Below are 72,089 nucleotides of genomic sequence, written 5' to 3' on the forward strand. Positions count from 1 at the left end.
CAGTCAAGTAAAGGTCTTGTTTTACCTGGATAGAATATGACTAAAGGTGATTATACAGATGGCTAGGATTGGCCCAGGAACAGCTACATTTCAAACTCTTTCTGATAGTAATATGAACTGAGAGTAATTTAACCTCACAGTTTATGAAGAATTTGACAGGGTACCATTTAAATGTTAAAACTCTCCAACCTCTGAAAAATATATTAGCTCTTTTCCTAGACTTTAGACACAAAATAGGCACTTAAAATTTGAAACTATGTATAAAATTTCTAAGATGTATTTAATCTAATTAAGAAAGATTCCTCATTGAATACTGATGTAAAATAAGACAGACTTAATTTGATGAACCAAGATGGTTGAGTCAGCTGTGCAGATGTCAGCTTCCAGTCTCCATAAAAACACCTTCTTCCATCCTTCCTCCTCCACACAACAGGGCCCTAGATCATCTTTGTAAATCTGCTGAGCTGAATTAGTTTAGAGTAGATCTCACCTCTGAGAGAAAGCCTAAATAAAAGAGGGGAAAGTAGTAATTGTACAAGAAATAGAGGGAAAGGGGGAGAAAGAATATGATAGCAGCTCATCTTCATACTCCCTTGAAGACTTCTCAAAGTTCTTTCTTCCATTGTCTCTTCTTTGAGTCAGCTGATGTGTAGTTCTTCTGCTTGTGAACTTACAATCTCAGTGTTCAAACAGAGTTGATATTTAATTGTACCTTAAAAAGAGAAAGGGTCCAAGTGGAGACCAGAATAGTAAGGGAAAGTTATCCAGATGACAACTATCCAAATAAAGGTGCAGACAGCCTGGGAAAGGTGCAGAGCTGGGAGAGCGTGGAAGTTCAGAAATGTCCCAAAGCCTCACTTGCAGCGCAGAGAAGATAGAAGATGGAGGCAGTAGTGAGGGTGAAGCAGGCAGGTAGGAAGTGTCAGGGTACAGAGAGCACTGATGCAAAATTATCTTTCAACTTCATCTGAAACCAGTGGGGAGCTAGCAGAAGAAAATTAGTGAAAAATACAAGTATACGCATGTCAATTATACACACGATGCTTTAAGAAGGGGAATTTCTATGCCTGGTTGTCTCTTCTGCAGTCTTCATCTCACGACTCCTTTGCCTTCACCAGCCTCTGCTTTGCTTGTCACCCCTTCTCCCAGCTTCAAGATCAGCAGCACAGTAAACCCCTCTCTGAGTCTTATCCTCTGCCTCCATTTTCTTTTTTTTCCCCCGATATGCCTCAAGCACAGTTTGTGTGCTGTGCTTAGTCGCTTAGTCATGTCCAACTCTTTGCAACCGCAAGGGCTATAGCCTGCCAGGCTCCTCCGTCCATGGGGATTCTCCAGGCAAGAATACTGAACTGGGTTGCCATGTCCTCTTGCAGGGGATTTTCGCAACCCAGGGCTCGAACACAGTTTACCATATTTTTATTTGTATGTATTTTAGAAACTTTATTTTTTAATTATTTATTTTCAATTGGAGGATAATTGCTTTACAATATTGTGTTGGTTTCTGCCATACATCAGCATGAATCAACCATAGGTATACATATGTCCCCTCCCCCATGGACCCCCACCCCCACCCTATCCCACCCCTCTAGGTTCTGCCTCCATTTCACATCTCTTTCTACTGTCTCTGTTCCCATGACTGTGCTCTCTTAAAGATCCATCTTACTACATGGGACCCCTAAGATTATCCAGAATAGCCTCCATGTTAAGATCCTTATTTTAAAACATGTGCAAGTAACTTTTAACATAAAAGGCAGCATATTCACACATTCTGAGAATCAGGGCAAAGACATCTTCAGGGGGTCATGCATTACTTAGCTTATCACATAACCTATTCAGGTTGGACACTTAGTTTTCCCCCATGACCCCAGTAATCTTCAATATCTCTCTTACTTTTTGATGTGATACAATATACAATCCTATCTTTTAGATTTCCTGCTTTATAATCGGAATTATTTCTTCAAGAAGCCATTATCATTTCTTGAAATCTAGGTCTGCTGGAAAATATTCATTCAGGTTTGTTTATTTGAAAATGTCTTTGTTTCTCCTTGATTCTCAAAAGATATTTTCTCTACACAAAGAATTCTTTGACAACAGCCTCCCCTACTCACCACCAATACCTCAGACTTTAACTTTATCCCTCCTTGTCTTCTGTTTTGCGTAGTTTCTGAGAAGAAGTCTACTTTCAGTTCTACTTCTGTATGTGATGTAACTTTATTTCAGGCTCCCTTCTAGATCTTCACTTTATTTTTACCTTTTATTTTATTTTATTTTTATTAGTTGGAGGCCAATCACTTCACAACATTTCAGTGGGTTTTGTCATACATTGATATGAATCAGCCATGGATTTACATGTATTCCCCATCCCGATCCCCCCTCCCACCTCCCTCTCCACCTGATTCCTCTGGGTCTTCCCAGTGCACCAGGCCAGAGCACTTGTCTCATGCATCCCACCTGGGCTGGTGATCTGTTTCACCATAGATAGTATACATGCTGTTCTTTTGAAATATCCCACCCTCACATTCTCCCACAGAGTTCAAAAGTCTGTTCTGTATTTCTGTGTCTCTTTTTCTGTTTTGCATATAGGGTTATCGTTACCACCTTTCTAAATTCCATATATATGTGTTAGTATGCTGTAATGTTCTTTATCTTTCTGGCTTACTTCACTCTGTATAAGGGGCTCCAGCTTCATCCATCTCATTAGGACTGGTTCAAATGAATTCTTTTTAATGGCTGAGTAATATTCCATGGTGTATATGTACCACTGCTTCCTTATCCATTCATCTGCTGATGGGCATCTAGGTTGCTTCCATGTCCTGGCTATTATAAACAGTGCTGCGATGAACATTGGGGTGCACGTGTCTCTTTCAGATCTGGTTTCCTCAGTGTGTATGCCCAGAAGTGGGATTGCTGGGTCATATGGCAGTTCTATTTCCAGTTTTTTAAGAAATCTCCACACTGTTTTCCATAGCGGCTGTACTAGTTTGCATTCCCACCAACAGTGTAAGAGGGTTCCCTTTTCTCCACACCCTCTCCAGCATTTATTGCTTGTAGACTTTTGGATAGCAGCCATCCTGACTGGCGTGTAATGGTACCTCATTGTGGCTTTGATTTGCATTTCTCTAATAATGAGTGATGTTGAGCATCTTTTCATGTGTTTGTTAGCCATCTGTATGTCTTCTTTGGAGAAATGCCTGTTTAGTTCTTTGGCCCATTTTTTGATTGGGTCATTTATTTTTCTGGAATTGAGCTGCAGGAGTTGCTTGTATATTTTTGAGATTAATCCTTTGTCTGTTTCTTCATTTGCTATTATTTTCTCCCAATCTGAGGGCTGTCTTTTCACCTTACTTATAGTTTCCTTTGTAGTGCAAAAGCTTTTAAGTTTCATTAGGTCCCATTTGTTTAGTTTTGCTTTTATTTCCAATATTCTGGGAGGTGGGTCATAGAGGATCTTTTGGTGATTTATGTCGGAGAGTGTTTTGCCTATGTTCTTCTCTAGGAGTTTTATAGTTTCTGGTCTTACATTTAGATCTTTAATCCATTTTGAGTTTATTTTTGTGTATGGTGTTAGAAAGTGTTCTAGTTTCATTCTTTTACAAGTGGTTGACCAGTTTTCCCAGCACCACTTGTTAAAGAGGTTGTCTTTTTTCCATTGTATATCCTTGCCTCCTTTGTCAAAAATAAGGTGTCCATAGGTTCGTGGATTTATCTCTGGGCTTTCTATTCTGTTCCATTGATCTATATTTCTGTCTTTGTGCCAGTACCATACGGTCTTGATGACTGTGGCTTTGTAGTAGAGTCTGAAGTCAGGCAGGTTGATTCCTCCAGTTCCATTCTTCTTTCTCAAGATTACTTTGGCTATTCGAGGTTTTTTTGTATTTCCATACAAATTGTGAAATTCTTTGGTCTAGTTCTGTGAAGAATACCGTTGGTAGCTTGATAGGGATTGCATTGAATCTATAGATTGCTTTGGGTAGAATAGCCATTTTGACAATATTGATTCTTCCAATCCATGAACACGGTATGTTTCTCCATCTGTTTGTGTCCTCTTTGATTTCTTTCATCAGTGTTTTATAGTTTTCTATGTATAGGTCTTTTGTTTCTTTAGGTAGATATACTCCTAAGTATTTTATTCTTTTTGTTGCAATGGTGAATGGTATTGTTTCCTTAATTTCTCTTTCTGTTTTTTCATTGTTAGTATATAGGAATGCAAGGGATTTCTGTGTGTTAATTTTATATCCTGCAACTTTACTATATTCATTGATTAGCTCTAGTAATTTTCTGGTAGAGTCTTTAGGGTTTTCTATGTAGAGGATCATGTCATCTGCAAACAGTGAGAGATTCACTTCTTCTTTTCCTATCTGGATTCCTTTTACTTCTTTTTCTGCTCTGATTGCTGTGGCCAAAACTTCCAACACTATGTTGAATAGTAGTGGTGAGAGTGGGCACCCTTGTCTTGTTCCTGATTTCAGGGGAAATGCTTTCAGTTTTTCACCATTGAGGGTGATGCTTGCTGTGGGTTTGTCATATCTAGCTTTTATTATGTTGAGGTATGTTCCTTCTATTCCTGCTTTTTGGAGAGTTTTAATCATAAATGAGTGTTGAATTTTCTCAAAGGCTTTCTCTGCATCTATTGAGATAATCATATGGTTTTTATCTTTCAATTTGTTAATGTGGTGTATTACATTGATTGATTTGCGGATATTAAAGAATCCTTGCATTCCTGGGATAAAGCCCACTTGGTCATGGTGTATGATTTTTTTAATATGTTGTTGGATTCTGTTTGCTAGAATTTTGTTAAGGATTTTTGCATCTATGTTCATCAGTGATATTGGCCTGTAGTTTTCTTTTTTTGTGGCATCTTTGTCTGGTTTTGGAATTAGGGTGATGGTGGCCTCATAGAATGAGTTTGGAAGTTTACCTTCTTCTGCAATTTTCTGGAAGAGTTTGAGTAAGATAGGTGTTAGCTCTTCTCTAAATTTTTGGTAGAATTCAGCTGTGAAGCCATCTGGTCCTGGGCTTTTGTTTGCTGGAAGATTTTTGATTACAGTTTCGATTTCCTTGCTTGTGATGGGTCTGTTAAGATCTTCTATTTCTTCGTGGTTCAGTTTTGGAAAGTTATACTTTTTTAAGAATTTGTCCATTTCATCCAAGTTGTCCATTTTATTGGCATAGAGCTGCTGGTAGTAGTCTCTTATGATCCTTTGTATTTCAGTGTTGTCTGTTGTGATCTCTCCATTTTCATTTCTAATTTTGTTAATTTGGTTCCTCTCTCTTTGTTTCTTAATGAGTCTTGCTAATGGTTTGTCAATTTTGTTTATATTTTCAAAAAACCAGCTTTTAGCTTTGTTGATTTTTGCTATGGTCTCTTTAGTTTCTTTTGCATATATTTCTGCCCTAATTTTTAAGATTTCTTTCCTTCTGCTAACTCTGGGGTTCTTCATTTCTTCCTTCTCTAATTGCTCTAGGTGTAGAGTTAGGTTATTTATTTGGCTTTTATGTTGTTTCTTGATGTAAGCCTGTAATGCTATGAACCTTCCCCTTAGCACTGCTTTTACAGTGTCCCATAGGTTTTGGGTTGTTGTGTTTTCATTTTCATTCATTTCTATACATATTTTGATTTCTTTTTTGATTTCTTCTATGATTTGTTGGTTATTCAGAAGCGTGTTATTTAGCCTCCATATGTTTGAAGTTTTAACAGTTTTTTTTCCTGTAATTGAGATCTAATCTTAATGCACTGTGATCAGAAAAGATGACTGGAATGATTTCAATTTTTTTGAATTTTCCAAGACCAGATTTATGGCCCAGGATGTGATCTATTCTGGAGAATGTTCCGTGTGCACTTGAGAAAAAGGTGAAGTTGATTGTTTTGGGGTGAAATGTCCTATAGATATCAATTAGGTCTAGCTGGTCCATTGTGTCATTTAAGGTTTGTGTTTCCTTGTTAATTTTCTGTTTAGTTGATCTATCCATAGTTGTGAGTGGGGTATTAAAGTCTCCCACTATTATTGTGTTACTATTGATTTCCTCTTTTATACTCGTTAGTGTTTGCCGCACATATTGCGGTGCTCCTATGTTGGGTGCATATATATTTATAATTGTTATATCCTCTTCTTGGATTGATCCTTTGATCATCATGTAGTGTCCTTCTTTGTCTCTTTTCACATCCTTTATTTGAAAGTCTATTTTATCTGATATGAGTATTGCGACTCCTGCTTTCTTTTGGTCTCCGTTTGCATGAAATATTTTTTTCCAGCCCTTCACTTTTAGTCTGTATGTGTCTCTTGTTTTGAGGTGGGTCTCTTGTAGACAGCATATATAGGGGTCTTGATTTTCTATCCATTCAGCCAATCTTTGTCTTTTGGTTGGGGCATTCAACTCATTTACATTTAAGGTAATTATTGATCGGTGTGGTCCCGTTGCCATTTACTTTGTTGTTTTGGGTTCACGTTTATACAACCTTTCTGCATTTCCTGTCTAGAGAAGATCCTTTAGCATTTGTTGAAGAGCTGGTTTGGTGGTGCTGAATTCTCTCAGCTTTTGCTTATCCGTAAAACTTTTGAATTCTCCTTCATATCTGAATGAGATCCTTGCTGGATGCAGTAATCTAGGTTGTAGGTTATTCTCTTTCATTACTTTCAGTACGTCCTGCCATTCCCTTCTGGCCTGGAGGGTTTCTATTGATAGATCAGCTGTTATCCTTATGGGAATCCCTTTGTGTGTTATTTGTTGTTTCTCCCTTGCTGCTTTTAATATTTGTTCTTTGTGTTTGATCTTTCTTGATTTGATTAATATGTGTCTTGGGGTGTTTCGCCTTGGGTTTATCCTGTTTGGGACTCTCTGGGTTTCTTGGACTTGGGTGGCTATTTCCTTCCCCATTTTAGGGAAGTTTTCAGCTATTATCTCCTCAAGTATTTTCTCATGGCCTTTCTTTTTGTCTTCTTCTTCTGGAACGCCTATGATTCGAATGTTGGGGCGTTTCACAGTGTCCCAGAGGTCCCTGAGGTTGTCCTCATTTCTTTTGATTCTTTTTTCCTCTCTGCTTCATTTATTTCCACCATTTTATCTTCTACCTCACTTATCCTATCTTCTGCCTCCGTTATTCTACTCTTGGTTCCCTCCAAAGTGTTTTTGATCTCATTCATTGCATTATTCATTTTTAATTGACTCTTTTTTTATTTCTTCTAGGTCTTTATTAAACATTTCTTGAATCTTTTCAATCTTTGTTTCCAGGCTATTTATCTGTAACTCCATTTTGTTTTCAAGATTTTGGATCATTTTTATTATCATTATTCTAAATTCTTTTTCAGGTAGATTCCCTATCTCCTCTTTTGTTTGACTTGGTGGGCATTTTTCATGTTCCTTTACCTGTTGGGTATTTCTTTGCCTTTTCATCTTGTTTAGAATGCTGTATCTGGAGTGGGCTTTCTGTATTCTGGAGGTCTGTGGTTCCTTTTTATTGTGGAGGATTAACCCAGTGGGTGGGGTTAGACGACTGGCTTGTCAAGGTTTCCTGGTTAGGGAAGCTTGCGTCAGTGTTCTGGTGCGTGGAACTTGATTTCTTCTCTTTGGAGAGCAATGGAGTGCCCAGTAATGAGTTTTGAGATGGGTCTATGTGTTAGTTGTGACCTTGGGCAACCTGTATGTTGATGTTCAGGGCTATGTTCCTGCGTTGCTGGAGAATTTACGTGGTATGTCTTGCTCTAAAACTTATTGGCTCTTGGGTGGTGGTTGGTTTCAGTGTAGGTATGAAGGCTTTTGGACAGTCACTTATTACTTAAAGTTCCATGTAGTCAGGAGTTTTCTGGTGTTCTCAGGTTTTGGGCTTAAGTCTCCTGCCTCTGGATTTCAGTTTTATTTTTCCTGTAGTCTCAGGACTTCTCCAACTATACAGCCCTGATAAGAAAACTTCTAGGTTAATGGCTAAAAGATTCTCCCCCGTTAGGGACACCCAGAGAGGTTCACAGAGTTACATGAAGAAGAGGAGAGGGAGGAGGGAGATAGAGATGAGCAGGAGGAGAAAAAGGGGGACTCAAGAGGAGAGAGACAGATCTACGCAGCTGTCTGTTCCCAGAGTGTTCTCCGTAGCCCAGTTACCTACAAAGATTCACAGAATTGGATTGGGAAGAGAAGGGAAAAGGAGGAAATAGAGGTGTTCTGAGGTAGAAAACAGAGAGTCAAGATTGGGAGAGAGTAATCTTCGGTTTAAAAATAGGGCTTCTCTTCTTTTTTTTTTTTTTGTAAGGTTATAGTGTATTGAAAATGAAAATTAAGGAGTAGTAGAGGAGTACTAGAGGACTTTAAAAGAAATAAGAGAAAAAGAAAAATAGAAAATAGAAGAGAAAAAGGAAAGAAAAAAAAGAAGAAAAAAGAAAAAGAAAAAAAGAAAAAAAAATTTTCTTTTTTCCCGTAATTAAAAAAATCGTAAAAATCTATGGAAATGAAAGTTAAGGAGTAATGGGGGAGTAATAGGGGATTTTAGAGGAAAATAAAAGAGAAAAAATAAAAAAGAAAAAAAAAGAGAAATAAGTAAAATTATATCTAGGAGTTTCTCTGGAGCTGTTGCGGTCAGTGTGGGTTCGGCTCAGTTTCAGATAGCTCCTCGTTCCAGCTTACGCTTCTCGATATCTACAGGCCCCTTCCGGTGTAGTCAGTGTTTTCTAGAGGGATTTTAATCTGTTGCACCAGTCCCTTCTGAAGCGGTTCCCTTTGTTTATTTGGCTTCTGTTTGCCGGTCTCTTCAGAGCCTCATTTCTGCCCTGACACAGGCGGGCGGAGGTGAACTCTTATTCAGGTAGCTAGTTCCGTCGCTCCGCGGGGAGGGGCTTGCGCTGCAGGGAGAGGCAGGCACTGTGGTGAGGGGCTGGCGCCGCGGGGACGGGCTGGGGCTGCCGGGAGGGGCTGACGCTGCTGTCTCCGTCTGCGCTGCTCAGGCTCCCGGCTGTTCTATATGGAGCGCGCTCCGCGCTGCGCGAGGTTCCAGCCCTCGTGCGTTCCACAAAAGCGCGGAACGAAAAGCTGCTCCTGCTCTCTGTGCCTTCCCCGTCAGAGCGGTCCAGGCAGCCAGGGGCTTGGTGGGCGCACTCTCCCCAGGTGTGGCGCGCCCCCTCCCTTCCGCGGACCCAGTCTCAGTTTCCGCTGGCGCCAGTCGGGTGCGCGCGCCTTCTGCCCTCCGCGTCCCCAGCCCCAGTCCCCGCCCGCGCCGGTCGGGTGCCTGCGCCCTGTGTCTCGCCGCGACCTTCCCCTCCCCCCTGCCTCCTGCCTCCGGCGGGGCTGGGCCGGTCCGCAGCCTGCGAGCTCTTCTCTGGATTTTCTTGGTCTCTTTGTTCTGCGAACGGCCGGCAGTGTGTTCTGGCCGGTTAATTTACTCTCTCTCTTTTGGTCTCCCACAGTTCAAGTTGGCAACTCACAGAAGCTCCCTCCGATTGTCCTCAGGGCACTCAGGCCCGGACCCTACCCCAAGCAATGCCGCCTAAGACTTCCCCGGACGGATCTCCGTCCTTAGCTCTTTTGTCTCACTTTTTATCTTTTATATTTTGTCCTACCTCCTTTCGAAGACAATGGGCTGCTTTTCTGGGCGCCTGATGACCTCAGCTAGCGATCAGAAGTTGTTTTGCGAAGTTTGCTCTGCGTTCAGTTATTCTTTTGATGAATTTGTAGGAGAGAAAGTGGTCTCCCCGTCCTACTCCTCCGCCATCTTGGCTCCTCCTCCTCCTATTTTTACCTTTTAGATAGAATATCATATGTCCACATTTTGTTTTTCCGTATTTTGCTGAATTTCTTGGTTTTGTGCTTTCAATTTCTTTCACTATTTTTTTGGTCACTATATCTTCAACTATTTCTTGTATTCCTTCTATCTCTGTTTTTCTGTTGGGATTTTCCAATTTCACATATGTTAGCTTGTTTGGTATTGTCCTGGAAGAGTCTTTTCTCTTTTTATCATTATAATTTCTTCCTCTTTGTGCTTCAGTTTTGCTAATTTCTATCGGTTCATCTTTTTTCTTACTGATCAGTTTTTTATTTTCTTGAGTCTACTCATAAGCAATCGTTAGTTCTTTGACTATGTCCTTCACACCTAGCATTTCAACTTAATTTCTCTGTGTAGTTTTCAATTCGATATTGAAATTTCTCAAGAATTTATGACAATGTTTATCTTTTCTTTTAGACCTTTTAGTTTATTTATGAGTCTTATTTTAAACCCCTGTGTGATAATTCCTGTAATCCAAAAATATCTGATTTTCTTCTGTTAACCTTTTATTCAGTGACATTTACATTTTTTTTTTTTTTTGCCTTTTCCTCTGACCTTTAGTTTAGATTTACAGCTTATGTTTTTCACGTAGTATAATAGACACTAACATAAATAGTATAATGCCTTGAAATGGACACATTTCTTCAGTTTGACACGTGTTTTGTAGATAGTGTGAGAATCAGCACAGTCATGGGATGAGCTGGGTTTGAGTTTTGTGTTTCTGTGGTGGTTGGTGGTTGGAGAGTTCCTTCTGCGCACTGCGGTGGCTGTGGTCGCCTTCTCTTAGACCCGCACCAGGTAGAAGGCTTTCTCTGGTTTTTCACTTTCCTGAAAACGTTCTTGCAAGGATTGTCCTAAATCTGTGGAGAAAACATTGAGAATTGGTGGGAACTCCTCTTTTTGCCATAGCTCTCAGCTTTTCTATACTCACCACATCCCACGCTTGAAGTTGAGCAGTTTGTTGAATCAATTTTCACTCACTAGTTTGGGGACCTATTTTCCTCCCATACAGTGATACAAGTAAGTCAGAGCTCCCATCCTATCTTTTTCTGGGTGCGCTTATCCTTCTTGAGATTTATGCTATTTGGCTGCCCTTCAATCTCAGTTAACCAATGATTTCACGGGAAGTTATGATTTTGTAGTTCACTGAAACTTTTCTTGTTTTAAGATGGAACCAATGCTCTTTCTAGCTTTCTGCAACCTAAGTGGAAGCTAGAACAACCTCAACTAATTAACTTGTTTCTTTTAGAGCAGTTTTAAATTCACAGCAAAGTTAGGCAGAAAGTACAAAAAATTCCCACATACGCCCTCCTGCTCCCTCCACCCCTCGATACACACACAACCTTCCTAGTACAACCAATTTGCATCAGATTGGTATATTTTTATTTTACTTTATTACTTAAAAAATTTGGTGATTAAATTATCTTTAAAACTGAGGCATAATTGACATACAACATCATATTAATTTCAGTTGTACAGTGTAGTGATTTAGTGTATATATTGCAAAATGATCACCACAATAAGTGCAGTTGCCATCCATCACCATAGGTAGTTACTAAATTTTTTTTCTTGATTGAGTTATGGGTGTCAAACTATCCTTGAATTCCTGAGATGATCATGGTACATGACTCTTTTTAATATACTCATGTATTTCTTTCTCAGCAACCTCTCTGTTGCTGATGTCTCTATACCACAATTGTTGTTCCTCAGATGCTGGTACATTTTCTTGCAGAACATCAAGTAATTCCACATAGGAGCTGTGCAGCCCAGTTATTTTCCTTGCTAGGTTTGGGTAAGTTTGGGATTTTTCCTCTGGCAGTGATGGCCTGTGATCACTATGTGGCAGTGTGTGATACCAAGTTACGGATGAAGAAGACAGTCCCAAAGGAATATACTGTATGATTTTGCTTATATATAATTCTTGAAATGCTAAAATTATAGATCGAGAGAACAGATGGTAATAACTAGAGGTTAAAAGGAGACATGCTAGTAAAATAATGCTTAAAATTCTCCAAGCCAGGCTTCAGCAATATGTGAACCATGAACCTCAGATGTTCAAGCTGGTTTTAGAAAAGGCAGAGGAACCAGAGATCAAATTGCCAACATCTGCTGGATCATCAAAAAAGCAAGAGAGTTCCAGAAAAACATCTATTTCTGCTTTATTGACTATGCCAAAGCCTTTGACTGTGTAGATCACAATAAACTGTGGAAAATTCTGAAAGAGAAGGGCATATCAGACCACCTCACCTGCCTCTTGAGAAACCTGTATGCAGGTCAGGAAGCAACAGTTAGAACTGGACATGGAACAACAGACTGGTTCCAAATAGGAAAAGGAGTACGTCAAGGCTGTATATTGTCACCCTGCTTATTTAACTTCTATGCAGAGTACATCATGAGAAACGCTGGGCTGGAGGAAGCACAAGCTGGAATCAAGATTGCCAGGAGAAATACCAGTAACCTCAGATATGCAGATGACACCACCCTTATGGCAGAAAGTGAAGAACTAAAGAGCCCCTTGATGAAAGTGAAAGAGGAGAGTGAAAGAGTTGGCTTAAAGCTCAACATTCAGAAAACTAAGATCATGGCATCTGGTCCCATCACTTCATGGGAAATAAATGGGTAAACAGTGCAAACAGTGGCTGACTTTATTTTTCTTGGCTCCAAAATCACTGCAGATGGTGATTGCAGCAATGAAATTAAAAGATACTTACTCCTTGGAAGGAAAGTTATGACCAACCTAGATAGCATATTAAAAAGCAGAGACATTACTTTGCCAACAAAGGTCCATCTAGTCAAGGCTATGGTTTTTCCAGTGGTCATGTATGGATGTGAGAGCTGAACTATAAAGAAAGCCGAGCACCAAAGAATTGATGCTTTTGAACTGTGGTATTGGAGAAGACTCTTGAGAGTCCCTTGGACTGCAAGGAGATCCAACCAGTCCATCCTAAAGGAGATCAGTCCTGGGTGTTCATTGGAAGGACTGATGCTGAAGCTGAAGCTCCAGTACTTTGGCCACCTCATGTGAAGGGTTGACTCATTTGAAAAGATGAGATGATGAAAAGACCCTGATGCTGGGAAAGATTGAAGGCAGGAAGAGAAGGGGAACAACAGAGGATGAGATGGTTGGATGGCATCACTGACTCGATGGACATGGGTTTGAGTAAACTCCGGGAGTTGGTGATGGACAGGGAGGCCTGGTGTGCTGCGGTTCATGGGGTCGGAAAGAGGCAGACACGACTGAGCAACTGAACTGAACTGAACTGAAAGGCTCGACGGAAATAGATGTGGCTATAAGAGGACAACATGAAGGATTCTTGTGGTGATGGAAGTGTTCTGTATCTTGACTGTATCAATGCCAATATGTTGTGATATTGTATTACCACATTATCATTATTCATACCACATGACTATAATTATATAATTACCTTGTTTATCTTACTATCTTATGATATTGTACTGTAGCTTTGCAAGATGCTTCTATTGTGAGAAACTGGTAAATCAGTATAAGAGGTATTTCTGTATTATTTCTTATGACACATTAATCTACAATCTCTATAAATATAAACTTTAATTAAAATACAGTTTGAAGAAGTGTAGTAGTTTCATCCTTCTTTGTCAAGAATTTTGGATGACCGTATTGTTTTTCCATTTTTTTATTTGTTGCTAGAACTCCCTTTGTCAATTTATTGTAGATTTAGATTTTATTTAATATAATTTAATGGCTTATAGGTGATTATCTTAATTTTTGTACAATTTAAAGGTTACTTTCCATTTACAGTTGTTACAAAATATTGGCTATATTCCTCATGTTGTACAGTATATCCTTAAGCCTATCTTACACCCAATAATTTGTACCTCCTTTTCTGCCACCCTTATATTGCCCCTCCCTATTGGTAATCACTGGGCTATTCTCTATATCCATGAGTCTACTTATTTTTTGGTACATTCACTAGTTTGTTGTATTTTTTAGATTTCACATATGAGTTACATGATGCAATATTGTCTTTTGCTGTCTGACAACTTAGCATAAGTCTCTTCAAGACCATCCATGTTGCCGCAATGGCAAATTTTTGTTTTTTTTTTATGGCTTAGTAGTACTCCATTGTGTATATATACATATACATCACATCTTCTTTATCCATTTGTCTGTGATTGGACACTTATATTGCTTCCGTATCTTGGATTTTTAAATCTGCCTATGTGATGCTATCACTTTTGGAGCTTAAGTAGTATCATGAGACATGTGTTCGAATGTCTATCATACTGGCCATGCTCACAGAACCAATTAGACTGCACATACATCAGGGGACTGAAGCACACCTCTCCCATTTCTAGGAGAAGGAATAAGGGCATCTGGAGTCCAAAGGAGGAGAATTGGTATTTACACTAGATTTAGATGCAGCCCCAGTCAATTCTTCCTGGATTGGGACACTGAAGGCTAAAGTTTGTTTTGGGTTACAGGAGAACATCCTAAAACCTCAGTGAGCTGGCTTCTTTGACTTTTTAGAATGACCTAGGGCTATAATGACAGAGAAGGCCATGGCACCCCACTCCAGTACTCTTGCCTGGAAAATCCCATGGATGGAGTAGCCTGGTGGGCTGCAGTCCATGGGATCGCTAAGAGTCGGACGTGACTGAGCGACTTCACTTTCACTTTTCACTTTCATGCATTGGAGAAGGAAATGGCAACTCACTCCAGTGTTCTTGCCTGGGGAATCCCAGGGATGGGGGAGCCTGGTGGGCTGCCATCTATGGAGTCACATAGAGTCGGACCCGACTGAAGCGACTTAGCAGCAGCAGCAGCAGGGCTATAATGAAGATGTTGGTGGGAGAAGGATGGAGAACAGCCTTCCACAAGGGGAGGGCAGCATGGAGGCCCTGCCCTTGTGAATTGGGAATGGGGGCAGCAATTTCCACTCTAATGCACGGGGCCTCTGAGGGGACACCGTTGGCCCTATGTTGCCAGTGGAGCTGCTGCCAAAGCTCATTAGGTCTGTGCTGGAGCTGTTTTTGGAGCTCTTGTTGACTTCCTCCCAGTAGTGTCCCTCACAGTCACAATTAGTCCCAGGTGACTTACTGGAGCCCAGGGAATTTGGGTGTTATCTATTCTATATGGTCCTTCCCTCTGTTGGAAGAGAAAACTCTTCACATCAACTTAGACACAGATGGTAGCATAAATGTGTATTTTGTCAGACACTGATTAATGTTTGAGAGTCATCAGCAGCATGTGGGAGTGTGGGTTCAGAAGATATAGAAACAGAAGTGATGTGACTTGTTAGAGACTGGGTCAAGGATATGTAACATGACTGGTGAAATTGTTCACCCTGAGTATTGCTGCAAATGTATTAAAATAACTGCTTTGCTTAAGTTTTAGGCTTATGTACAATTTTTTTCTGCAGGCTTCTCAACTCTAAGGTTTAGTACTGACATAAAGATGAAGTCAGGGAAGCCCAAAAGTATAAAATTTTTAGTTAGGTATTGATATAAACTAGCAGATAGTAGGAATATTATATTTCCAGAAAAGATATCTGTCAATTGCTTAAAGCCTCATGTTTCAATTTTTCTGAAGGCTTTTGTACCCAAGATATAATTTTCCTTTTTAATAATAGATAAATTAAGATATAAGACAATTAATGGCTTATGCAAAGACCTTAGGAACTCAAGACAGTGAACTGGAGTTAGGATCTAGGTCTCCCACCTCATCCCAGGCTTGGTTCCTCAAGAACTGTCTGTAGAGACTGCACCGTGGAGATTTGGAGACAGCTGGAATTACCCAGCAAAAGAAAATCTTAGTGTTAGCAACAGGGACAAAGATAAGAGATATAAATAAGGTGAGGATTTATCCGTTGAGGCTGTAATGAAATATATCACCAAAGGTGAATGTCAGGATTGCACATGTTTGAGAAATGGAGTCTCATAATTGGTCTGAGATTGTGTGGAGTCAGGTCGTCAAATCAGGCTTGGAAGGAGATCACAGGACCTGAACAGGAATAAATTAATTGTTCTTTCAGTGTGTTAAACCCATCTTTGAGATATCAGCCACCCTGAAGACCGTGGCTTCTCTGTTTCTACAGAGTAAGATGATGCAGATATTCCTTCTCAGGTATGATATGCTCGCTGTCTACATCAAGCAACTCTTCAGTCATGAGTCGAGAAAATTTCTCTAAATGAAAGTATGGACAGTGTCTATGAAAGTGTCTGTGGAAACTTCAGCTTTATAGAGGTATGGGTTGTGAGTCATTTTGATCAACATGAAAGAAACACATCTGCAGGTTGTGAGAGCTACCTTAATGTGTTTTTGTATTCAGGATTCTTACTTGTCCCAGCCAAGGTTGTCAAGAATGCCAGCACTGAAGACCAAATAGCTTTAAGCTTAAATAAACACAATTCTTTACTTAAGTGAATCACAACTGAGTAAAGTTGAACTTTTCAATTTGTTGTTAAGCCATGTAAAATGAGTTACACCGGGAATCTGAAAACTAATTTTTTATTTCCATTTCTCTGTCATAGAAGGCATTTTGGTAGTATTTGCTGTCAGTATTAATAACCGGACTAATGGGACAAGGCACATGGAGATACTTTTACCTAGGGTCGCCAAAGGGTATATTTTAACAATGAATAATTGGTCTTTGCTCTCCAAACCTCATAGCTGATTTTCCTTTAGTTTCTGTATCATTCCTCATCCCTTCTCCATTTGTAAATGTCTCAGTTTTCCTTCTTGCATCATCTATTTTAAAGAGTCACAAGATCAAGTAATTCACATCTTAAAACCCCCATTTTATGCTAATTATATCTAAAAAATTCAGGATAATATCAACAGAAAAGGAATAAATTACTAATATTTTAGTTTCAAGAATTCATGATTGGGCAAGACAGAGATAATTTGTAACAGAATATTTCAATGGCACCTTCATATTATATCACTTAATGTGTTGCAATAATTTCCCTATATCTACCACAGATCATAAAGCACAGGCATGAAAAAACCCTTCCTTTATGTTGCTCATGTCGAAGATGAGCCACAGGGATACGTCATTTGTCAATACTATGTCTTGAGCAAGTGGCTTGGATTATTTATTTTTGACTAGGCAAAGAAAACTCAAAACATTTTGAGAGGTGTAGTTTGTGGAGTATGAGGAAGATATGGCCTAAAGCATGTAAAATAGCTCCTTGTCATTAAAGAAGCATTGCGTGTGTGTATGCTAATGGCCCTAAAGGAACATTAGGTACCTGCAGAAAGATAAAGCAACTAGAGTTGGACAAGTACTGAAAAAAGAACACAGACTGTCTTGTTGGGAAGGAAGCATTAACAAGACCAACTCTTAACAGTGTTTATCTTCAAACCTGGCTTTTGAACAAGAGCTGTGTTCCTAGTTCCTTGTGAGGAGGGTTTTGCTCTGTTGTTTCTATTAAGAAAAGTGGAATAAATACCCACAAAGGTCCATTTTACCTGTTGACCTCAATGAACAACACATATTTACGCATAGCATCAAATCCCTAGAATCTGTCTAGAATTGAAAATACCAAGCTTTAGCTTTCTGACATCAAGCGTTTAGATAGATACACACTATCTATCAGTTATTTAATGGTGCATCCTGAGACCTACTAGGAATCAAGCTCTATTCAGCTGAAAGTTGATCCAAGGTAACACTAATGTTGGAGACAGTGTTCATTGCAGGTACGTGAAAACCATCAGACAAGCCCATTTCCCTCCTTTATTCAGCTATACTTTTACAGATGTTATTTCTATATTAGTCTACCAGTAGTCTTAAAAGGGTTTCCATGACTGTAGAAAATAGGAATGTTTTGATATCAATTATTTTGAATTTAAATTATTTTAAAATGAAGGAAATTGCCTATATAGATAGATGTATATATATATATATACACACACTGATGGGTTAAAAATAACTAGATGACATATCCATGAAAAGGAAGGTATTTAAATATTAACAGGTTATTTTAGTAAAATGCTTTGCCCTAAAAAGCATGCATGATAATGAATGCTAAAATTAATAAAAAAATATAGCAGCTCCTAATGAATGAGTATTCAGACACTCCCTGTCCATGATGTCCTTAATTCTGTAAGCACTTATACATCACAAGATTTGTTTGTGCGTGAAAGAGGTATAATTACATTTGTATTTTAGGACAACCAGCTAATGATGAGTGTAAGGTGAAATGCAGTGAGGGAAATACGTTTGTTTCTCTCCAAGGGAGGAGCTTAGGTTACAACCAGTACCTATTCTGCTAAAGTCCTGCCACCAGTAATAGTTCAAAAAGTAACTTCCTCATAAATTGTTTACATTTGACCTTAAATACACATACTAATTATAAAATATGATCACATTCTCTACATAAAAGTTTAAATCTCTAACCCAATCACACATTGGTAAGTTCATGAAAACAAGATCTAACTTCAGATCTCTCCATGAGACACTAACCTTGTTTGTACTATCCATGTGCCACTTCTGAATCTTTTTTTTTTTGGTAGGTTGTTTATTCATTTCCTCATGTTTGGTGTAGCAGATTTATGTAGGGTTATCCTTGACTTCAAAACATGTTTATCAGTATTGTCAACTTACCTCTCATTGTCACCTACCATCCTCTCTTGTCCTGGAAGCTAGTGTAAATTGGAAGGATATAAAATTGCACTGCATTATTGCCAGGCTATGAAGAACTCCCTCAGACCATTCTATACTTTAGAAGGCAATGGCTTGCATTACATGTGTGGAATAGACAGAATACATACCAGAATCAGGCCTGCCATCTTGGCCGAAAACACTCTAAAACATCTGGCTAAGGCTGGAAGGTTGAATACAGTATGCATTCTTTTAAGAAGTTATTCTTACAGTTAATTCAACAGCTTCTACAATTTTTGTCTCTCTCTGCAGATTAATAACCTCACATTTTTTTCATGGGAGCAGATAACCAGACTTGGGCGAGAGAATTCATTCTCCTCGGCCTGTCCAGTGACTGGGACACTCAGGCGGCTCTCTTCATCCTGTTCTCGGTCACTTACCTGCTGACCCTGCTGGGGAACGTCCTCATTGTCCTTCTGATCAGACTGGACGGCCGACTCCACACTCCCATGTATTTCTTCCTCAGCAACCTCTCCCTCGTGGATGTCTCCTACGCCACGAGCATCGTTCCTCAGATGCTGGCGCACTTCCTTGCGGAACATAAAGGGATCCCCTACGTGAGCTGTGCTGCTCAGTTATTCTTCTCCCTGGGCCTGGGGGGGACTGAGTTTGTTCTCCTGGCCGTGATGGCCTATGACCGCTATGTGGCTGTGTGCGACCCCCTGAGATACCCGGTCATCATGCACGGAGGGCTCTGTGCTAGGCTGGCCATCACATCCTGGCTCAGTGGCTCTGTCAACTCTCTTGTGCAGACCACCATCACCTTTCAGTTGGCCATGTGCACAAACAAGTATATTGATCACATATCCTGTGAAATCCTAGCTGTGGTCAGGCTGGCCTGTGTGGACACCTCCTCCAATGAGGTGGCCATCATGGTTTCTAGTGTTGTCTTGCTGATGACACCTTTCTGCCTGGTTCTCTTGTCCTACATCAGGATCATCTCCACCATCCTAAAGATCCAGTCCACAGAGGGGAGAAAGAAGGCCTTCCACACCTGCGCCTCTCACCTCACAGTGGTTGTCCTGTGCTATGGCATGACCATTTTCACTTACATCCAGCCCAATTCCAGCCCTTCTGTGCTTCAGGAGAAGCTGATCTCTGTCTTCTATGCCATTCTGATGCCTGTACTGAACCCCATGATTTACAGTCTAAGGAATAAGGAGGTGAAGGGGGCCTGGCAGAAGCTTCTAGGATTAATGTCTGGATTAATGTCAAAATTGGCAACTTGAAGTAAGAGCATCACTTAGAGAAAAGAGCTTTGCCTGTCACTTAATTCTGATATGAAGAATTAACTGCATTGCCCTGGCAACCAGGAAGGTGATGACAGAACATGTACTGGTGATGCTGGGTAGGAGGTTATGTCACAGCAGGATGTTCAGAGAATTTAAGCCCTGCTGTGATAGAACTTCCTGCACTTAATCTCCACTCATTTAACCCAAAATTAATGGAAAAAATAATTTGTTATTGTGAAATATATTTTTGCAATCATGGATCTATTAATAAATCTTACTTTGGACCACTTGTGCTTATTTATCTAAATTTTATGGAAGGTTATTATGTTTCCATTGGGAACAAAAGCATTTTCACATTTTAGACTTACTGAAAATAACACATGGAGTGTGTGTCCGCATCTAGAAATTCTGTAAATCGCTATTCTGAGGTGAATGTTGATAGGCTGATTAAAATGTTTTATGCAAAGCCTCTGATATGTGGACATAAAGCCTTGTCTGAGTGCTGGAGGTAACTGAGTGGAAGAATCAACTAAAGGTCTTTTCATAGAAAGGATGTAACTAAAGGCGTTTGTACACATGGCTATTACTGACCAAGGAGATGCTAAGTTTTAGTCTCTCCTTGATATTATACAAACAATTTAAGAGGAATTTTAATGCATACCTAAGGGGTGCCATTCATATATTTAAAACTGTCCAATCTCTGAACAAAGAATCTAATTCTTTCTCTAGGTTTAGATACAAAATTAGCATGTAATATTTGAAATATTGTGTAAGATACCAAAGATGTAGTTACCTATGAAAGGACAGATTCCTCAAGCACAACTAATATAAAATAAGACACATTTAGTTTGGGAATCAAGATAGTTGAGTCAACTGCGCCCATGTCAGCATCCAGTCTCCATATAAACCCTTTCTCCCATCGCTCCTCCTCACACACTGCAGGGCCCTAGTTATAAATCTGCTGGGTTTGGAATAGCCTGGAGTAGACCTCGCCTCTGACAGAAAGCCTAAATAAAGTAAAGGAGGGGAAGAAGTAACCGTATAAGAGGTAAAGAAGGGGAAGGGGAGAAAGAATATGGTAGCAGTTCATCTGCTTGAACACATCTCAAAGTGCTTTCTTCCCTTGTCTCTTCTTTAAGTCAGGTGATATGCAGTTCTTCCTCTTGTGGACAAATCTCAGTGCTTGAGCAGAGTTGAAGGCCTTTTTAATATCAAATTTTACCTAAAGTAATTTAGGCCTATAATTTGTATTATAGGCAAGCATCCCCAAACATGTCAATATTAGTGGGCTAAAGTTCTCTTGCTGTTAATTAAGGAATGTTAATGGAGTGTATACTGTGTGTATGACCATGAACTGTTTTTGAGACACAATAATCCAACATGATGCATTTCTGGCAGTAACATGGTCCTAGAGCAAAGATGACAAATGATGAAACAAAATACAATATAGTAAGTGTCACAGAGAAAGCAAGTCTCCAGGGGTCATTTCAGGAGTCTTCTGTATGAAAGAACCAGAAAAGGTCCAAGTGGAGACCAGATAAGTGAGGAAAAGTTACTCAGAGGACAACAATCCATACAAAGATGCAGACAACTGGTGAGAATCTCAGAACTGGGAAAGCATGGAAGTTCAGAAATGTCCAAAAACCCTTGCTTGCAGCACAGAGAAGATTGAAGCCATAGTGAGGGTGAAGCAGGCGGGTCATGAGGGGTCAGAGTATGGAGGGCACTGATGCCACATTGTCTTTCAACCTTATCTGAGAGCAATGGCAGCTAGTAGAGGTTTTTAAGCAGGAGCATGGCTTGATAAAATTTACATTTCTGAACCATCATTTTTGCAAAAGAGTCAAAGGAGAAAAAATGAGAGACCAGGAGACCATCTAGGGGCTTGCTCTAATGACCCTCTTGAGACATAAAATGAATCTGTACTCAGGTTGTGGCAATGGACAAGGAGGAAAGTAAAATCATGTGATAAAAGAGATTTCAGAGGAATATTCCTGTTTTCTTTGATTAGGGTTTTCTGTGGATCTACCACCTCCTCTAACATGTCATAATCCTGTGTGAATGTTCTGTAAATTGTGGAGTGAAGTACAAAATTTACCACCATGAAAACACACTATATAAAATGGTAGGGGGACGTGATGAAAGAAAAAAATTAGTGAAAAATACAAGTGTACACATGTCAAATATATGTATGACAGTTCAAGAAGGAGAATTTCTGAAGATGCTGGTTCTCATTTCTGTGCTTGATTGATACACTTGTGAGTCTTCTCCACTCTTCATCCCATGACCCCCTGCCTTCACCAGCCTCCACTTCTTTGCTTGTCACCACTTTTCCCAGCTTCAAGGTCAGCAGCCCAGAAAACCTCTCTCTGAGTCTGATCCTCTGCCTCCATTTTTACGTCTTTTCTTCTGTCTCTGCCCCCATCACTGTGGTCTCTTAAGGATCCTTCTTACTACATGGGACCACTAAGATTATCTGGGATAGTCTCCACTTTAAGATCCTTAATTTAAAACACGTGTAAGTTTTAACATAAAAGGCAGCATATTCACACATTCTGAGAATCAGGACAAAGACATCTTCAGGGGGTTGGTCATAATTCAGCCTATCACAGAATCTATTAAGATTGGACACGATTTTTCCACATGACTAGTAATCTTCAATAGCTCCCACACTTTCTGATATGATGCAATATACAATCCCATTTTTTATATTTCCTGGTTTATAATGGGAATAATTTCTTCAAGAAAGTCTGAAGAATTCCATCAACATTCCTCATGACCTAGGACTGTGGAAATGTACTCATTCATTTTGTTTGTCTTAAAGTACCTGTATTTTTTCCTTCATTCAAAATATATTTGTTCTGCATATAGGATTCTTTGTTGACATCGTCCGCACCACCCCTTCCTGGGCTCTGAAGATGTCATTCACTTATCTTCTGCCTTGCACAGTTTCTGAGAAGAATTCCTTTTTAACTTAGATCTTTATCTTCTCTATGTGGGGTATCTTTTATCTCTGGCTACCTTCAGTGATTTCACTCTATTTTTGGCTTGTATACAACTAAAATATCATGTGTTTATGTTTTTATTTTTTTAGTTATCCTATTTGGCTGAATTTCTTGGATTTGTGCTTTGATTTCATTCATTTTTCCCCCCAGCCATTATCTCTTCAGTATTTCTTGTACTTCTGTCTGTTTTCTGTTGGGATTTTCCAGTTTCACATATGTGAGTGTTTTCTGTTGTCTCACAGCCCTGGGAGGCTCTTAACTCTTTTTTTATCACTGTATATTTTTTCTCTTTGTGCTTCAGTTTTGCTAATTTTTCTGGTTTATCTTTATTCTTACTGTTTCTTGGCTTTATTGAGGCTACTCATAAGAAATCTTTGTTTCTGTGACTGTGTCCTTTCTGTTTAGCATTTCCATTTAATTCCTCCACATAGTTTTCAATTGTCTATTGAAATTACTCAAGAATTTATGAAAACATCCATCTTTTCCACTAGACCCTTTACTTCTTTATGAGAGTTACTTTAACCCCCTGTGTGGTAGTTCCTTTAATCCAAGTATATCTAATTCTGGTTTTTAATTTCTTTGTTCAGTACAGTATAATTTTCCTTGCCTTTTTCTCTGACCTTTAATTTTAATTGGTACCCAGACATTTTGTGTGTACAGTGAGATAGATAGTATTATACTTTGAAATGGACACATCTCTACTGTTTATCCTATAGTCTTGTTTTGTGAAGACTGTGGAATCAATGTAGTCATGGGTAGAGCTGAGTTTGAGTTTTGTGTTAGGGTTATCCACCGCACAACAACAAATTCATTTTTTTTCTATTATTCAGTTCAGTTCAGTTGCTCAGTCATGTCCAACTCTTTGTGACCCCATGGATTGCAGCCAGGCTTCCCTGTCCATCACCAACTCCTACAGCTTGCTAAAACTCATGTCCATCTAGTTGGTGATGCCATCCAGCCATCTCATCCTCTGTTGTCTCCTTCTCCTCCTGCCTTCAATCTTTCCCAGCATCAGGGTCTTTTCCAGTGAGTCAGTTCTTCACATCAGGTGGCCAAAATATTGCAGCTTAAGCTTCAGCATCAGTCCTTCCAATGAATACCCAGGACTGATCTCCTTTAGGATGGACTGTTTGGATCTCCTTGCAGTCCAAGGGACTCTCAAGAGTCTTCTCCAACACCGCAGTTCAAAAGCATCAATTCTTCAGCACCCAGCTTTCTTTATAATCCAATTCTCACAGCCATACATGACTACTGGAAAAACCATAGCTTTGACTAGAGGACCTTTGTCAGCAAAGTAGTGTCTTTGCTTTTTAATATGCTGTCTAGGTTGGTCATAGCTCTTCTTTCAAGGAACGAGAGTCTTTAATTTCATGGCTGCAGTCACCATCACAGTGATTTTGGAGCCCAAGAAGATAAAGTCTGTCACTGTTTCCATTGTTTCTCCATCTATTTGCTGTGAAGTGATGGACCAGATGCCATGATCTTAGTTTTTTGAATGGTGAGTTTTAAGCTTGTGGAACATTCAGTCATTGGAGGGTTTTTCGCAGTGTCCCTGTTCCTCCCTTTGTCTTAAGCTACCCTGTGAGACTGCATGTCCAGAACATCTTTCCCATGTCTAACCCACGGTAAACTGCTGCTACTTGTTCCTCAGTTCTTGCTAGTCTGGTGATGGAGGGACAACTCTCTGTTCTCCAGGGTCGGTCTCAGACTTAGGCACATGCTTTGACCCCGTGTCTCAGGGTTGGGGCTTTCTTAGTGGTGAGAGTCAATTCCTAGGTAGGTTGATAAGAAGTCCAGGGTTCCAGAGGAGGAGGAGAAAGGGGTCCAGAGCCCTTGAGAGGGAGAAAGGGATCTGGGGCTCTCAAGGAGAAAAGGACAAATGTTCTTTTCTACATTGCTTTGTCTTAATTAATGTAACAGTGTATCTTGCTCGAGGACTTGCTTCTCCTTAATAAGAACCTTCTGACTAATCCTGTTATTTTAGAATGTATATTATGGGAAGGCTTCCCTGATGGCTCAGATAGTAAAGCATCTGCCTGCAATGTGGGAAACCTGGGTTCAGTCTCTGGTTTGGGAAGATCCTCTGGAGAAGGAAATGGCAACCCACTCCAGTACTCTTGCCTGGAAAATTCCACGGATGGAGGAGCCTCATAGGCTACTGTCCATGGAATTGCAAAGACTTGGACAAGACAAAGCAACTTCAAGATTCAAGAGAGATATTATGGGAGTGGGTCTTTTAGGATCTTTCTATTGTTAAGTTCTAATCCTGTTATCCTAAACTGTAAATTGTGGGAGTGGGTCTGGTAAAATTTTTACAGTCTTGAGACATTCTTTTGATTAATTGTAATAACCAATTTAAAAAAGTATATAACTCCCTTGCTAACACTAGTGAGGGGGACATTCTTCATTCCCCTTCTGATGTCTTTGTCAGAAGCTTTCTCTGTCCATTTTGTTACTTTAATAAAACTCTGCTACACAGAAGCTCTAGAGTGATCAAGCCTGGTCCCTGGTCCCAAAGCTACATCTTCTTTCTGGAGATCATGAAATCCAACATCGTTCACTGTAAGATATCAGTGGTCTTGCCACTTCTACAGAGTAAGAAGGTAGATGGCTCATGATCTGAACACAGAGCAGCTTCCTATCCCACGGACCCCCGCATGGGAATTTATTTATTTGTTTTTCTGTTTTCCTCTTTAAGGAATCTTCAGCTGTCTCTGAGGAAAACAGGGGTTGTAGTCCTTCCCCCGGTGGCTTCAGGCTTTTGTTCCATAATGGAGATGATTTGGTGGTTGGAGAGTTCTTTCTGCTCGCTGTAGAAGCTGCAGCTGTCTTCTCCTCCACCTGCCCCAGGAAGAAAGTTTTCTCTGGTTTCCACTTTCCCCAAATATTCTTGTGAGGACAGTTCTAAGTCTATGGAGAAAATACTGACAATTCGTGGGAACTTCTCTTTTTGCCATGATTCTCAGCCATTCTATACTCACAGTACCCCACACGAACTTTAGCAGTTTGTTAAAGCAATTCTCACTGGCTAGTTGGGGGTGGGGGGTGGGGTGGGCGGTGCTCTGTTTTCCTTCCATGGTCTCATCCAGGTAAGTAAGAGCTCACATCCTATCTCTTTCTGGATGGACCTGTCTCTCCCAAGATTTCATGCTATTTGTTAGCCCTGCAATCTCATTTTACTGATGATTTCAAAGATATGATTTTGTAGATTATCAAAACTTTTCTTGTTTTAGGAAACAGTCAATGTTCTTTCCAGCTTTCTACAACCTAAGTGGAAGCTAGAACAAGCTCAATTACTTTATCTAAGTAGACTCTTTTTTTAGAGCATTTTAAAATGCACAGCAAAGTTGACTAGAAAGTACTGATAGTTCTCATATTTTATATCTGCCCCTCTTCCCTGCAACAGACGCAGCCTTCGTATTATGAACATCCTGCAACAGAGTATTAATATTTTCAATTTTTAACAGGGTTTTTAACAGATAAAGTAAAAAGTGGGGGAGGTGGATGATAATTTACAGCTCAGGAATATATAACAATGGTAAGTGATGATTTTTGAAATAAGGAATTTTAAATCAGACAAACCAGCTTTCTCAAAGCACCTTAACCAAATTGTTTGGAGCAAATAATTTATGTTCATGCCCTTCTTACAAACCCAAGCCTAAACATTGATAATATATTAGTGTGTCTGTCACAAATGCTTCTTGAAGGAACTATTTCAACTTCTAGGTAGAGACCTATGAAATAAACTTTCTACTTAGAAGAGAGAGCATTTCCCATTTGGGGATGAGCAAGAATTTTAGAATCATGGGGGCTCACATGGAAGAGAAGCATGAAAACTCTTAGACTGTGTTTGACTTAAAAAAATTTTTCTCTCAGATGACTGAGATCTGGGATTAAATTCATTGGAAACTTTAGATCAAATATTGTGAGGTGAGTAGTTATAGAATAAAGTGCTGTAGTCAAAGATTAATGTGACAGTGGTCTACAGAGTGAACTGGTCCAGTAGTTCTTAAATTTTAATCTCTGAGAAACACCTGAGAAGTGTTTCACTCTATCAGAAACACCTGAGAGGCTCCTTAAATCACAATTTCGTTGTTGTACTCAGTTGTGTATGACCCCATGAGCTGAGAGAGCTGAGAGTCCTTGTTAGAAGCTTGGCATTTGGGAGTTCACTTCTGTTGTCTGCATGCTGCTGCTGCTAAGTCGCTTCAGTCATGTCCGACTCTGTGTGACCCCATAGACGGCAGTCCGTGAGGCTCCCCTGTCACTGGGATTCTCCAGACAAGAACACTGGAGTGAGTTGCCATTTCCTTCTCCAGTGCATGAAAGTGAAAAATGAAAGTGAAGCTGTTATCTGCGTACGAGGGGAGAAAAGCAGGAGTGATGTGAAGTTCTGGATACTGTGCCCAGAACCCTCACTGTAAAGGAATGTTTCCAACTTTCCTGAGAAAAAATATGCAACCAGTCTGTCAATTCTGTTGGAGTGTAGACAATCAGGTGAGGACTGAGAAGCCTCTCTCCTATCCCTTTCTATTGCCTGGAACATCACATAATCTTTGTCAGAGTCACTGGATGCTGTAATAGAGAAGCCATGGGAACATGATGGAATGTGGATGAACAGAAGGATAATACATTGAGTGAGTAAAAGATCTGGCAAATAATCAATGTATATTAGGTAAAGAGATGAATTGGCATGTGAGGGAGGGAATGCATAAATGGTTGGACTGGCAGTTAAGCAAATGGACAAGTGAATATTGAGCAGGTTATAAACAGCTAAGTAAATAAGTGGCTATGTTAATGGTAGTGTTAAGAATTACTGGGTATATGATTTGGTAGGTGAATAAATAAATGGATAAATGATTCACTTAACAGATGTATGATGTCTAAAGAATATATCAGAGAATGATAATGTGACTGCATTCCATCAGAATTACATTGAGTCTTTTCATAAATTATCAAAAATTTGAAAAGGTTTCTAAAGTAAACTCTGTTTTAAGGATTTGGATACTCTTTTTCCTTTTTTTTCTGTGGAGACCATAAAACTATTGTTGTGTATTTTATTTGGAGTTTTAAATCTTTCTATACTTTGCAGTTATCATGAGCAGTGTACTCAGATCCATTCAAAATGTAGTGTTCATGACAGCTTAGCCACCTCAGCACATATCTCAGGGGAATGAAAACAGCTCTCCTATCTCCAGAAGGAGAAGTTAAGTCATCATGGAGTAGATGGCCTTTCACCAGGTGGACGCAGGCCTAGTCACTGCTCACTAAGATGGGAGATTGAGTGCAGAAAGTCGGTTTGAGCTGTAGCAGAATATCCTAAAATATCAGAACACTGGCTTCAGTGAGTTTTTAGATGACCTAAGGCTTCAGTGGACTGCAATCGGAGGAGGACTGGATTGCACAGGGAGAAGAAGCGCAGCCGTGAGGCCCTGTCCTTGAGGTTTTGGAGTGGAGGCAGCAATTAACACTCAAAAGCATAAGGCTCCTGAGGGGAATCTGTCTGCCCACATTGCTAATTTAGCCACTGCTATACCTCATTAGGTTTGTGTCTGAGCCAATTCTGGTGCATCTGTGAACTTGCCAGCAGCTTCGCCCATGAAGTAAACTTGTCCCAGGTGATCTTAACACAGGAGCCAAGGAGTGTGGACCCCTCCAATCTCTGGTCTATCACCTAGTGGGGTGAAAGTACTCTTCAGAGAGCAACAGAAACCTAGATGGAAGGAGACGTGCCTGTTTTGTCTGGCACTAATCAATGAGTGAGAGTTCTAACATATCCACAGTGGATCACGTGTAGACAGAGGCTTCCACAGGGTCAGAAATAGAACTGATCTGATTAGAGGATCAGAGATATGAACTATGAATGCAGAAATCTTTTCACCCTAGTAAGTATGGCAAAGCTCAAAACAAAGAGATAGGATTTGAGATTTGTTGAGTGTGAGCATGATATGACACAAAAGATGTAAAATAGGATTTTTTTTTATTAAAGGGGCATTATGAACCTGGAATAGATATGAATGAGCCAAAATTAAAACAATACTGAGAAGAAAATGACTTTTACAGGAGGAAGAGCCAGATAGATCAGGCTCTTAGCTGTGGTCATTGTTTAACTCTGGCTTTGAATATCAGCTGTATGCCCAGCCCTGCACTATGAGTTTTGTTGTTCTGTTTACACAGACGAATGGACAAATATTCCCAGATTGTTCTCTTAGTTATTTGATCTCAATGAAAAACCGTGTTTAGAGAGCTACATATTCCACAAATTAGTTTGGGCTAAGAAGACCATGCTTTGGCTTCCTGATAGGAGTGGTGAGGGATGAAGGACATTCTCAGGCACTAGTTCATTCTCCACTGTAGGCCATTGGAGCTGACCACAAAGTAATATGAAGACAGTATTAACTTCAGGGAGTGTTAAAAGCATCCAATGAACACATTTCCTCCTTCATTTGGCTTTCCAAATGCTGATGCTACTTCTATTTTCTTTATCTACAATGAGTCCCAGAAGGGACTACATTGAGTGTGGATAAAAGGTGCATTTTGATATTAATAAGTTTGAAATAAGACATGGTGTTTAAAAATGAATAGTAGTCTTGGGTTAAAAATAATCAGGTAACATTTCAATGAAAGATATTTCAGCTATTTTAATAAAATATGATAATCAAAAGATAATGAAATTTAGAAATAAGACAGGATAAGATTGTGGATTGTGTGGGAATTATACTCAGGATGAACTTAATTCTGTGCACATTTAGGCATCTTAGATGTGTTTGTCCATGAAAATGATGCGAATAAATTTGTATTTTGCATCACTGATGTGGAGGCAGTGTGTAGGGATGTGTAGAGTGGGTAGAGCTTACATCCGGGAAATTTACAAAGAAGCTGTTAACACTTCATAAAGTGAGATTGATGAGGGCAAACAAGTGTGAATGAGCACTAAGTGAAGGCTAGAAGATGTGTAATTAAAACAAAGATTTACCAAAAAAAAAAAATAATAATAAAACAAAGATTTATTTATTTGAGGATTAAATAAATGAGGATTTATTTTATGGAGTGGTAAGGAGGAAGAAAAAAAATCAATCATGATGTGTTGGAAGAGTGGGTGCACTTTAGTTCACTGTCAGGAAGGACATGAATACAGCATGCAGGGAGATGAATTGAGACATTGGTGAGATATTTGTGAAACACTTGTTAAGCTGTTGGGAAAAGCATCTGGAGCTTTGGAGGGAAGTCTAGGAGATAAAGGGGCTTCCCCAGTGGCTCAGTGGTGAAGAATCCACCTGCAATACAGGAGACCTAGGTTCGATCCCTGGGTCAGGAAGATGTTCTGGAGGAGGGCATGAAGCCTACTCCAGTATTCCATGGGAAATCCCATGGACAAAGGAGCCTGGTGGGCTACAGTCCATGAGATAGACATGGTAGTTCATGAGAAAGAGTTGGACACAACTGAAGTGACTGAGCACACAGGCTAGGAGATAAATGTAGAATTGAGGGTGAGCTACATGTGAAAGTGAAAGTGTTAGTCACTCAGCTGACTCTTTGCAACTCCATGGACTGCAGCTCACTAGGCTCCTCTGTCCGTGAGATTTTCTAGGCAAGAATACTGGAGTGGGTTGCATGCCCTCTTCCAGAGGATCTCCTTAACACAGGGATCAGACCGGGTCTCCTGCATTGTAGGCAAATTCTTTAATGTCTGAGTCACCAGGGAAGCCCTAGAAATCACAAACTCTTCCAGAAAGGAAAACTAGAAAGAAGAGTATAAATTGTAAGCAAGAAACTTGAAGTGATCTTACTAGTACTGGGGCAGGAGAATTTAGGAAATTTACCCAAGAATGTAGATGAGAAATAATAGATTGGAGGAAAATCAAATCAGAAGTGAATGACAGAGTTAAAAGTCAGAAAGAGGAATTAGTTAACGTCCTTCAAAATAAGCAATGAAAAAGAAATTAAAGTCTCTGGGTTTGATGCCTAGAAGGCCATGAGTGTTTCCATGAATTAATGAAGGTGCAAACTCCATTTCCAAGTCTTAAAGGATGAATGTTTTGAGGAAATGAACCTGGCAAGTGGACACCAATCATTTGAGAACTCGGTGTGAAAGCTGGATGTGAAAGAAAGAATTAAAATGGAAAATAGCGAAGATTCCTCTCTCCATGTTGAGAGATTTGTTTATTTTTTATAATGAAGGAAAAGGAGTTTATCAGGAGTAGGAAAGACCCCAGAATGATCAAAAGAGAGGCTGAATGATGGAATAAGGTCATGCGAGAGAGAAAGCCTGGAATCAAAGCTTATATCAGTTATCATAAACAAATAGTGGGTATTTGTCCTATTTGGTCATTAGTATAGCAATGCTGGATCTTCAGCTCCTTAATTTCACCAGTGATCCTTTCAGTAGGCCAGTATTACCCACATGGCATAGATGAGAATTATGAGACTCAGAGAGGGCAAGTGGCTTGCTTCAGGAAGTGGAAGAGAATGAATTCAAAGCAGAAACTATTAGGCTCTGAAGCTCACACCTGCTCTGAGAGGTGATCCAGTCCCTCATTTGTGTTTGTAAGGAGACACAAGCCGTAGTAGAGAGATGTGCTGGATGCGTAAGAGGAACACGGAGTCACCGGCTGGCATGTTCTCCAGGCGGCTTGCACAGACACCAGTGGGGAAATTGACGTGAGGATGACCTGTTTTGTGTAAATTTCTCTAGAGATGGCTTAGGTCTTTAACACAGATAAGTGTAATATTTGTCTTGAAACACCAGCATCTAGCCAAGATGAGACTTTATAGATATTTTCCAAATTAGTAGAAAGAGAAATGTCTACTTTCTACTGAAGATCTGCTATACAGTCAACAGCAGTTAACAATTTTTTTTAAGTTAAGTATTTTCTTGCAGTTTCAGAATTATATTTGACAGCCTTTTTTTGAGGCAAGTAGATGTTTCTTTTCCACCTGAGCATGTTGGAGAGAAGCAAAGTGAGGGGTGGTGCGGGAAGTATCTTGATAGAGCAGTGGAGGACATTAGGTGTGTGGACATTATGGAAAATGTATGTATCTGAATCGTGAAACATACGGCCATTTCTCGACTTACTTGCTTTGTTTTGTCCTTTAACAGCTTTTCAGTCTCAAAACAAATCAGTTATTTTACCAGCAAAATGGGTTTATTTGGGAATGGCAAGAGGAATTGGAATTCAGGGCATAAAAGCTATAGCAAAAGCCATCGTCATGTACCACAAACAAAGGAGAGGAAGCATATAGAGAAAAAGGAGCGTGTTGGGAAGGGTTGTTTTGAACCAAAGTCTTTTGGAGAGAATTGAGAACTCAGGGTGATGACGGTGTCTCCCTGGCTGAGTTGCTGGGGTAGTCAGTTTCTAATAGGAGATGTGATGTGTATAGTGTATATCTTTTCCTGTTGAGGTTTGCAATGGATGATTCTTTCCTGTTAATAATTCTTCTCTGGGGCCTAGTAATTGATGATTCATCCTCTAATTTATGTTGCTGGTCTGCTTGAGACTTCCTATCTGACCTTCCTTAGTTAGGGTTTTCCTTTATTAATTTTCACACAGGTAAGAGAATTGAAGCTTAGACAGTATTCAGTTTTCTGCTCAGAGACCCTACCCCAACCCCTAAGGGTTTGCCGACAACACAATCAGCTCTGTTTCTGCCCTCAAGCCCTCTTACTGCCTTATCTCCTGCTTTATTTTGTGCACTGAAAGAAAAGGAAAGCTAGTGAATTGGGCAGGCATGGAGAAATAATATGAATGAAGCAGTCCTATAAAAAATATTCCTAAAAATGTTAATACCTTCTTATTAATATTCAAAGTTGATATTATAGCATATAATTCTACTGAAAAAAGCACTTTCTGGATGAAGGAAAGCAAAAAGTCAACTTCATTCCTCTGTACATTTACCCGAATTTATACCTCCTTCTCTGCCTTCGACAATGAAGAAAAGTTGCTAGGCATTTGCTTCCCTTTCTCTTTTGTAAATAAAAAGTCAATCATCCATATTCTCATTTCCTTAATTTCGAGGGTAGATCTTTAACCGCTGCAAGTTGAAAGGAGAAAAATGAAAAGAACAAGAAATTACAATCATCTATCCCATTGTATCTCAGTGAGGCTTAAACAGACAAACCTGTCAGGAAGACAAGTGGTCCCCAGATTCTCAAAGGGACAAACTATTCCTAAGCCCTCAGTGCTATTAAAAGTTGCCTCTAGTATTATTTGTGTCTGAATTGTTGGGGGGGGTGGTGCTGTGGGTTCATGAGAAACTCATACTTGCTACTTTATTTACCCCAAGGCAGAGATCATGCTACAACTAACACTAAATGTACTGGTGCGTCTCATATACAAAATTTGCCACTGAGCCAAAATCACAGAGCAAATAAAATGGTAAATAAAATCAGTTTTCAAACCTAGATTCTCTGATTTCAGATATTTTCACAGGCACCTGCTTCTTTCCAACATTTCCTTTTATAATAGAAATGTATAAATCTATTATTTTATCATGATGGGGCTAGTTGACATATTTAAGGTAAGTTTTGTAACTTTCCCACCAGCCTTTCTTTACTGTTTAAAAATTCACTTGTTATTGTCACCTACTGTCCTTCCCATGTCCTAGAATCTGAGGTAAGCTGGCAAAGATGTGGAGCTCCTAAAATCGTACTGCACCATCTTCAGGCTTTAACTGGGTCTCCCGGGGACCACAGTGAGTCCTTATGAAGGCACTGGCCTGTTCTCTGGTGCAGAATGGGTACCATGTACATCAGGAGGAAGTCTGTCATCTTGGCCCATGGGTGATCTGAAACATCTGACCAGGAGTGGCCAAATTCATACAGTATGTATTGATAAAGATGATTTTTAGGGTTCTGTAATTATCAATAGACTCTGTTATTTCTGACTCTCTCTGCAGACTAATACCTTTTTTTTCATGGGAGCAGATAACCAGACTTGGGTGAGAGAATTCGTTCTCCTCGGCCTGTCCAGTGACTGGGACACTCAGGTGGCTCTCTTCATCCTGTTCTCGGTCACTTACCTGCTGACCCTGCTGGGGAACGTCCTCATTGTCCTTCTGATCAGACTGGACGGCCGACTCCACACTCCCATGTATTTCTTCCTCAGCAACCTCTCCCTCGTGGATGTCTCCTACGCCACGAGCATCGTTCCTCAGATGCTGGCGCACTTCCTTGCGGAACATAAAGGGATCCCCTACGTGAGCTGTGCGGCTCAGTTATTCTTCTCCCTGGGCTTGGGGGGGACTGAGTTTGTTCTCCTGGCCGTGATGGCCTATGACCGCTATGTGGCTGTGTGCGACCCCCTGAGATACCCGGTCATCATGCACGGAGGGCTCTGTGCTAGGCTGGCCATCACATCCTGGCTCAGTGGCTCTGTCAACTCTCTTGTGCAGACCACCATCACCTTTCAGTTGCCCATGTGCACAAACAAGTATATTGATCACATATCCTGTGAACTCTTAGCTGTGGTCAGGCTGGCCTGTGTGGACACCTCCTCCAATGAGGTGGCCATCATGGTTTCTAGTGTTGTCTTGCTGATGACACCTTTCTGCCTGGTTCTCCTGTCCTACATCAGGATCATCTCCACCATCCTAAAGATCCAGTCCACAGAGGGGAGAAAGAAAGCCTTCCACACCTGCGCCTCTCACCTCACAGTGGTTGTCCTGTGCTATGGTATGGCCATTTTCACTTACATCCAGCCCAATTCTGGCCCTTCTGTGCTTCAGGAGAAGTTGATCTCTCTCTTCTATGCCATTTTGACACCCATGCTGAACCCCATGATTTACAGTCTAAGGAATAAGGAGGTGAAGGGGGCCTGGCAGAAACTACTAGGGCAATTATCTGGATTAACATTGAAACTAGCAGCTTGATGAATCATGAGCATCACTTGGAGAAGAGAGCTTTGCCTGTGAATTCTCCCACTTAACTCTGCTATGAAGCATTAACTGCATTACCCTAGCAACCAGCAATGCAGTGACAAAATGTGTAGTGGTTATGCTGGGTAGGCAGCTGAGGAGTTAGGTTAAGGTATTTAGTACAGGAACATTTTATGTCACAGCAGGATGTTCAGAGAAATTAAGCACTACAGTAATAGAACTTCTACTACTTGCTTGGTCTCCATTCATGTGAACTGATAATATTTTTAAAAATGTCATTTGCTATCTTGATTGATCATACTGTTTGTGATCATGAGTCTATTCATAAATCTTACTTTGGGCCAGTGGTTCTTACACTGTACAAGGTTATTTTGTTTCCATTGAGAACAAAACCATTTTCACATTTTAGACTTATTTAAAATAATGTATGTGCCAATAATTGTGTGAGTCATTGTTCCTAGGAGAGTATTGCTTTCAAGACTGGTTAAAATGTTTCATGCTGGACTTACGACATACGGACATAAAACCTTTGAGTGCTGGAGGTACTCAGTGGAAGGATCAACTAAAGGTCTTGTTTTACACTGATATAAATGAAGGTGTTTCTACACCAAGCTATTACTGTTCAAGGAAAGCTATGTTTCAAGCTCTTTTTTGATACTGTTCAAACAGTTTGAGAGAAATTTTACTGCATATATATGGGGTACCATTTAAACGTTTAACCAATCCAACTTCTGAAACATCTATAATTTCTCTTTTTTTGAGATTTTAGAAACAAATAAGTACATAAAACATGAAATAATATACATAAAACAAAAGATGTAGTTAACCTAGAGAAGGACAGATTCCTGAGGCAAAGGCAGTGAAAGATAATACAACGTTAATATATATTTTGGGAATCAAGATAGTTGAGTCAGCTGTGCCCATGTCAGCCTCCAGTCTCCTTATAAACCCCTTCTCCCATCCCTCCTCCTCACACCCTGCAGGGCCCTAGTTGTTCTTGGTAAATTCGCGGAGCTTAAAATAGTCTGGAATAGACCTCACCTCTGAGAGACAGCCTAAATAAGGAAAAACAGGCAGAAAAAGTAATTGTACATGGGATAATGAAGAGGAAATGGGGAGAAAGATTAAGATGGCAGCTCATGGCCTTATCCCCTTGACGACATCTCAAAGTCCTTTCTTCCATTGTCTTTTCTTCATGTCAGTTGATGGGCAGTTTTCCCATTTATAAACACGTTGTGCCACAGTCTCTGTGTTTAAACAAACTGAAGTTTCATATAATCCAAAACCATTTGATGTATTAAATTTACCTAAAACTATCAATGCTAAAATTTGCAATGTTGTTCAGTCACTAAGTCATGTCCAACTCTCTGTGACTCCATGTTCTACAGCACACCAGGCTTCCCTGTCCTTCACTATCTCCCTGAGTTTGCTCAAACTCATGTCCATTGAGTCAGTGATACCATCCAACCATCTCATCCTGTGTGTCCCCTTCTCCTCCTGCCGTCAGTCTTTACCAGTATCAGGGTCCTTTCCAATGAGTTGGCTCTTGGTATCAGGTAGTCAAAGTATTGGAGCTTCACCTTCAGCATCAGTCCTTCCAATGAATATTCAGGGTTAATTTCCTTTAGGATTGACTAGTTTGATTTCCTTGCTGTCCAAGGGACTTTTAAAAGTCTTCTCTAGAACCACAGTTCAGAAGCATCAATTCTTCGGTGCTCAGCCTTCTTTATGGTTCAACTGTCACATCCATACCTGATTACTGGAAAAGCCATAGATTTGACTATATGAGCCTTTGTCAGCAAAGCAATATCTCTGCTTTTAATATGCTGTCTAGGTTTGTCATAGCTTTACTTCCAAGGACCAAGTGTCTTTTAATTTCATCTGACTCTTTATAACCCCATGGAGTATAGCCCACCAGACCCCTATGTCCATGGAATTCTCCAGGCAAGAACACTGGATTGGGTAGCTAATCCCTTCTCCAGAAGATGTTCTTGACCCAGGGGCTGAACCTAGTTTTCCTGCATTGCAGGCGTATTCTTTACTGTCTGAGTCACCAGGGAAACACAGATTTTGGAATACAATCAGGCATTCCTGAAAGTATCATTGCTACCAGGCTTGTTGTTAATTCAGAAATACCAGTGGAGAGTCTACTGTGTGTCAATAGCATGAATGGTTCTTGAGAGACAACAGTTAATATGGAACAATCCTGACAGGGATATGGCCACAGAGTTGGGATGACAGATAATGAAACAGATAAAATGCACTGAGTGTCATGGAAAGAATAAGGCTTCAGGGGTGATTATAGAAATCTTCTATATGACAGGATCAGAAAACATCTAGATGGAGACCAGAAAAGAGAACAAATCATCTAAATGATGATCAACCTGAACAAAGGGGCAACTTGTAAAAAGTGCTGAGTTGGAAGAGATCATGAGTGTTCAAAACTATCCTGGAACCTGGCTTGCAGGGCAGAGCAGACAGAAAGTAGTGATGGTGAAGCAGGGAGGAGTCAGGTCTTGGAGGCTGTGAAATGCTAAACTACTTTGAACTTTATCCTGACAGCAACAGGGAGCTGTAAAGATTTTGAAGTAGGAGCCTGGGTTGATAAAATTTACATTTTTGAATTATCACTGTGGCAAATAAGTCAAAGGAAGAAAAGATTAGAGACAAGGAGACCAGTTAGGGGGGTTGCCCCAGTGATACTACTGGGACATTAGGGGACTCTGAAGTTAAGATATGCAGAGATCTTGCACACGTACAAGCTGGATTTAGAAAAGGCAGAGGAACCAGAGAGCAAACTGCCAACGTTTGTTGGATCATAAACAAAGCCAAGGAATTCCACAAAAACATCTGCTTCATTGACTTCATGGAAGCCTTTGACTGCGTGGATCATAACAAACTGTGGAAAATTCTAAAGAGATGGGAATACCAGACCACCTTACCTGCCTCCTGAGAAACCTGTATGCAGGCTAAGAAGCAACAGTTAAACCTGGCCATGTAACAACTGACTGTTTTATAATTGGGAAAGGAGTATGACAAGGCTGCATATTGTCACCCTTTTACTTAAATTTTATGCAGAGTACATCATGTGAAATGCCTGGCTAGATGAATCACAAGCTGGAATCAAGATTGCTGGGAGAAATATCAACAAGCTCAGATATGCATATACTGCTCTGATGGCAGAAAATGAAGAGAAACTAAAGAGCCTCTTGATGAGGGTGAAAGAGGAGAGTGAAAAAGCTGGATTGAAACCCAACATTAGAAAAACTAAGATCATGGCATCCTGTTACATCACTTCATGGCAAATAGATGGGGAAAAAGTGGAAGCCGTGGCAGATTTTCTTTTCTCTGGCTCCAGAATCACTGTGGATGTGACTGAAGCCATGAAATTAAAAGACAACTGCTCCTTGGAAGGAAAGTGATGACAAACCTAGACAGTATATTAAAAAGCAGATCCATCATTTTGCCAACAAAGTTTCATATAGTCAAAGCTATTTTTCCAGTAGTCATATAGTGATATGAGAGTTGGACTAAAAAGAAGGCTGAGCACTTCTTGAAAGAATAGATACTTTCAAATTGTGGTGCTGGAAAAGACAAGCAAAAGTCCCTTGGACTTAAGGAGATCAAGCCAACCACTCCTAAATGAAATAAGTCCTAAATATTCATTGGAAGGACTGATGCTGAAGCTGAAGCTCCAATGCTTTGGGTACCTGATGCAAAGAGCTGACTCATTGGAAAAGACCCTGATGCTGGAAAAGACTGAAAGCAGGAGAAGAGGGCAACAGAGGATGAGATGGTTAGGTAACACTACTCACTCACATGAATGAATTTGAACAGACATTAATTTGAGCAAACTCCGGGAGATAGTGAAGGATAGGGGAGCTGGATGGGCTATAGTCTATGGAGTTGCAAGAGTCAGACATGACTTAGCAACTAAACAACAAAAACAACAAGGGATATAGAAGAGTTATAACGTGGATGACTGATGGGTTGCATAGATGGCTGGATGAGCATATGAGCAAATGAGTGAGTATTGAGTTGGTTAGAGACAGGTAAATGAGTAGATGTGTTAATGATGCTAAGAATTTTATTTGGGAGATAAATGAATGAATAATTCACTTAAAAGATGTGCAATACATACGTAATATATTAGAGAATGTTAATGTGATTATATTCTGTCAAAATTACATTGAATCTCTTCATAAAAATTAAAGATTTGAAGAGCTATAGAAGTTCATACTTCTGTGTGGAGGATTTCAATTGACCTTTTTTCTTTCACCCTTTCCCCCCTATAAATCATAAGGTTTTCTTCACTCCCTTTCTGGGACCTTATTTTGAGCCTTAAATCTTTCTGCATGGTATTACTCTTTTTAAAAGTTGAAAACCAATGTAAAATATGTACTTGGCTGTCCCTCTGTTCTTGCATTGCTCACAGGATTCCATTAGATTCTTGGCACATATCTCAGGGGAGCGAAGCACAACTCTATTTTCAGAAGGAGAGATGAAGGCATCATGGAGCCAAAGGAAATAGCTTTTTAGATTTTGCCTAAGTTTGGATGCAGGTCTAGTCATTGTTCATGAGGAAAGGTATATTGAGAGCTAAATATCATGTTTGGGCTGTACAAGATTATCCTATCCTCAAAAACTTGCCATCTCCAGCTTCTTAGAATGACCTAAGGCTTCAGTAGTTTGTTGTAGTCTGAGGAGGATGGAGTACCATCTTCCACAGAGAGAAGAAGTGTGGCATCAAGGCCCTGCCCTTGAGGGTTGGGAGTGGAGGCAACAATTAACACTAATTCTTACAGATCCCAAAGGCACTCTGCCTACATTTCTAATTCAGCCACTGTCACACCTCATTAGGTTTGTGTCTGAGCCAATTCTGGGGCATCTGTGAGCGCCTTCTCATCAATTTCCCTCACAGACTAAACTAGTCCCAGGTGATCTTAGCCTAGAAACCAAGAAACTTAATTTCTATGGTCCACTTTTTTGAGGAAGAGCACTCTTCAGAAAGCAACATAAACCTGGACTGAAGAACACATGACCATTTTTTTTCTGGTACCAGTGAATGTTTGTTAATAGAGGTACTAAGAGAGGGTGGTTGTAAGCAGAGGTTTTTTAAGAGAGGTAGAAATAGAACTGATGTAGCTTGTCAAGGATTTTGGATTGAAAATACAAACCATGAATGTTGGAATCTTCTCACCCTGTATAAAATAGCAAAGGTGGTAAAATAATACTGCTTTCCAGATGTTGGAGGCTTAATTATATTTTTGTTGTACAAGTTTCTCGATTCCAAACTTTAGTACTGGCAGAGAGAGAAAATATGAAACAGAGGGGGAATAGTGGAGATGACTAATAATTAAAGACTGGAATTCCTATGGCTGCATTCTGCATCTTTTTTTCAGGGAAACGCTTACTAAACAAGCCCGGATCTAAATGGTTATTAGATGTTGATATTCTTGAACAAATAGGAGTATATTACATCTCTGGACATAGCCTTAAAGTGTCTTTTTCTCATAGTATTTGGATTTTCCTTTCAGTGAAAGGAATTTGAAACATAAAATGATTAAATGGATTGCTTATGTTCATAAACAGCGAGACTATGAAGTGGCACTAGAAATGAGGTCTCCTGGCTCTACAGAATGAGCTGTAGGGATTATACTGTGGAAAGCTGCCAGGCTTAGGGAATTATACTACAAAAGAATAACCTAGTCTTAACTGTAGGGGACAAGAGATGCAAAGAAAGTGAGCATTTACAAATGAAATCATGGTAACATATATCATCAAAGGTGAATTTCAGGTTTTCACATATTGGACAGTATCTCAATAATTGGACTCAGTTTACATGAAAAGTCAGGCAACAGAAAAATCCAGATGTGAAATAGATAATAAAACCATGAAGAAGAAAAACTAGTTTCCCTCTCAGGGTATTAAACCATATTTGAACCATCCAAGTGACCTTGGGATCTTTTGTTTCCAAACAGTAGGTTGATGCAAATATTTCTGCTCATGATAGATGCACTTGGTGCATACAACAACCAAGTATTCACCTACAGGTCAGATGACTCGTTAAGTTGAAGTGCCATTTCTATTGACAACTCAACTGTAAAAAGGTATGATTCTCGTTTATTCTGACTAGCATGAAAGAAAACATATCTTTAGGTTGTGGGCCCCACCTTCATGTGCTCTGCTTCTACATTTAGGACTTCATTTGGATTCTTACAAAAGATGATATACACTTTTAGGACAGAAAAAAGGTGTTGGCTTTTTATCCCTTAGCTGAAGGTATCATCTCTACAGTGAATGGGTAATATGGAGATCATATGGGTCACGGGCTCACCTCTAAGCCTTCACCTGTTGGAGACTGGATTTTTGAGGTTTATCCATCCACACAGTCTTTGAATTGGCATGACTAATGGAAGACATAGTTACTCTGAAATATAATTCTGGCAGTTATTACACTGAGGAGTTCTTCTGTAGCATATATACCTGCTAAGTTTTTCAAAGTAAGACTTCTTTCTTTCTAATGAGTGGAAAAGGAGCAAGATAATTTATGAAACTGTCAGCAAGTACAAGTAGAAAGTGTTGTTAGGTAGTTTTAAATGTGTCTGATCAGGGCAGGTTAATAAAATGTGACAATATATGTGGAAAAGGAAAAAGTACCCACATGTCAAGCCCTGGATACTTCCTTCCTTACAAAGGAAAAATCAAGTATTTTGGAGTATTATTCCACGTAGTAGCAATAGAAACTAAATACAATTAAAATTGTTTAATGGGCTTCCCTGGTGGCTCAGATGGTAAAGAATCTGCCTGCAGTGTGGAAGATCCAGGTTCAAACCCTGGGTTGGGAAGATTCTCTGGAAAAGGGAATGGCTACCCAATCCAATACTCTTGCCTGGAGAATTCTATGGACTGAGAAGCCTGGTGGGATACATACCATGGGGTCGCAAAGAGTTGGACACAACCGAAGCGACTGAGCACGCATGCACATAAGCTGATGTACTAGTTCACACCAAGATTAGATACTTTGTATTTTAAAACTCCTAATTAGTTTTATCTTTAACCATTTCATGAAAAAGGAAAATGCTAAACATAAAAGTAGTAGATCTCAGGCATTAGTAGCAGTGCTTTCAGGAGATGATTTTTCATCCACTATTTCAATGACTCCTATCGGGTAATATCACATGGTGTATTCTGTTAGTTATGGCCACAGTAACTACCCTACATCCACTTCAATTCATAAAACACAAGCATGAGCAAGTCCTTCCTTCACAGTGCTCATGTTTAAGGAGAGGAACTACAGAGGTATGTCTCTGCTCACTACAATGTTCTGAGCAGGCAGCAGAGCTTGCTTATTTTTGAGTAAACAAAAAAACTCAAAACATAGAGAGGTATGACTTGAAGTTTGAACATATGAACATATTACCCGAACGATATAAATAAGATTTATTAATTTTATTTTTAAAATAAAATTTGTATTATTTAAGATATATAACACGATTTTATATATATATATATATATATATATATATATATATATACACGCACACACACATATAGTGAAGTGATTACCATGATCAAGATAATTAACATATTGTTCTCATTGTTTTCTCACATAATTCCTTGTTTGTTTGTGATGAGCACCTAAAATCGAATTTCTTAGCAAATTCCAAATATTAAATGTCATATTAATAACTGTAGTCATCACGGTCTAGATCTCTAGACTTTTTCACCCTAAATTATGCACCTCTGTATATTTGGCCAACATTACCCCATTTCCTCCACCTCCCAACTCCTGATAACCTACCACCTTTCTACTTTCTGTCTTTGATGTTGAGACTCCACATATAAGTGAGGTCATGCAGTTTTCCTCTTTCTGTACCTGGCTTATTTCACTTAGCATAATGTTTTCCAGGTTCACCTATGTTATTATAAATGACAATATCTTTTTCCTTTTAAGGCTGAACAATATTACATTTTTGTATGTGTATATACCATGATTTTTTAATCTATTTCAGTTCAGTCGCTCAGTCGTGTCCGACTCTGCGACCCCATGAATCGAAGCACGCCAGGCCTCCCTGTCCATCACCAACTCCTGGAGTCCACTCAAACTCATGTCCATCGAGTCAGTGATGCCATCCAGCCATCTCATCCTCTGTCGTCCCCTTCTCCTCCTGCCCCCAATCCCTCCCAGCATCAGGGTCTTTTCCAATGAGTCAACTCTTCGCATGAGGTGGCCAAAGTATTGGAGCTTCAGCTTCACCATCAGTCCTTCCAATGAAAACCCAGGACTGATCTCCTTTAGGAAGGACTGGTTGGATCTCCTTGCAGTCCAAGGGACTCTCAAGAGTCTTCTCCAACACCACAGTTCAAAAGCATCAATTCTTTGGTGCTCAGCTTTCTTCACAGTCCAACTCTCACATCCATACATGACCACTGGAAAAACCATATCCTTGACTAGACGGACCTTTGTTGGCAAAGTAATGTCTCTGCTTTTTAATATGCTATCTAGGTTGGTCATCACTTTCCTTCTAAGAAGTAAGCGTCTTTTAATTTCATGTCTACGATCACCATCTGCAGTGATTTTGGAGTCCCCAAAAATAAAGTCTGACACTATTTCCACTGTCTCCCCATTTATTTCCCATGAAGTGATGGGACCAGATGCCATGATCTTAGTTTTCTGAATGTCGAGCTTTAAGCCAACTTTTTCACTTTCTTCTTTCACTTTCATCAAGAGGCTTTTTAGTTCCTCTTCACTTTCTGCCATAAGGGTAGTGTTATCTGCATATCTGAGGTTATTGATTATTTCTCCCAGCAATCTTGATTCCAGCTTGTGATTCATACAGCCCAGCGTTTCTCATGATGTACTCTCTATATAAGTTAAATAAGCAGGGTGACAATATACAGCCCTGATGTACTCCTTTTCCTATTTGGAACCAGTCTGTTGTTCCATGTCCAGTTCTAACTGTTGCTTCCTGACCTGCATACAGGTTTCTCAAGAGGCAGGTGAGGTGGCCTGGTATTCCCATCTCTTTCAGAATTTTCCACAGTTTATTGTGATCCACACAGTCAAAGGCTTTGGCATAGTCAATAAAGCAGAAATAGATGTTTTTCTGGAACTCTCTTGCTTTTTTGATGATCCAGCGGATGTTGGCAATTTGATCTCTGGTTCCTCTGCCTTTTCTAAAACCATCTTGAACATCTGAAAGTTCACAGTTCACGTATTGCTGAAGCCTGGCTTGGAGAATTTTAAGCATTACTTTACTAGCATGTGAGATGAGTGCAATTGTGTGGTAGTTTGAGCATCTTTGGCATTGCCTTTCTTTGGGATTGGTAAAAAACACATTAGATCTACTTAAAAAGAGATGCTAAGCAAAAGAAAGCAAAATGGAAACTCTATTCTAGTGTGTATCTACAAGAATCCATGTCTGCCTTGAACAGTAAGAATGGGTCCTTAGCCTTATGCTTTCCTTTCTTTCTTATATTGAGAAAGTCTAAACATTCATAACTTTCCTTGTTTTCTTTTGAACCAATATAAAAATGGTAGATTATCAATAACAGTAAGTTGAAGAGAAAAAATAAAACAAGGCCCAACTACAATTCTCTTATCCGTCTCAGCTCATTAAAGGCTAAGAGACCAGAGTCTAGTAAAAACGCCAAAGGAAGAAAAAGTTCTCAGAATACCCCACTAAGCTCTAAGATTCATTAAATGTTTCCTATAGTTTTCCTTTTTAAAACAACTGTGTCTGAATCTATAGAGATCTGATGAAAGTCACATCTGTTACTTTATTTACCCCCAGGAGGAGGTCATGTTACTACTACTAATCATACTACTATAGAACTACTACCAGTAGCAATTCACAAGTACTTTTCCCATAAGTTTCCTTCATTTGAGCTTAAACGTACTGTGAGTTGCATAAGTCTGTTTCATAAATAGAAGTTTGTCACTACACTGAGATCACATAGCTGCTAAATAAAATTAGGTTTCAAGCCTAGGTTCACTGATTCCAGATCTTTCTGTAAGTTTCTCTCTATTCCCAATATTTCCTTTTATAATAGATTTATCCAGTTCATCATGATGGGTATAGCTGACATATCTAATGCAGGCTTTAAAAAAAAATTTCCAACCAAGTTTTTCTTCATTGTTTGTCATTTTATCCATCATTGTCACCTACCATCCTTTCCCTATCCTAGAATCTGTTGTAAGCTGGTTAAGATATGGAGTTCTTAAAATTGCTCTGTGGTTATCTTCAGACTTTAACTGAATCTCCTAGAGACCACATCATGTTCTTATAAAAGCACTGGGCTGTCTCTGATACAGAGTAGGTATAATATGTATCAGTATAAAGCCTGTCATCTTGACCCATAAATGATCTGAAACATCTGACTAAGGCTGGTTAATTTCATACAGTATGTATTGATAAAAAATTATTTTTTTGATTCTTTGAATATTGAAGGCAAAAGGAGAAGGGTGCATCTGAGGGATGATATGGTTAGATAGCATCAACAAATTAGTAGACATGAATTTGAGCAGCCTTGGGAGGTAGTGAAGGCAGGGAAGCCGGGTGTGTTGCAGTCCATGGGGTTACAAAAAGTCAGACATGACTTAGCAACTGAACAGCAAAAACGGTTCTTTGATTCAACAGCTTCTATTATTTCTGAGTCTCTGCAGATTAATAACGTCACATCTTTTAATGGGAGCAGATAACCAGACTTGGGCGAGAGAATTCATTCTCCTCGGCCTGTCCAGTGACTGGGACACTCAGGTGGCTCTCTTCATCCTGTTCTCGGTCACTTACCTGCTGACCCTGCTGGGGAACGTCCTCATTGTCCTTCTGATCAGACTGGACGGCCGACTCCACACTCCCATGTATTTCTTCCTCAGCAACCTCTCCCTCGTGGATGTCTCCTACGCCACGAGCATCGTTCCTCAGATGCTGGCCCACTTCCTTGCGGAACATAAAGGGATCCCCTACGTGAGCTGTGCGGCTCAGTTATTCTTCTCCCTGGGCCTGGGGGGGACTGAGTTTGTTCTCCTGGCCGTGATGGCCTATGACCGCTATGTGGCTGTGTGCGACCCCCTGAGATACCCGGTCATCATGCACGGAGGGCTCTGTGCTAGGCTGGCCGTCACATCCTGGCTCAGCGGCTCTGTCAACTCTCTCATCCATACTGCCATCACCTTTCAGTTGCCCATGTGCACAAACAAGTATATTGATCACATATCCTGTGAAATCCTAGCTGTGGTCAGGCTGGCCTGTGTGGACGACACCTCCAATGAGATCTCAGTAATGGTTTCTAGCATTGTCTTGCTGATGACACCTTTCTGCCTGGTTCTCCTGTCCTACATCAGGATCGTCTCCACCATCCTAAAGATCCAGTCCACAGAGGGGAGAAAGAAAGCCTTCCACACCTGCGCCTCTCACCTCACAGTGGTTGTCCTGTGCTATGGTATGGCCATTTTCACTTACATCCAGCCCAATTCTGGCCCTTCTGTACTTCAGGAGAAGCTGATCTCTGTTTTCTATGCCATTTTGATACCCATGCTGAACCCCATGATTTACAGTCTAAGGAATAAGGAGGTGAAGAGAGCTTGGCAGAAACTACTAGGACAATTATTTGGATTAACGTTGAAACTGGCAACTTGATGAATCATGAGCATCACTTAGAGAAAGGAGCTTTGCCTGTGTGTTCTCTTACCCAGCTCAGATATGAAGCCTTATAACTGCATTGCCTTGGCAACCAGGAAGGAGATGACAAAACATGTGCTTGTGATGTTGGGTAGGAGGCTTAGTGACTGGATTGCATGTGGGATAAGGGGGTGTTTTTATGTCACAGCAGGATGTTCAGAGACATTCAGCAGTGCTGTAATAGAACTTCCCACTGTTATTCACCCAGTATCCATTCATATGACCCTAGAGTATTTGAGGAAAATATTTATTGTTTTGATAGCAACATGAAAAATTATTGCAATTATGGACCCATTCTTGGATTTTACCTTGGAATACTGAATTATTCAACCAGATTTTAAAGAGGTCATTTCATTTCCACTGGGAACAAAATGCATTTTTCATGTTTGAACACTCAAAACATTGTGTGCCATATATAGTCACATTTATTGTGTGAGTGGCATTGTGTGAGTCACATTTATTGTGTGAGCCACTATCTTAAGGAGCGTGTTGCTATCAACTCTGATTGAAATGTTTTTTGCACAACCTGTTGTATGTGGACGTACAGTGTCTGTCTAAATAATGGAAATAAATGAGAGGAGAAACATCAACTAAATTTCTTTTTTTAACTGCAATAAAGATATAATTGAGTTGTTTGTGATTGACATTATTTAAGGAAAATGTGAGACAGCTACCGCTAAAAAGCATATGAATAATTTGGTAAGGAAACAATTATATATATTGGGTACCTTTCAAAAGCTAAAACTGTAATTTCTGAAAATTCAGCAAACCTTTCTTTGAACTTTTGGAAAAAAAGAAGCAAATAAACAAGAAGAATGAGTACAATGTTAAGAGACAGTTAATCTAAGGAAAGTAGTTTCTTGGATAAGCCAATGAAAGATAATATGGATTTTGTGCTATAAAGATAGTCAGTTTGCTGTGCAGATGTTATTCTCAAGTATCCATTAAAGGTGTTCTTATACTCCCCTCCACACACCTCACAAACCCCTACTTAACTTCTGTAAATCTTGTGAGCTGGCATTGCTTGTGAGTGCATCTTGTTTCTAAGGATAAACCTAAATAAAGTAAAAGGGGGGAAGAAATGATTAAACAAGGGATAGGCAAGAGAGGAGACAGAGCATATGATAATAGAGGGTCTTCTCACTCTCTTCAAGGAGTCTAAAAGAGAGGCTCTCCTTTTCTTTTTTGTCTCATCATTGGGTCAATTGATTGGTTTTTGGTTGATCTGCATTTTGGCAGTGGTGATCAGAAGCTGAGGGATTTCCATTGGCACCTATTCTCTGTGAAACAAGATGGAGCTCTCATGGCTGAGAGTGCAGAGGAGGGAGGAAGAGATGAAGGTGTGAGATGTGAGAATGGTGAACGCTAACAGTCCACAGTGGGATACAGACAAATGTGCTTCTTTTACTTGTGGACACCACTCTCTGCCTAAAGTATCTTTAAATTTCATTTCAGTATCTTCAATTACAAGGTCACAAAGGTCACATTTCCCCTCTAATTTGACCAACTTTATTCTCAGCCTTCTCAAAGTTACATATGATTATTTTGTGGACATTGACTTTGTCGAAGACACTGCTATAGGCATTATGTGGTATCAAAGTTGTGTTTAGATATGGCCACTTGTTGTTGTTCACTGGCTAAATTGTGTCCAACTCTTTGCAACCCCATGGAGGGCAGCAGCCAGGCTTCCCTGTCCTTCACAATCTTCTGAAGTTTGCTCAAATTCATGTCTGTTGAGTCAGTGATGCTATCTAACCATCTCATCCTCTGGTGTCCCCTTCTTCTTTTGCATTCCATCTTTCCCAACATCAGGGTCTTTTCGAATGAGTTGGCTCTTCGCAACAGGTGGCCAAAGTATTGGAGCTTCAGTTTCAGCATCAGTCCTTCTAATGAATATTCAGGGTTGACTTCCTTTAGGATGGACTGGTTGGATCCCCTTGTAGTCCAAGGGACTTTCTCTTGTCTTCTCTAACACCACAATTCAAAAGCACCAGTTCTTCAGTGTTCAGCCTTCGTTATGTTCCAACTCTCACACCCATACATGACTACTGGAAAAACCATAGCTTTGACTACATGCACCTTTGTTGGCAAAGTGATGTCTCTGCTTTTTAATACTCTGTCTAGGTTTGTCATAGCTTCCCTTCCAAGGAACAAGCATCTTTTAATTTCAAGGCTGCAGTCACCATTCACAGTGATTTTGGAGAAAACAAAATCTGTTACTGTTTCCTCGTCTATTTGCCATCAAGTGATGGGACCGGATGCCATATTAGTTGCTTGAATGTTGAGTTTGAAGCCAACTTTTTCACTTCTCTTTCACCCTCATCAAGAGACTTTTTAGTTCCTCTTTACTTTCTGCCATTGGAGTGGTATCATCTGCATATCTGAAGTTGTTTATATTTCTTCCAGAAATCTAGATTTCAGATTCTGATCCATTCAGTCAGGCATTTCACATGATGTACTCTGCATAGAAATTAAATAAGAGGGTGATGATTTACAGCCTTGCCATACTCCTTTCCCAGTTTGGAACCAGTCCCTTGTTCCATGTCCATTCTAACTGTTGTTAATTGACCTGCATACAGGCTTCTTAGGAGACAGGTAAGGCGGTCTAGTAATTCCATCTCTTTAATAATTTTCCACGGTTTGTTATGATCCACACAGTGAAAGGTTTTAGCATAGTAGAAGATTGAGTCAATGAGATATGGTCACTACCTCAGGAAATATACAGTCTTCTAGAGCAGGGGTTGGGAAACTGTTTCTGTATTAGGCCAGATAGAAAATTTTCTAGGTTTTCTGGGTCATACATTCTACATTACAGCTAATTCAGCTCTCCCATAATAGCACTAAATAACCATAGTTATAATGTATAAAAAAAATAATGAGTGTTGCTGGTACAAATAAATCTAAATATAGGGACACTGAAATTTGATATTTATATAATTTATATAATTTTTACATCATAAAATCTTTTTTTTCCAACCATTTAAAAATTTAAAAAAATCTTTTCCCGTGGGCCGTACAAAAACAGTGGCAGGTCAAATTTGACCTAAGGCAATGGCACCCTACTCCAGTACTCTTGCCTGGAAAATCCCATGCACAGAGGAGCCTGGTGGGCTGCAGTCCATGGGGTCGCTAAGAGTCGGACATGACTGAGCAACTTCACTTTCATTTTTCACTTTCATGCATTGGAGAAGGAAATGGCAACCCACTCCAGTATTCTTACCTGGAAAATCCTATGGACAGAGGAGCCTGGTAGGCTGCAGTCCATGGGGTTGCTAAGAGTTGGACACGACTGAGCGACTTCACTTTCATGCATTGGAGAAGGAAATGGCAACCCACTCCAGTATTCTTGCCTGGAGAATCCCAGGGACAGGGGAGCCTGGTGGGCTGCCGTCTATGGGGTCACACAGAGTCGGACATGACTGAAGTGACTTAGCAGTAGCAATAGTTTGCTACAATATTTTAAGGGAAATGGAACAAAATTGCAAAACTGCAACACAAGGTATACACATAAAGAGCACTAATATAAAAATGAAAAAGGGATTCTTTCAGCATGTAGACAGAGGTCATGATGGTGAAGAGAAAATGAAGCAGTTCTCACTTTGGTTTGCATTTCAGAAAGCATCTCATTTCTTATCATCAGTTAGGTTCATCTGCCCCAAATCTAAGGACTCCAAACTAATGGATGAATGCAAGACACAAATCCCATATTAGCATCATTCTTAGATATCTGCTGACTATTAATTGAATGATTTATATTACTTCTTAGCCCTAGCAGCATTTCACCACAGTGATAGGTCTTCTGGGGATACAAGCTTCCGCTTTCGCTCTGTAATATGCATTATTGTGATATTTGGGACCATCAAGTTCTCCCCTATTCTTCCCACTAAAATTCAGGATTTTGAGGCCTAATCCTACTGTATAAAGTATAGATCCTATGAAATATACACAACCAAGTGGTTGTGTGTCTTGCCAGAGTGATGTGGTTTGGTTGTCCTTCTAGCTCCAAATTTGGGTTAAGCTACTCTCAGCAAAATCTGATCCTTGTATCATGAGATTTTTTTCCCATTTCATGGAAATTATCATTATATGCATGCTATTGCCTGACTTCTTCGAGCCTTCTACATAGTCCTCATCAAAGTATAGCAGGATAACAAAACAAGAAGTGCGATCTTGGACAAGTTATAAAACCTCTCTAAGAATCAACTCTCTTTTTCATAAATTGCAAAGAATAATAAGCTCCTTGTGAGAAGTTTGAGAGGATTCAATGAAATATTATATGTAAAGTACTTAGTAAAATGACCAAAGATAAAGAATGGTTAGAGCAAGGAAATTTCATATAGATTTGGCGGGCATATAATGGAACATCTATTTTCACAAAACTGACAATATTAGCTAAACCTGGACACACACATAATCTGTGATATAGCAACTCCACTACTGGGGAACAGAAATGAGGACATTTGTGGGACAAAAGATGAGTGTGTGTGTATATGAAAGTTCATAGGAGTGTTCTTTTTAACAGCAGCAAAGCAGAAACAAACTAAATGTCTATCAATGGGGTGGATATCAGATTTGAGATGCTTTCAGTGGGTAGTAAATTTTTGAAGTATTTTCAGAATGAGGGCAGACTTCTAGAAACAGAAATGCATAATTTGACAATGCCCAGTTAAAAGGAACCCCCCAATAGTAAGGCAAAATGGGGAAAGTTCCCATGAAATAACTGCATCAGTTCTGAAGATAGTATATGATTATAGCCCATGTATAATTTCAGAACCTTGTTACAGGAGATATTGCTCAAAGATATCTGAGCAGTCCATGAATAATTGGACACTTTGGTTCAAATAGTCTCAATCATGAGTACATGAACAGAAAGTCATGGGCCAATTTTAACTTCCTTAAAGTGAAATTTCACCAAAGACAGGAGAATGTCTCCAGGGGAACCAGGGCTTCAGATTCTCACCTCTTTTCTGGTTCATTAAAAAATTATTCTCACTTGTAAATTCTTTAAAAGCAGGTAAGAGTTTAAGGTGAGAGAATTACCATATAGAGAAAGAGAAAAAACAACAGAAACCTAACAAACACAGCATAATTGGCCTGCAGAGATTTTGTCTCTGAGGGAAAAGATGATCTCACATCTTGCCCAGCCCAACTCTTCCTGGGGCGGTGCTGGCCTCTTGTCCTGGAGGTAGGGCAGTCATGATCAGAGGCTTTCCATTGGGTTCTTAGGATTATGGTCAAGAAGCAATGATTTCCTTAACACACAGCTTCTTTCTAGGCTCATGTGACAGTTGGGTCGAATTTGGTTAGTATCGAGATAAAGGTCACATTTGAACAATTTGTTGTAAGAAGATACATTTGAATAGCCAAACTGGAGAGAAATTTCTCTTGAATACCTCTGAGAAATGAAGTACCTAGCATAGGACTTTTACTACATTCATGGAATCACTGAACATAAGTTACTATAGGCTGTATTCCCTGTGTTGCATTGCACCCCCAGCACATGCACACTGCTGGAAATCTGGACCAGAGGATAGGTTTGTGTTAACCAGCTCATTCTTAAACAATGATGGTCAGAAGGTGATAACTTCAGCTGGATGACTGGTTTTAAACTTTCTGTCGCTCCAAGCCGTGTAGGTATGCATTAGGAAGTAGGAATTGGGTGGGGATAGCAACTTAGCCAGTTAACATTTGGGAGAAATCTCAAGCTTTCCTGCCTGCTTCTTTTTTGAGAAGAACATTTCTTTAGGGAGATTGAATCACAGTTCTGGGAAGGAAAGGTGGTTCAGGAATGCTGTTAAATTTTATTGTTATTGTCACTTATAACACCTCCACCTTATTTGTGACAGTCTGTTTTTAACTTTTATTTACATATCATATTTTCAAAAATTTTAATCGTTTTACTTGTTTTGCTGTTGAATCTTTATTTTTGATTAAAAAATTATTCTTTTTACTACTGACGTCATATCCTAATTCCATCACTCTTCTTACTTCCCCCACTCCAATGAATTGGGACAGATTTGAATGTATGCTGTGTTTAGACAGATGAAGAAGCTACAGCTAGACTCCCAAATTCACAGGTTCCACATCTGTGGATTCATCAAGCATAGATTGAAAATATTAAAAATAATTCTAGAAAGTTCTCAAAAGGAAAACTTGAATTTGCTGCATACTGGCAACTATTTACATCACATTTACTTTGTATTAGATATTACAAGCAATCTAGAGATGATTTAAAGTGTACAGGAGCATATGTGTGGGTTATATGCAATAATAGACCACTTTATATAAGGGAGCTGAACATCCATGGATTTTGGTGTTCACTGGAATCCTGGAACCAATCCCATGGGTACAGAGGGGCAAGAGTTGGTAATGATAGTTAAACTGGGAAATGCAAGTTCATTGACAAAGCAGTTCATTTACCCCAGGGCATGGCACTTTAAAAACATGAAGATGATGCAGAAACATGACATGCTAACAATGAGTGTTTCTATTTGTATCAATAATTTGCTGAGCCTTTAAGGGGAATTACTGACCCAAGATCAGGGATTACTATATTTTCTTTGTCAAGCCCTTAACTATGTTTTTTTTTTTTTTTTTTTTTTTGCCCTTAACTATTATTTGTTTTTAAGAGGTGAAAGCCTCAAAACCACAAGAGATTATCATCAGATTTTTCAGCAAAGTCTCCTTATTTGGTTCCTGAGAATACCTTAAATAATCATCAGCTACCTCCTGGATTGTTTTGTTTTGTTTTTTCTTTTAGCCCTCTCCCAGAGAACTTGTGTTACATGAATTGTTTTTTGTGTTATAGCAGGATTAAAGACTACCTCACGTACCTTTCTATAACTACTATCTATTAAAATGTTATATGTACATGGTCACATTCCACTGACAGTTCTCAGATTTTCCCCTTTGAATTCACTTACCTCTCTCTGGTACCCGAGGTCTTCACCAGTGATAATTTCATATTCCAACTTTTCCCTTTTCACTGGGGATAAAAAGGTAGGTTTCCTCTTTCTTTGATATAAATATTACAAAGTGACTTGCTAATCTGAAGCTCTAGAGTAAATTCTAAAGAATTAAAGAACATTTTGTACTTTTATTGCCTCCTCTTGTAACTTACATAAATTATCTCTTGAAGTGGGAATGGTTTATCAAGCTTAATTCATTCATAGACAATAGAAAGATTATCAAATGCAAATTTCCATAGACCCTTCTCTGCTGGATGGCACCTTTGGCATCTTATGTATCTGCAGTTATCTGCCCTGTCATCAATACCCTCAAAACAAAATATAATTTTCATCATATATTCAGTGACCCTCTCTGATCACAGGCAGCAAGCAGGTAACATTTTCTTGGGATAGCTGTGCTTACATTTCACTTTCTCTACCCAAAGGACAGAGTAATTTGAGGGGCAGAGCATGTGGAAAATCTAGAGTGGGCTTTGTTCGGTCTGTGAGGTTCCTGGAAATCACTTGTGATTTGAATAAGACCCAAGTAGGATTACTAAGTGTTCCAGAGATAATACTCAAGCTCTTGCGCTTTCCGAAGTACTGAAACATCAGCAGGATTAGAAAGTTTGGGGGTGGTATTGAGCAGAGTAGGCTATTACTTTCTGGTCACAGTAGAGGGAGCATAGCATAAGGATGAGGAAAGACAGTTTTCTAAGGCACAGGGGACAGTCACATATTTCAGATGGAGATAAAAGGAAAGAGGGCTAAAGGAAAGAGGTAATTTCACTGAGTTAACTCTAATTTTTCCATCACATTTTATAGTCTCCAAACCACAACAATCCCTATCCAGAATATATACAAATAGAATTGGAAGGAATGTGCAACCAGTTTTCCCTTATTTGGTTAATAGGCTAGCACATGTGGCAACTATCTGAGCTTTTATCACTAAGGAAGATGGTTAATTCATCTTTGTTTCTTGACAGTCACCCTCTGTTGTTGACCCCATGCACTGCCGTTCTTTCAAGGGAGGAGAAATACAATATAGAAGATTCTTCCCCCTAATTTTCTCAGTCAGATAAAAGACAAATATGTGAAGGTTTCTCAAAACTGAGTCTGATCACTCAGGTCTTCGTTTTCATCTCACTGAATTAGAGATGTAATTTTTGACAATTTCTAGCTCCTAAAAACTATTTTATATTTGCTATCTTCTAACTTATAACCCCAAATCTGTGATTTTAAAAGGGTGGAAACTTAACATCTGATTTTCTGGTTTTCACAATCGAAGAATCCAGAATTTAAAAAGTGATTAAAACCATTCATCCCTGTTAGGTTCCATTCAATATGGATTTTGAGATACTAAGAAGGGAAAAACTGGTATCTAACAAAGAAGTAAACAAACTCTACAGTTAGGAGTTGGCTTTAAAGAAAAAAATCACGTTTCACAGTTAACATTTTTAACTCAATTATCTAAGCATTTTAATGAAAATCTTCCCACTAAAGGAATGAGAAGAGTTTTCTGTTTTCCTTGGATCTGAGCCACATCGTGCATTCTACAGTGGTCCCACACCCAGAAGGAGACACATGATCTGAAAATGTACTTAATATTGGATGGTTGTTTTGTCTAAATGACCCCATAAGGTCCTCTGGCACCTTAAGTATCTAGTCTGTTTCAATTTGTAACTTGGGTTTGGTCTTCAGAGGCCCATGGGCAGGGAAAACCAGACCTGGATGAGTGAGTTCATTCTTCTGGGGCTGTCCAGCCTCTGGGAGACCCAGGTCTCCCTCTTTGTCCTGTTCCTGGCCATGTATCTGGTGACTGTGCTGGGGAACTTGCTGATAATACTCCTTATCAGACTGGACAGCCGGCTGAACACACCCATGTACTTTTTCCTCAGTGTCCTGTCGTTTGTGGACGTCTGTTATAGCAGCAGCACGGTCCCCCAGATGCTCGTTCACTTCCTGTCAGCCCGGAAGTCCATTCCGTTCTCCGGCTGTGTGCTCCAGCTGCTTATCTCCCTGGCGATGGGCAGCGCAGAGTTCTTCCTGCTGGGGGCCGTGGCCTATGACCGCTACGTGGCCGTCTGCCGCCCCCTGCACTACACGGTCGGCATGCACGGAGAGCTGTGTCTGGGGCTGGCTGCAGGCTGCCTGGGGGCTGGTTTCATGAATTCGCTGATGCAGACCATCATCACCTTTCAGCTCCCTCTGTGCCGGAAGGTTGTTAATCACTTTGCCTGTGAGATGTTGGCTATGCTGAGGCTGACCTGTGTGGACCCCTCCTTCAACAAGGTCATGGTGGCCTTCTCAGGATTTCTGGTCATCATGCTTCCCTGTTTCCTTGTTCTATTCTCCTACGGTCACATAGTCGCTACCATTCTGCGCATTCGCTCTGCCCGGGGACGCCGCAAAGCGTTTGGGACGTGCGCCGCTCACCTCACTGTGGTTTCCATGTGCTTTGGTACAGCCATCTTCACATACTTGAGACCCACGGCTGGCTCCTCCGCAGAACAGGAGAAGAGGGTTGCTCTGTTCTATGCTGTGGTGACCCCAATGCTGAATCCCTTAATCTATAGCTTGAGAAACAAGGAAGTGATGAGCGCCTTTAGAAGAGTGTTGGGGAAGTTTAGTGAAAAAGGATAATGATTCAAAGAATTTCTCCTTCCTTCCAACAGCCCGTAAAACGACATTTTACTTTATTTTTTAAGTGGTTTTTGCCATACATTCATATGAATCAGCCATGGGTGTACATGTGTTCCCCATCCTGCCCCCTCCTGCCCCCTCCCTCCCCATCCCATCCCTCAGGGTCATCCCAGTGCACCAGCCCTGAGCACCCTGTCTCATGCATTGAACCTGAGCTGATGATCTGTTTCACATATGATAATATACATGTTTCAATGCTATTCTCTCAAATCATCCCACCCTTGCCTTCTCCCACAGAGTCCACAGTCTGTTCTTTGCATCTGTGTCTCTGCCCTTTCTCCTCAGATTTGCTGATAAGGCAGATCATGGTGAACAAGCTTTACTAGACTGACTTTCCACATTCATCCACATTTTGACTATGTAAGTCATTGCCGCAGTAAACAATCTGCCTGTGACGCAAGAGATGCGGGTTTGATCACTGGGTCAGGACAAGCCCCTGGAGAAGGAAATGGCAACCGACTTCAGTATCCTTGCCTGGGAAATGCCATGGACAGAGGAGCCTGGCGGGCTGCAGTCAATGAGGTCATAAAGGAGTCAGACATGACTAAGCAACAAAACAACAACAGAATTTTTTAAAGCCTTTAATTCCTATGCTGCAGTCTTCTGGATAACCTCTCCTCCTAGACTTCATATCTCCCTTTTTACTTTGAAATTCTTCTTGCGTGTTATATTGCAGAAAATGCAATATAAATAGTAAAATATTTCAGGGTGGGAACAGCCACGCTTCATGTGACTCTGAAAACTCTCTAACCTCTAGTTTCCTCAATTATAAAAACAAGTGATCATAACCAGTGATGTGATTATTTTGAAGATTATAAATTATCTATGTAAAATACCTAGTAGAGTGGTGGCATAGAGTAGATATGCAGCTATTTTTTTTTTAAGTAGGATTACACAATTGTAGGGCTACATATTATGCAAACTTCTCTCTATATACAACTACTCAAAATGAGTTTTTTTCCCTTTTGCTATGGTTCTAGTAGATCACTGTTCTATGTCTGCTCCAAGTAATTACTTTACCCAGAACCATGGCATTTATTCATCCATCCATCCATGTATCAATGTTTGATTGACTCCTTCACTTACATTATATAAATCTCATTCTTACCATAGTTAAAATAGAACTATTATGCTTGCTTTCTCTGTCCCAAGCTATTCCTTTCCTCTTGCCACCAAACACCTTCACTGTATTAGTAAAAGGGACCATCATACTTCAGAGTAATTTCTGATTCCTTTCTTTTACATTCTACCCAGCAATAGAGTTCGTTAGCTTGCCAACAAAATATGTGATTAACTGGTCTCTCTGTTTCCACCTCTCCTTTTTACATTCTGTTCTGCACTCAACTTTAATTTTTAAAATTATTGCTTGCTTTTTTACTTTATGTTGTGAGCGAAAACAGAGGCAGAACACAATACTGAATGTATAACTTAGTGAATTATCATAAGACAAACCCTCTTGTAACCACCACTCAAGTTGAAACAAAAAAAGATCTGCCAGCTGCTGCAACAGCCCCTCCATGTATCCTAATGACAACTCCTTTTTCCCAAAGGTAACTATTCTCTTGACCTTTGCAGTAATTACTGTATTGTATTTATTTATGGCTTTATTCCTCAAGCAAACATTCCTAGTCACTGTAGTTGAATTTTGCCCAGTTTTCTCAATTTGATATGCTTAGAAATCTCTTTAATCTACAGGGCCCCTCTAACTCTGTCTTTTCCCTACAATTTATTTGAGTGACCGACCTGGGCCATTTGACCTGTTGAAGGCTTCTTTATCTTAGAAAACAAATCAGGTCACATCTTTTTCCTGCTTAGAATAAAATCCAAACTCCACATGTGCAGGGCCTGATGTGGCCTTATGTGTGCCTGCTTCTTCATCTGCATCCTGATTCCCTCCTCCTCTCTCTGATTGCTCTCAGGGCACACTGTTTGTCTATCAGGGTTGGAAGAAAATGACTGTCTCTATAAAAGGAAATTTTATTTTTTTTACAAGTCATATGAATTTGTGGAAAAAATAATTGTAGACCTGTTAACTTTTTTGTATGTGAAATCTGAGACTTACCCAATGTATTAATAATTTACTAATACATACTCATAAGTTTAGTAATAAATGCTACCTTTCACTGGAAATTCTGAATCTTATAAATTAGTATCATGAATAACTGGGCTCAAATTTCTGAGTAAAATCTCAAGAGTAAAGATATTTTGATCTCCCACTTTCTAAAAGGAGAAAATTCAAATGTTTGCCTTATAAAGGGCAAAATAACTGTTCACCAGTTAAGCTATAAACTTCACGTGAGTAAGGACTATGTATTTTATCTCATTTTTTCCCCAGTGCCTTAACAGTGCCAATAAATACCTGCTGATTGAATAACTTATTAATTGAAACTTTCTTGACTATTTTAGAGGTTGCCTTTTAGGAAACATATAAAGATAATTCATATTAGAATTTAGTATAGTGGTAAATAAGACTTTTGAAAACAGGTGCAGAGTTAACTGGTTCATAATGTTCCTCAGTAGATGAAATATTATCACCCATACAAGGCTTCTTTCATTAAGTGAAATTGATTAATTTTATCCCATTCTTTATTCTTAATTTTTCCTTTCTGTGTGGACAACTATTCTGGTATGTTTAATGCATGCAATGATGTTTGGGAGTGTGTTTATGTATTTAGAAATATATTGACTACTCAATAAACTGATACAATGTCTTAGTTTTTTTTTTTTTTTTTTAACCAAACCCTCTATTGCTAGTCTATTACTTCAAACTGTACAGAGTAACCCATGGTGTTCACCATATTTTAGCTACCATTCTTTGTTGTGGTGCCCAACTCCCCATCACCATATGTGGCCCTATGATTTACATCATAATACATGTGCACTTAAAGACCTATTTAGGGGATATACACAGGAATCAAATAGCTTGGTAATGGATAATGCTCTCCAGATTGGCTTTATCTACACATTTTATTTATTCAGTGTGTGAGGGTTCTTATCTATCCACAGCCTGCTTGTTTTAAATTTTTTCTAGCCTAGAAGGTATAAAATTGTTTTACTTTGCATTATTCTTATAATTAGTCAATATGAACATGTCTTCATATGCTGAACTTCTGATTTCATCTACTTTCACCCCACCCCATTCTGTCTGTGCCTTCCCCAACTCAGTTCATGATAACTCCATCATTGCAGTGGTTAGGACATTTCTGTCTTTTTCTCATATCTGCTTTAAATGGGCAAGCTTAGCCTGTTGTCTCCATTCTCAAAATATATACATAGTGTGATCACATCTCAACATCTCCTCTCTATATCCCAGTGTGAGCCACCCTACCTCCCACTCGAGTTACTGCAATTGCCTACATCAAATTTCCCTGCTTCTGTTCTTATACCCCAGGATTCAGAGTGATCCACTTAAAACATAACTCAAATCATGTCCTTCGTCTTTCAACCTTGCACTTATTCATAGTAAAACCCAAATTCCTTAAAGTGAACACAGGCTTTTCTTCTAACTATACTGTCTGCATGGAATGTCTCTTTCTCAAGTATGCACTTCTTTATCTCCTCCAGTTCTTCATTTAACTATCGTCACTACCCTATTTAATGCTGCAAACCTTCTCCTTGCCGCTACTCCTATTTCTTCTTCAGTTCAGCCTCTCAGTCATGTCTGACTCTGCGACCCCATGGACTACAGCACGCCAGGCTTCCCTGTCCATCACCAACTCCCAGAGCCTACTCAAACTCATGTCCATCGCATCAGTGATGCCATCCAACCATCTCATCCTCTGTTGTCCCCTTCTCCTCCCACCTTCAATTTTTCCTAGCATCAGGGTCTTTTCCAATGAGTCAGTTCTTCACATCAGGTGGCCAAAATATTAGAGCTTCAGCTTCAGCATCAGTCCTTCCAATGAATATTCAGGACAGATTTCCTTTAAGATTCCCTGGTTTGATCTCGTTGCAGTCCAAAGGACTCTCAAGAGTCTTCTCCAACGCCACGGTTCAAAAGCATCAATTTTTTGGCACTCAGCTTTCTTTATAACCAACTCTCATATCCATACATGACTACTGGTAAAACCATAACTTTGACTAGATGGACCTTTGTTGGTAAAGTAATGTCTCTGCTTTTTAATATGCTGTCTAGGTTGGTTATAACTTTTCTTCCAAGGAGTAAGCATCTTTTAATATCATGGCTGCAGTCACCGTCTGCAGTGATTTTGGAGACCCCCAAAATAAAGTCTGTCACTGTTTCCATTGATTCCCCATCTATTTGCCATGAAGTGATGGGACTGGATGCCATGATCTTAGTTTTCTGAATGCTGAGTTTTAAGCCAACTTTTTCACTCTCCTCTTTCACTTTCATCAGGAGGCTCTTTAGTTCTTTGCTTTCTGCCATAAGCAGAAGCTTCTGTTATCTGTGTATCTGAGATTGATGTTTCTCCCAGCAATCTTGATTCCAGCTTGTGATTCATACAGCCCAGCATTTCACATGATGTACTCTGCATATAAGTTAAGTTAGCAGGGTGATAATATACAACCTTGATGTGCTCCTTTCCTGATTTGGAACAAGTCGTGTTGTTGCATGTCCAGTTTTAACTGTTGCTTCTTGACCTGCATACAGATTTTTCAGGAGGCAGGTCAGGTGGTCTGGTATTCCCATCTCTTGAAGAATTTTCCACAGTTTGTTGTGATCTACACAGTCAAAGGCTTTGGCATAGTCAACAAAGCAAAAGTAGATGTTTTCCTGGAACTCTCTTGCTTTTTCAATGATCCAGCGGATGTTGGCAATTTGATCTCAGTTCCTCTGCCTTTTCTAAATCCACCTTGAACATCTGGAAGTTCATGGTTCATGTATTGTTGAAGCCTGGCTTGGAGAATTTAGAGCATTACTTTGCTAGTGCGTGAGATGAGTGCAATTGTGCGGTAGATTGAACATTCTTTGGCATTGCCTTTCTTTGGGATTGGAATGAACACTGACTTTTTCCAGCCCTGTGGCCACTGCTGAGTTCTCCAGATTTGCTGGCGTATTGAGTGCAGCATTTTCACAGCATCATCTTTTAGGATTTGAAATAACTCAGCTGGAATTTCATCACCTCCAACTAGCTTTGTTCATAGTGATACTTACTAAGGCCCACTTGACTTTGCATTCCAGGAAGTCTGGCTCTAGGTGAGTGGCCACACCATTGTGATTATCTGGGTCATGAGGATCTTTTTTGTGTACCTCTTCTGTGTATTCTTGCCACCTCTTCTTAATATCTTCTGCTTCTGTTAGGTCCACACCATTTCTGTCCTTTATTGTGCTCATCTTTGCATGAAATGTTTTCTTGTTATCTCTAATTTTCTTGAAGAGATCTCTAGCCTTTCCCATTCTATTGTTTTCCTCTATTTCTTTGCATTGATCACTGAGGAAGCCTTTCTTATCTCTCCTTGCTATTCTTTGGAACTCTGCATTCAAATGCGTGTATCTTTCCTTTTCTCCTTTGCCTTTCACTTCTCTTCTTTTCTCATGTATTTGTAAGGCCTTGTCAGACAACCATTTTGCCTCGTTGCATTTCTTTCTCTTGGGGATGGTCTTGATCCCTACCTCCTGTACAATGTCATGAACCTCTGTCCATAGTTCTTCAGGCACTCTGTCTATCAGATCTAATCCCTTGAATCTATTTGTCACTTCCACTGTATAATTGTAAGGGATCTGATTTAGGTCATACCTGAATGGTCCAGTGGTTTTCCCTACTTTCTTCAATTTCAGTCTGAATTTGGCAATAAGGAGTTCATGATCTGAGCCGCAGTCAGCTCCCAGTCTTGTTTTTGCTGACTATATAGGGCTTCTCCACCATTGGCTGCAAAGGATATAATCAATCTGATTTCGGTATTGACCATCTGGTGATGTCCATGTGTAGAGTCTTCTCTTGTGTTATTGGAAAAGGGTGTTTGCTATGACCAGTGCATTTTCTTGGCAAAACTCTGTTATCCTTTGGCCTGCTTCATTTTGTACTCCAAGGCCAAATTTGCCTGTTACTCCTGGTATCTCTTCCATGCCAAGATGGTGGAGGAATAGGATGGAGTGACCACTTTCTCCCCCACAAATTCATCAAAAGGTCATTTGAATGCTGAACAACTTCTGAACACTGGTGAAGGACACCAGGCATCCAGAAAGGCAGCCCATTCTCTTTGAAAGGAGGCAGAACAAAATATAAAAGACAAAAAAAAGAGATAAAGGTTTAGGGATGGAGACCTGTCCTGGGGAGGGAGTCATGAAGGAGGAGAAGATTTCACACAGTAGGAACCCCTCTCACAGGCGGGTCTGTGGGGAGTTTTGGAATCTCAGAAAGCAACATAACAGAAACAAAACAAAACCCACAGAATACACACCTAACCATAACTGCAGAAAAGAGAACTTTCCCTGCGAAAGGCTCTAACCTAAAAACCTAAGGCACAGCCTGGCCCACTCACAGAACAAGGATTGAGCAAATACCAAAGGGGAGCTGGCCAGCTCCCCTCTCACCCAGAGGCAGAGAGGCAGGCTTGTGACAGCCAGAGCCAGAAGGCAAGGCGCTGCTACAATCTCAGCCCCAGAAATGGCATTTTCCACCAAACTGTGAGCAGGCTCCCAGCTGCTAACCTCATATTCCTGAGATCCTGGATGGCTGACATCTGCCAGGAGGGTCACGGCCTGAGGTCAGCTCTCCAGAGGAGACATATAGCTAGAGACGGTTCTCTCGTGGAGCGCCAGGAAACGGAGTATTTGGGACTGGGGAGGTGATTAAGATGCATGGCCCACGTGGGACAGTCACTCCCCAAGCACTTGGTGGCCTGAGCTGCTCAGACCTGGGAAGGGTATGAAACGCATGCCCAACCCACAGAGACTGAGCCAGAACTGTGTCTGAGTGTCTCCTATGGAGGGATGGGTCAGCAGTGGCCTGCCACAGGGGCTCTGGGTGCAGCAGATCTGGCTGTAGCATAAGCCCTCTTGGAGGAGGTCACCATTAACCCCACCATAGAACCACCAGAGCTTACAAAGGGCTGGGGAAACAGACTGTGGGAGGGCCCAAACAGAACCTTGTGTACACCAGGACCCAGGAGAAAGGAGCAGTGACCCCACAAGAAGCTGACCCAGACATGCCCATGTGTGTCCAGGAGTCTCTGGTGGAGGAGTGGGTTGGCGGTGGCCTGCTGCAGGGTCAGAGGCACTGAGTGTGGCACCTTTTAATGGGACCTTTTGAGGGAAGTCGCCATTATCTTCCTTTCCTCCACCATAGTTTGGCCTCAGCTCAAGCAGCAGGGAAGGAACACAGCCCTGCCCATCAACAGAAAATTGGATTAAAGATTTACTGATGGGCCCGCCCATCAGAACAAGACCCAGTTTTCTCCTCATCCAGTCTCTCCCATCAGGAACTTTCCATAAGCCTCTTATCCTTATCCATCAGAGGTCAGACAATGAAAACCAGACTCACAGAAAACTAACCAAATTGATCACATGGACCACAACCTTGTCTAGCTCAATCAGACTATATGAGCCATGCAGTGTAGGGCCACCCAAGATGGACAGGTCATGGCAGAGAGTTCTGACAAAACGTGGTCCACTGGAGAAGGGAATGGCAATCCACTTCAGTATTCTTGCCTTGAGAACCCCATGAGCAGTCTTTCTTCTTACCTTGTTATTTATTTTTTTCCAAAGAACTTATCTATTCTAATGTATTTGCAATTAATTCATTTTTTAATGTCTGTCTGTCACCCTTCCACTGCCCCCAGAATACAAGCCCCTTAAGAACAGAGGTCTTTGTTTGGTTCAAGAATATATCATAGTGTTTGTCTCATAGTTACCAAACAATAAATATTTTCTGAGTGAACCATATTGTCAGCCTTTAGGATTTCTATTGTTATACCGTGTTCATTTTCCTTTGCTTTTTTACCATTTCCTTGTTGGTATGTATATTATAGATATGAATCCTTTTCTGTTATAGCCATTGCAAATACATACCTCTGATCTGTCACCTCTGTCAATTTTATTCATGGAGTCTTTTGCTGAATGAAAAAATCTTCATTTTGATATAATCCAATTTATCATATTTTGTCCAATGATTTGAACTTATGAAGTTTTGTTTTTCTAAGAAATTTTTTCAAATCTAGGTCATAAAATATTCTATTTTATTTAACTAAGTTTTCTACTTTCACCTTTCACAGCATTTCTTTAGTTTATCTCTAGCATTTTAATTTCTTTAGACATCTGTTTCTACATATGTTTTTAAATATAGGTCTAGTGTTTTTCCCCATGTCATGGTCCATTTATGGTCCTATATATGGATCTATCTTTGAATTCTATTCTCTTCTATTTGTTCATTTGTTTTTCACCATGCAATTCTATACTCTAATTCCAAAAATTGATATATAGTTGATATATAATGGTATATCAGTTTGAAGTGTAAAACATAGTATTTTGACATTTATATACATTACATACTAATCACCGTGGTAAGTCTGATAACCATCCGACATGAGACAAAGCTATTATAAATTACTGACTATATTCCCTATGCTGTCCATCACATTCCAGGACTTATTTATTCTGCAACTGCAAATTCATACCTCTTAATCTCACTCACCTGTTTCTCCCAACCTCTCACTCCTCTTCCAATCACCAGTTTTTTCCTCTTTATCTGCGAGTCAGTTTCTGTTTTTGTTTTGATGGTTTGTTTCTTTGTTTGAGATTCCACATATAAGTAAAATCATACACTATTTGTTTTTCTCTGTCTGACTTATTTTACTTAGCATAATATTCTCTAGGTCCATCACAAATGACAGAATTTCATTATTTTTTATGGTTGAGTAATATTTTGTTTTGTATATGCATGTATACTGTATCTTCATTATTCATTCACCTGTTTATTAGAACTTAAGGTACTGCTGTATCTTGGCTACTGTAAATAATGTTGCAGTGAATATAGATGTACACATATTTTTTTGAATTAATGGATATTAACCCCTTATCCAGTGTATTATTTGCAAGGATTTTTTCTCATTCAGCAGGTTGTCTTTTTTGTTGATGATTTCCTTCCTTGTGAAAAAGTTTTTTAGTTTGATGTAGTCCCATTTGTTTATTTTTGCTTTTGTCTCTCTTGTCTGAGGAGATAGACACACAAAAATATTGCTGAGACTGATGTCAAAGAGTGTACTGTCTATGTTTTCTCCTAGAGTCTTATGGTTTCAGGTCTTATAGTTGAGTCTTTAACCCATTTAAAGTTTGTTTTTCTACATGGTAAAAGAAAGTGGTCCACTTTAATTCTTTTGCCTATAGTTTTCCCATTTTCTCAACACCATTTATTGAAGAGTGTCTTTCCCCCATTGTATATTCTTTCTTCTTTTCTCATAGATTAATTGACCATAGATACTTGAGTTTATTTCTGGGCTTTCTATTCTGTTCCACTGAAATGTGTGTATGTGTGTGCCTGCCTGTACCATGCTGCTTTGATTATTGCAGCTTTGTAGTATAGTTTGATATCAGGGTGCATGATACCTCTAGCTTTGTTCATCTTTATTAAAATTGCTTTGGTTGTTTAGAGTCTTTTGTGGTTCCATATACATTGAAAAGTTTCTTGTTCTAATTTTGTGAAAAATGCCACTAGTATTTTGAAAGGGATTGCATAGAGTCTGTAGATTTCTTTTGGCAGTGTAGACATTTTAACAATATTAATTCCTTTCATTAGTGAGCACAGCGTATCTTTCCATTTATTTGTGTCATCTTTCAACTTCTTTTATCAGTGTCTCCTTGGTGTTTTAATTCCCAGGTTTTTTTTTTTTTTTCCTTTTTGGTGCAATAGTAAATGGGATTGTTTTTAAATTTCTCTTTCTGATAATTCTTCATTAGTGTATAGAAAGGTAACCAATTTCTATACATTTTATTTTGTATCCTGCAACTTTACTGAATTCATTTATTAGTATTAATAGTTGAAGAGTGGGAGCTTAAAGGTTTTCTATATAGTATCTGCCATTTGTAAATAGTGAGAGTTTTGCTTCTATCCTCCATCTTGGATGCCTTTTATCTCTGTCTCTTGCTCTCATTTTTTTTTTTTTTTTTGGTCTGATCACTGCGGCTGTTACTTCCAGTGTGTGATCAGTCACTTCAGTTGTCTCTGATTCTGTGACCACATGGACCACAGCCCACCAGGCTCCTCTGTCCATGGGATTTTCCTGGGAAAAATTCTAGAGTGGGTTGCCATGATCTCCTCCTGGGGATCTTCCCAACCCAGGCGTCAAATCCACATCTCCTGCATTGCAAGTGGATTCTTTACTGCTGAGCCATGGGGGAAGCCCAATACTATGTTGAATCAAAGTGGCAATGGTTGGCACACTTGTCTTGTTGATCTTACAGGAAATGCTTCCAGCTTTTCACTATTGAGAAAGTTAGCTGTGAGTTTGTCATATATGGCCTTTGTTATGTTGACATGTTTTCTCTATAGTTAGCTATTTATAGCATGATATATTCCATATAAATTTTGAGTAATTTCTTAAAGTTCCATGAAACATTCACCTGAAATTTTGATTAGGTTTACTTTGAGCTTAGAGATTCATTTTGGAGCATTGGCATCTTTATAGTATTAAATTGTCCAATCCAAAGCATGAGATGTATTTATAGTTCAGATAATCTTTAATGTCTTATTTGGAGTTTTCACATATTCTCCATATTTTTTAAATAAATATCTGTTAAATATATGTTATATGCCAAACAATCTTCTGGGTGTTGTGGATCCAACAATGAAAAGCATACAGAATTGTCTGCCTTCTTGGAGATTGTGGTGGTGGTTTAGTTGCTAAGTTGTGTCTGACTATTATGCTTTACTTAAAGGGAAATAGGCAGTAAATATAGGAAATAAATAATAAATACAGTGTGTCATAATTACTATGGAGAAAAATAAAATGGGGAACATGGATAAAGAACACAGGAGGATTGAAAGTATTGGCAGAGAGTGCCATAGAATTCATGTATATACTCTGCCGAGAAATTCCTAATTATTTTATAATTTATAATTCCTAAATATTTCACAACTATTATATGGTGTATTATTTTATTTTACTATTTTTGTTGGTTATTGCTGGCATACAAAAATGCTATTGATTTCTATAAGGTGGTCTTGATCTAGTTTTCATTTATAGATTGTTGAAAATATGTTCCTGGTTTATAATCATATCATCTATAAATAGTGACAGCTTTTATAATCTTTTATCCATCTTAATCTATTTCCTTTTCTTGTATCATAGTCTAAAACCTCTAAGGTCATATGAAAAAGTAGCCATATGGCTGGTATTCTTTCTTGTTCCTGATCTAAAGGCAGGAATCTGCAGATTCTTCATTAAATACAATATTCTGTGTGGATTTAGGGTATTTAATTTGAATTAAGTTAAGTTTTTAAGTTTGAAGTGTATTAAATTAAAGGAGTAGCTTCTCTAGAATATATCAAAGCATATCATAAGGCAACTACAATTAAAATTATAGTATTGTTATAGAAAAAGACATGTCCATAAATCAACATACAAACTCAAAAGAAACCTTTGTCATGGGAATTTAGTGTATCATAATTGTGTAATTAACTTAGGAAAATATGTTCTACAGATAAATGATATTGGGAAAAATTACTACCTTAGCAGGAAAAATAGCTCATCTTTCCTATTGTATGTAATAATCAATTCTTAATATCTAGAGGTGAAGAAGTTCATTTTACAAATGGATTTATGTTTATTCCCTTTTAAAGCTAAAGTAAATAATGGTAAAAGAATAAGAAACAAAGCAATAAATCCACAAAGCATAAAGGACAATAAATAAATTAATATATTTTATAAGAAATGTCAGGAATGTTTTAGAAGCTAGAGAGCAAATTCTTATCTTTTTAAGGTCCAGAGATAACATAGACTCTATGATACTTCCCCTTTCAACAGTGCCCACGTAGGTAGCCATCTGTAGGTAGGCTGTCTATTCTTTGTAAAAAGTAAGTCTCAGGCTGGGAGAAGAAGCCGACACCTGCTCCCAAGCCCTTCACAGGGCAATGCCACATACCTGAGCAGAGGGTGAGAACAGACTGGTTACGCTCACTGAGACGAGGCATGTGGTAGAAATCTCCCCTGCCACTCTTGGGAAAGGGAAATGGGGAATAGAAGTATCACTGCACAATGCTTAGCATCTTCACTAGAGTATTTTTTAACAGAGGGTAGTGGTGTTTTATTAAAGATTCTGAACACTAAAAATCCCTAAGTACAAACCAACGTATAGAAGACCATCTTCCTTAAAGTGAAGGAGAAGGCAAAATTTCTAAGGTTACAGAATGTGATGGTAGAATTACAAACCTGGACTGTGTGTGTGTACTCAGTCATGTCCAACTCATTGCAACCCCTTGGACTGTACCCTGCCAGGCTCCTCTGTCCATAGAATTTTCCAAGCAAGAATAGTGGAGTGGTTTGCCATTTCCTACTCCAGAGGATCTTCCTGACTCAGGGATTAAATCCATGTCTCTTGTGTCTCCTGCATTGGCAGGCAGATTCTCTACCAGTGAGCAATCTGGGAGGCCTGGACAGCAGCCCAGCTGTCAGGTATTGGCATAAAAGATGTCTCCTTGCCCGACCTCAGATTAGGTGATGTACCACAGAGCACCCAATGGTCCCCTGAGTTGCTGACCTGGGAGCTATTGCTCAAAGGGATGTGGTGATGGGTGAATTGGAATGGGGAAGTTTTGATGTAATTCCTACGGTCCTACAGTTCAGTCAGTTCAATCGTTCAGTCATGTCTGACTCTTTGTGACCCCATGGGCCCATGGTCCTAACATGGGATAAAAATCCCAACAATCCAAAGGGGCTTCCCTGGTGGCTCAGTGGTAAAGAATCTGCCTGCAACGCAGGAGCCTCAGGAGACGTGGGTTCGATCCCCGGGTCAGGACGATCCACTGGGGAAGGGAATGGCAACCCACTCCAGTATTCTTGCCTGGAGAATCCTGTGGACAGAGGAGCCCCGTGGGCTACGATCCATGGGGTTGCAAAGAGTCGAACACGACTGAAGTGACTTAGCAAGGATGCATGCACAATCCAAAGCTGGTGTCACTGAAGACAGACGCTTCCCCTGAGAAATTAAAGTTTGGTGCATTCTTTCTCATGCTCCAGAGACAAGGAAACAAAATTCTCATTTGCAAAGTTGAAATGTAGGTTAGGGTGTTAGATGCAGAAGTGACCAGGCAGAGGGAGAGGAAAATTAAAAGAAATCTAATAAGCAAAAAATAATTGGCCCCTTGAGATTTTATCACTAAGTTATAGAAAGTTACCTGTTCCAACTGCGCTTGCTTCAAACTCCACAACTCTCCCAGTCCTGCCATCTTTCCAAGGCACAGGATGGCCGCCTCCATTCTCCAGAGGTAACTCAGGCATTTCCAGTCTTTCTTCAGCACTTATTTAGCAACACAAACTGTGAAACCAGCTTCCTGTAATCCATGACCTCTCCTGTATTCTTCAAGTCTCAGAGTATAGTGGCTTGATATAGTTGTCCTCTGGTAGAAGTTCATCCTAAAAATTATGTTCTGGCTATTCATATTATGTTTGTGAGTGTACAGCTAAGTAGGTTTGAAAAGAAGTTTGGGAACAGTTTAAGCATGACTGAGTGCGTTTATGTGTCGGTTCCAAAGGGGCCACAATGGAAAGTGATCCTGTGAGTGGAAAGAATTTTGGGCTCTCCTCTATCTGTGTAATGATTTTAGCTTAACTACATGGCTATTCAAAATTTTACCTCTGCCTTTGGAGTGATTACCAGGTGACCTGGAAATGTAGTCCATTTTTATATTAGTGTGATAGTAACCATTTACATGAACAGTGGGGGATATGTTGGTTCTATTTATAAGCACTCACCACTGCAGAGAAGAGATTCTGAGTTTCCCATGGGAGTCAGCTCAGAAGGGACAAATTTTCCCAATCAGATGAAACTCATACCCTCAGACCAGGCCCCTTCATCATGTCTCACCTCTTACTTTTTAAGGACATTATTTTATCTAGACAAAACTATTCTTAGGTTCGAACCTTTGAAAGCTAATTTTAAAAAATAAGCACTTGATTTATCCATTTCTGATATCAGATCATTTTTGTTTCCTTATTTTTCATATTCAGAGCTCTTAATTTTCTCTTAGAAGAGGAAGAAAGGATTTCCTGCCATGGATCCACTATAAGACACTGTTCATCACCATATCAGATAGAGTAGAAGCATGATCACCTTTTCAAGTTTATGAACGAGACCTTCCATGTACTTCAAGAACAGAGTCTCTAATGGGGGAGATGGGCTGTGTTTCTCTTCCTTATGTTGCTGAAGTGGCTTGAAGGCCAGACCTCAACTTCACAGGTAAATGAGAGGGACCTACTCTGGCCCACAAATACTCTGATAAATGGGCTCAAAAGTAGAAAGTAGGAACTCATTTAGTCTCCTTGATATGTCTCCTGATTTTCATGTTTGGTGTACCCAGAGCCTTTAAAAAATGACTGTCACGTGCTATACACAGGGTCTGCTATGTATAGGAGCAGCATAATGGATGTGCCCCAGGTTATCAGATAATCCTACTTACCTGCTGGCTCCTCCAATGTCTAGTCACTTCAGCTCTTTTTCCCATCTGTAAAATGGAGATAATAAGCCAAAGCTCACAGTGTTGTTGTGAAGATATATTATATTTTTGTTGCTTAGTCATTGTGTCCGACTCTTTGCCACCCAATGGACTGTTACCCTCTAGGCTCCTCTCTGTGAAGTTTCCCAGGCAAGAAGTACTGAAATGAGTTGCCATTTCCTTCTCTAGGGGATCTTCCTGACCCAGGGATGTAACCTGTATCTCTTGCGTTTCCTGCATTGGCAGTCAGATTCTTTACCACTTGCAAATATATGGGAAGCCCCATATATTTGTAGATATATGAGGTATTTAGTATAACGACTAGTACAGAGTAAGTGTTCAGCAAATAAAAATAAATTTAATTATGATTCTTATTTTTCTTTTACCATCCTTCCCTCTCCAGTGGATTTTTGCACTCTGGCTGTGCAGAAGTGTTTCAGTGAAGAATATTACTTATATCTTTAAATATTGTGCATTTTTTTGCCAGTCTTGCAGCTGAGTGTCTTGTTCCAATCAGTTTGATGTAAGTGACAGAAAGATTTCAGTGAAAGGACTTGAAAGTGGTATGTTTGTTCAGTGATCATTTCTAATACTTTCTGTGTGATATTCAATTTCCAAAAGTTCTCTTTTTAATAAATTCCTTGACATTTTGGACCTTATTCAAAACAATACTAAATCCTGAATATTTTATAGTTAACCATATGAAAATAAACTGTAATAGCAAGCCCTCCAACCATCTGAGTTATAAGTGGTGTGATCTGTAACAATCATCCTGAAAGTTTTTATGCTAAAACTGGAAACTTTTAATAAATGTAATCTGCTGCCCATCTGCTGTATGAATAGCAAAGAAGGCATTGGAATAATGACCTTCATGTGGAAGTTTCAGGTACTGTCACAGGAGTATCTCAGAGACCTCAGACTCCCACGCTCATACTTTAGTTATGGATACATTTCTTTCTTTAAGTAGGAAACATGAAAGAAGTTTTGGCTTGGGGTAAAAAAACTGTTATATCTCTGTTATCACATTCTATAATTAAGAGCTGATTTTCCACCCTTCTGCCTTTACTGGTGAGGAGGGATTCCTGTTATATTGTTGAATGAATGAGTTGTCCCTTCCTTGGGAAAATATTGTTGTTAAGTAATAACATGACAGGCTTCCCTGGTGTCTCAGTGGTAAAGAATCTGCTTGCAACACAGGAGATGCAGGAGACATGGGTTCAATCCATGGGCCAGAAAGATCCCCTGGAGGAGGGCATGGCAACCCACTCCAGTATTCTTGCTTGGAGAATCCCATGGACAGAGGAGCCTGGTGGACTATAGTCCATGGGGTCACAAAGAGTTGGACATGACTGGAGTGACTGAGCATGCATGCATGATAACATGACATCATTAAACACATTATTAAATTACCCTTGGAGGACATAAGAGATACATTTTAACAGGTATGTATACCTTCTCTTCATTTAACCCGTGATTCTTGAAGTTGGCCATCTTGGGTTGACATGCCCACCTGGGCCACTGGTGTGAGGTAGGTGAAGATGAGACCTTCCACCTGACACTCTCAGATTAAAAGGGCAAATTACAGAAAACAAATTCAAAATCCCTTGGTAATAAGTATGAGAATATTAATTAAAATATTCAGGAT

The 72,089-nt window shown here is 39.7% G+C and overlaps 4 protein-coding genes across 4 annotated transcripts; all 4 read left to right on the plus strand.

Annotated features, from left to right (window-relative positions):
• Positions 1–18,662: 18,662 nt before the first annotated feature.
• On the plus strand, positions 18,663–19,616 carry LOC133072937 (olfactory receptor-like protein OLF3). The gene has a single exon (XM_061166472.1). It carries the CDS (start codon positions 18,663–18,665, stop codon positions 19,614–19,616), a length of 954 nt encoding a protein of 317 aa, XP_061022455.1.
• A 13,922-nt stretch (positions 19,617–33,538) lies between these two features.
• On the plus strand, positions 33,539–34,492 carry LOC133073095 (olfactory receptor-like protein OLF3). The gene has a single exon (XM_061166563.1). The coding sequence runs from the start codon at positions 33,539–33,541 to the stop codon at positions 34,490–34,492; it is 954 nt and encodes a 317-aa protein (XP_061022546.1).
• Positions 34,493–45,189: 10,697 nt separating this feature from the next.
• Positions 45,190–46,143, plus strand: LOC133072938 (olfactory receptor-like protein OLF3). The gene has a single exon (XM_061166473.1). The coding sequence runs from the start codon at positions 45,190–45,192 to the stop codon at positions 46,141–46,143; it is 954 nt and encodes a 317-aa protein (XP_061022456.1).
• An 8,696-nt stretch (positions 46,144–54,839) lies between these two features.
• On the plus strand, positions 54,840–55,775 carry LOC133073096 (olfactory receptor 2F1-like). The gene has a single exon (XM_061166564.1). It carries the CDS (start codon positions 54,840–54,842, stop codon positions 55,773–55,775), a length of 936 nt encoding a protein of 311 aa, XP_061022547.1.
• The last annotated feature ends 16,314 nt before the right edge of the window (positions 55,776–72,089 follow it).

The sequence above is a fragment of the Dama dama genome, chromosome 18, assembly GCF_033118175.1.
Source record: "Dama dama isolate Ldn47 chromosome 18, ASM3311817v1, whole genome shotgun sequence".
NCBI classification, from domain to species: Eukaryota; Metazoa; Chordata; class Mammalia; order Artiodactyla; family Cervidae; genus Dama; species Dama dama.

Excerpts from the sequence above, each read along its gene's own strand:
- LOC133072937 (XM_061166472.1), top strand. The coding sequence starts at position 18,663 with ATGGGAGCAGATAACCAGACTTGGGCGAGAGAATTCATTCTCCTCGGC.
- LOC133073095 (XM_061166563.1), top strand. The coding sequence starts at position 33,539 with ATGGGAGCAGATAACCAGACTTGGGTGAGAGAATTCGTTCTCCTCGGC.
- LOC133072938 (XM_061166473.1), top strand. The coding sequence starts at position 45,190 with ATGGGAGCAGATAACCAGACTTGGGCGAGAGAATTCATTCTCCTCGGC.
- LOC133073096 (XM_061166564.1), top strand. The coding sequence starts at position 54,840 with ATGGGCAGGGAAAACCAGACCTGGATGAGTGAGTTCATTCTTCTGGGG.